Genomic DNA, 72089 nt, shown 5'->3' on the forward strand with positions numbered 1-72089 from the left:
ACCTCGTATACTGTTGACAAAATTTGATATCTGATGATTGCATCTTAGGTTTTAGACTGGGCAGAGCACTTTATAAAGAATGATTTTTTTTCGTAAAATTGATATTAAAAAAGTTTCCCATATGGTTCCAAGTTACGCAGACACCCTGTATATGTGTCTGAGGATTTTTCGTTCAAACGTACCTAATAAGTTCTCATCGCTTTTCGACAGTGTCCATGTCTCTGATTCATATATAAGGACCGGTTTTATCAGGGTTTTGTATGTTTTGCATTTGGTTTTTCTCGTGATGTTGTTAGATCCTAGATGTTTAATTAGTCCATTATGTGGTCTCTCACAGAGTAGTTATTTCGATATGCGGCCACCACTAAATAATGTTAATTCATTTAGTAAATTTTGCATCTACTCGTATATAGAGTAGGGTGCAAATGAAAGGAATAAATTTGTTATTTCGTAAACCGATGACATTAGGGAAAATCCCGAAAGAGGCCGATTTTTGTTTTTAAATTATATTTTGGCATACATATCATACTAGTGTCGTCATCCATCTGGGTGTGATGACGTAATCGATGATTTTTTTAAATGAGAATAGGGGGAATTTGGTGACATCGGCAGAACAAGTTTATGGCAAGTCCTACATAACATAGGATTCAAATTTAAAAAAGAGGATAACAGAAAAACGCTTTGTGAAAGAAGTTATGTTGTACACAAGAGAATTGAGTTTCTGAGAAAATATAACAAATTTAAAGAAAAAGAGTCAACTTTTGTATATTTAGACGAAACATGGATATTTTCTAGGGTGCTACCAAGAGAATATGGTAAGATGACAACATAAAATCGATCAAGCATACTAGTGGAGAAGGGAAGCGACATATAATTCTGCACGCGGGAGGGAAGACAGGATATATAAAAGGTGCTAATTTAATATTTTCGTCTACATAAAAAACAGTGACTATCATGACAATATGAACACGGAAATGTTTGTGAAATAGTTGCGTGAAAAACTTCTTCCCGGATTAAGTGAGCCCAGCGTAATTATTTTATACAATGCGCCTTACCATTCAGAAATACTAAACAAAAGTCCAGCAAATTCGTGGAATGTAGATAAAATTAAAGAATGGCTAAAAAATGAACGCATATCTATTCCACAGCTTATATTAAAGTCTGAGTTGTTACGTTTGGCAAAAGAACATGCGAAACCAAAAATTTTTCTGGTGGTTCAAGTTATTGAAAGTTACGGGCATCAAGTTTTACATCTTCCACCACACCACTGCCAGTTTAATCCCATCGAAAATATATGGGGAACAGCAAAACAATATTACGACAACCATATTATCGTCCTAGTGGTTATACTGACGAAGCGGTTTTTGAAACTTGGCGAGAAGCACTTTCAATTGCAACTCCAGAAGTATGGCGGAACTATATATCCAAGTGCGAAAAATTAATTAAGGATTGGTGGATTCGTGAAAATAAAATTAACGAAATAAACCCAATCATAATAACAATTAACGGTGACCCCAGCGATGAAGATGATAGTGTGAACAATAAAGACTAAATCATTTTAGTAAAAAAAAATTGGTACGTATATTGACTTAATAATATTTAGGAGTTTACTTGATTTGATGTTTATATGATGCCCTGCTGTAGGATTTCCGGATTCTTTTCAAGGCGTGATCATTTTAGTAAGTGTGATTTGTTTGAAATTGAAACTATTTGTAGATATTGTAGTTACATACATATTACAATATTGTTTTTAATAATTTTTATTTACGGGGAAAATACCCCATTATACATAAAAACTATTAAATATACATAACTAACAAAGAAAACTTATTGACTATAGGCTGCATTGCGGCTGCTTTAATATATCACTTAAATTGATTGTGACTTTATATAAAACCATTTTAGAGATTAAATTAAAACATCAACGATACAGCAACGTTTAGCCTTCTACCTTTTATAAGTTAAAATTTGTTTTATTTTTATTATATGGATATTCATGCAACAATTAAAATTAGGTATACTGATTTTTTGCTACGGGTAATGAACAGTGGTGTCATGGCAAAATTAGCAGTGCGGGAACGCACTGCTAATTTTTGTTTACAAAACCTAAATTCTCTATTATTTTTTTTTCTTTTCTTAACCAGTGAGGGAACGGCGTTCCCACGCGTTCCCACACGATGACACCTTTGGTAATGAACTGTTGTAAAGAATCATGAAATTATATCGTTTAGGCTTGTGAGGCTAAAATTTTAAATTATTTGATTTATATAAGAACATCCCCTCAAATAAAAAATGACTGCGCCAATGTGTAAATAGTCAAACTACAGCGGACCAGTCAATTCGTTCATTTCTTTCTTAATCCGTGACCGGTGTAAGCCTACCAAATAGACAACTTTTTTATTTGCGTACACGTTAGCGTGTACCTAGACACAGCGGATTTTTAGTTAAGTTAAAACCAGGTTTATTCATAATCCTCAAACCAGGAGAAATTAAATGTGTTAAGTTAAAAGTGAAAATTATTCTGGCCATGGTGTATATAGTGATGTTGAAAAAGTAACTATTCGTTACAAAGTACTCGTTACTTACGAATACCGAAAGTACCGATTACTATACAGAGAGGCAAATCGTTACTTTGATTACTCTGATTACTTCGTTACTTTGTACCAATCGTATCAGAGCGGGTAACGACTATTGTATCTACAATCAGTACACTTGATTACTTTCTATAAAAAAAATACCAATCGTATCCTAGCGAGTAACGGACGGGACCGGTATTTTACGAGTGTTATGGAATATCGTTATCGGTATGAAGCGTTTTAAGGGTGTGACAGAATACCTATACAAAATACCTTCCTACTGAGAAATACGATTCTCGATATGATTATCGGTACTCGAATACAAAAGTAACAAAAGTAATCATATAGTAATCAAAGTAACGAATACTGTAAATGATTACTTTATACAAAAGTAACGATTTATCCCTTAAACAGATCGGTGAAGGTCGTTGTTATATCGAAATACCTATACAAAATATCTACCTACTGAGAAATACGATTCTCGATATGATTACCGGTACTCAAATACAAAAGTAATCATAGTAATCCAAAGTAACGAATACTGTAACTGTAAATGATTACTTTATACAAAAGTAACGATTTGTAACGAATCCTCGAAAGTAACTATAATCAACATCACTACTACGAATAATAATTCCTTTGCATTGCCCCTACAGTGTAGGCAACCACAACCGTCGTTAATATCGTTTTTGTTTATAAAATTTTCAATTTTCATTATTTTCAATTGAAGTAAGTTTATTTATACTCCGCAAACGAGGAGCAATTAGGTGATATGATTATTTAGCAATTTTACGGCTTTTTATACCCAGAAAATGAAAATTTATTCGAAATCTCAACTTTTTATTTGGTTATATCTCGAAAACGGAAAATCCCCAAATGAAATTTCAAAGGAGGGATTACCTTTAAGTCAGGAGGAGTTATTTTGACTATGGTATACATACTACTTTTAGCCTTATTTACAGTTTAGGTTTACCAAAAGTGAAAATTATTCTGGCATTCCTTTGCCCCTACAGTATAGGCAACCAACATTAAAAACGTTTTTCCTTTATAACATTTTCAATTTTCTCAATTTTCAATTAAAACCAGTTTATTCATAATCCGCAAACGAGGTGCAATTTTTTGATATGGTTATTTAGTGACTTTGCGGCATTTTATACCCTGAAAATCGACATTTATTTTTAGCGCTGCGCCGAAATCTCCACTTTTGATTTGCTTATATCTCGAAAACGGAAACTCCGCAAATGAAATTTTGAATGGTGCAATTATCCGCAAACGAGGTGCAATTTTTTGAGCTATGGTAGAAGTCAAAATAACGACTTTGAAAAAACCGTTTCGCTAACTTTATGACGCTGGGGATATCACATCTCGACCGTCCTTCTCATGGTGGCAGAATTTGTAACTAAACGTCCCCCAAAATCGCACATGACATTGACATGACAAATGTCATCAAATGTCATATGTGAATTATTTATTATTTTTTTATTATAATTAATGTACTTGTAGCAAATACATTAGACTGTAATTAGAGTCTAATTAGCTTTAATTAGAGTCTTAATTAGTAGTTTGTAGGCTTATTTTCTTTTAAAATGCCTCATCACGGTTCTGTGCAGTAATTGATTGTTTGCTTACATGGAGAAATAGTGAAGTGAAATTCTTTCGTTTTCCTAAACTCTAAACCCCAAATGAGGATAGACAAAAGAAATAAATGGATTAAAGCTATTCGGAAACAAAAGTACGTTGTTAACCTTACTTTTATCTATGTATACTGCATGTATATCATTTAAATTATATCAAATTACAATTGTATTATATTAAATTATTATTAACCCTCGGATGTCGACACTGCTGTACACCGTGCCGCATTTTAATAAGTTTTACTAATATTCTTTCCTACACACCACTAACTATTTAGATATGTGTGAGTGACTATCTTTAAAATACTACCTGCAGCTATTGCATTTTTTGTTTTTTACATATGTGACATTAGGTACTGCAGTGTGTCCATTCATGTTACTTTAAACGGATGTGGCAACCAGAGGGTAAAATTACCTTTATTTTTATTATTTACCCTTATATTTATTAATACATTGGATTTATTTTAGTCTATATGGAGCGAACTGGATTCCAAGACATACTGATAGAATATGCAGTGCACATTTTGTTGGAAATATGACATCAAATGATCTCATCCCAGTTATGTACCAACAATATTTCCAAAGGATTACAAACCAAAGATAATTAATCCAGATGCTACTTTAAACAGGTAATGAAAATTAAATCTCTTCATTATTGTTTATTACATTATAATAATGATGTTTTTGTTAAAATTATTATATGTCACACTAAAATAACTATTGGCTGGTTTTACCAACTACAAATAGTAGTTTATTCAATGAATAAAGGTATTCAACCAATTAACTGACATATCCACGTTTCTCTAACTCCAAATAACATTTTATTTATTTATTTATCAAATATCTTGATTAATTTAATAAAAATATTTTCATTTACCTCATATGGTAATATTGAATATTGTATTATACACAATAATATTTTTTTATACTGAATTCTGTAGTGACGTATCCTATACATTTATTTTGAATGTCTTAAAGACTTAAAGGATCAATAAAGTATGACTATGACTATGCTTCTTCTGAAACTGCATATGCTTCTTGATATTGTTAGCATTTTCTTGGCAGAATTATGGCTTTGTTTTTGAATGTCTTCCATCTGCTATCCATTTTCTGCAAAGTTTGACGCATTTTATTTTTACAGTAATTGCAGAAACGATTGGATGTAATGGGTTTGTTTGGTTTGTCGTCAACCACTAGAGCTTCTGAATTGTTATAGTTACAATCATTTTTGGTAAAATTTATTTCAAATGTACATAGTTGAGAAATTAGTTCATCAAGAGTTTTGTCTTTATCTTTAGTTAATAGCATCCAACTAGACTTGAAGCTTTCATACTGACTAGGTAAAATATGTAGAATTTTGCATGTAATCATTACATCTGGTCTCTTACTTAGTTCCTTCATTTCAAGTCTGTTATTTAGCTCATTGAAAATTTGTTTTAACTTTGCAATGTGTGTTGACACATAACACATCATCTCCAACATTCCCCAATAAAGAAAAGAAATATCAGCAAAGTTTAAACAACTGATTTTTGGAAGAGGCTTCAAACTATTGCTTAAGAGAGAGCCAAGGATCAAAAGTCAATTCTTTGTCCATAATTCTGATACCGTCTAAATCTGATAAATGTCACTGATACCACTAGTTATCAGACTTTTTGCGTTACTATTTGCTTTTCTATAAAAATCAGTTTTGGCTTCATACACTTTTTTTCAGCTTCAGTTGCTGTTCCTGTAATAGGTTCAGGTTTCACTAACTTGCCATCTATCACATCTAAGCAGCCTTCATGGTAGTTCAATGTCTCGTGCATTTTACTTTTCCGCATTGGCCAGTCCATTTCTCCATTAAGTTGTTGAATATTGCGTACAAAATCCATTTTCTCGATTTTTCTTTTTCAGCCTTGGAGTTTGGAGGTATTTTTTTTATAAAAACTTTTTCCTATTTTTAATTACCTAATTTTGATTATTACAGTAAAACCTATTAATGGGGGGGGGGAGGAGGCAGTTTCGGATAACAAAAATTTCGGTTAAAAATAACATTGTTTTTTGTATTCTTCTTGTATCAAATTACATAGTATATTCTTGGTCAAAGTTGGTATTAAAAACACTATGAGGTGATTTTGTAATATGTTTAATATTAATTGCAATCTTTAGTTGTATGAAAGCAATGTTGACAAATTAACATCAAATTGTTTCCGATAAAAATTTACTTTTATTGATGAAATTATTAAAACTGTCAGCCGTTTCGGTTAAACGATGTTTCGGTTAACAGAGGTTTAACTGTAATACTAAATTTCAACACTCTTGAAAAAAGTTAAGGTTATTTGTTATTATTTTTAATATTTTAATTATTGTAGGTTTAATTGAACACAGTGCAAAAAAATTATTGAAATAAACTCTTTTAATTGCAGGTTTAATCGATTGAATGAACGCAGTGCTAAAAAAGTTATTGAAATGAACTCTTCAAAGATTTCTATAGGAATATGGTTAGATAAGTGTGGATTTATTGGAGGCAGCCCTGATGGATTATGTGAAGATGACTACCATCAACACCAAGTGCCTTTACAAGTTGAGGGAGTCCAACAAATCTTTGGTTAATGATATGTATTATAGGAACTATATCGTATATGTTAATGAAAAAAAAAATACAAGTAGTACTGAACACAAAGTGCGGTTAATACAACCAAATTCAAGGCAAATTTAACAAAAAGGAAGGTGTGCCACTTAGTGATATTAATGCCTTCAGAATCGATCATGTATGATGTCAGTGTCGAAAGATTCTGGGAAAACAATATAATATTATTAAAAACATTTTATTTGAATAAATAAGTATACAGCAGAACCTCGATTATCCGTCAGGGCACCGGACCAAGGGTATGACGGATGATTGAAAAGACGGTTAACAGAACATTAAAAAAAAATTAAAAATTCATAGTACAACTTTCAAATTTCATTTGTATGTTTTGTTTGACAATATAAGAGGGATTTGTGTTGTACAATCGAATCAATTTAAAATATTCTGAAGTCTTTTGTTTGTTTTACTGTTGCTTCACATTTTGCGACGGCTGAATTTCTTAATCAGCGTAAGATCACATGCAATCTACTTTATTGGCTTCTTCTTGTTGAGAATACCACTCGATGAATTATTGCACGTGCAATGCAGCTTCTCTAGGTTATTGAGGCAAATCTTTGTCAGTTACAATAGGTTCATCAACATATCTACAATCAAATTACAAGTCTGTGTCAGCTTCTGAATCTGTTTGGTCCGCCTTTGTTGCCATTTCAATGATTCCTTTATCTGTCAGCAATAAATAGCCGTTTGTGTCCTCATCACAAATCAAATTAACTTTTTTTATTTTTTTCAATTAAAATTTTTGCTTATGTAATCAATACAACGTCTGTATGTACCCTGACGGTTAACAGAGGTGACGGTTAATGGAGAGACGGATAATCGAGGTTCCACTGTATTTATAGCATTTTCATGTGGAAATAAAACACTTTAAAATATTTTTTTGTTTATTTTGTGTATCTAAACATTATACGTATTGAAGATAGCAAAAAGAGAATATTAATATCTTTATTTAGCAGATATGTGTAGAAAGACTTTTAATTTTAAAGTTTTAATTTTATAATGTTACTTGAAACTAATTCATTCACTCATTGATTCAACAATATTTATTTCAATAATATGAATGGTAAAAACAGAAAAATCAAAGAAGCTGCTCTAATTATGTTACTGAAACCAATTGCGTTGCAAATTCCTCAGCAGAATGCATTAGGATGTGATTATCCAAATTAAAAGAGGGAATAAATAGAAAGAAAATGCCACGATTAGTAAGTAAACAACATATCAAGGATAGATCATCATTTATATTTTAAAATATTATACATGTATTATAAAATCAGATTTTGGTGTTAATTCTGAGAGTAAACTAAATGTAGGATCAAATGCTTACCATACTGGGATAGCAACGTTGAGTTTTTTCTCGTGATTTACTATGGTCACTAAACATGTGAATTTTCTTCTCATCATTGCTGGTGGTAGTTGTTTTAAAGTCAAATCACATGCTATGATTTTTCTTACATGTATTCTTGTTTTAGCAAGTGTTGTGGTGTAAATTGAGCAGTTGTTAAAAAAGGTGGTACAGTTGAACCCGCTTATTAGAATTTCTCGGTTTAAGGAATAGAAATTTGAGGTCTCGAAACGTTTCTACTAGCCACCAGTGATCGGTTATTAGAATATCTCATATGAATACTTTTGCCTTGCATAAGGCTATTCCAATAAGCGGGTTCGACTGTATATTAAACTCAACTGGGCGTGATGACGTAATTGATGATTTTTTAAATGAGACTATAGGTCACATGTTAGCTCATTTGAAAGGTTATTCAATTCTCTATTCAGTAATATAAACAACAATATAATTATTGTTTATTGAGGAAGCAAATGGGAAACTAAAAATCATTTATTAGTAATTATTAAGTCACCTGATACCATCTGCTCTAATATACCACAATTTTTTACTTCAATTCAGTATTTTCTTGTCAAACACTGAATCTTACTTGCATAAGTAACTACTCCATTGGGAGTCACTCCAATTAGACATTTTAAAATATTTCTATAAGTTTTTCCTATTTTTTGGTTGGTTACAATAGATTTCTGTGCAGTCTAAAAATATTTTACAACTTATAAAATTTTTGAAACATGTTGGCATAAATAGTTTATTTTTATTCCTGCTGGGATTTTCCTTCATAATATTTTTAAATAATATTTCATGTAGGGTGTATAACAGGTGTAGAAAATTCATTCACAAGATTTAGTTTATATTGACCACAGCCCAATATTGATAATAATTTAATTGGCATAAATCCATTAACTCCTATAAACACATAGGTACTTGTAAATACATCTTTGCATGGCAAACCAGTATAAAGCACAAAAATGAAAAACAAGAAGACAACTTCTTTGCACTATCTACTGCTTCCTGAGGTTCTTTGACATTCTACGTCCCTCAAAAAGTAATTTTCACCTTCCATAGTTGCAACCACAGGAATCTGAGTAGCTTCATTGGTCGTGACTTTCTTCTTCACTTCTCACTGGGGAAGTAGGTGGACTTGCAACGAGAGGTACTGGGTTTTGGTAAGGACTCCTGGAAAGTACTGACTAATGTTTCATTTTCCACATTTTGAATTTGATTTCTGCAAAATTTCAATAGTTGTGATCATATTGATGATGAAATATTCAATTCATTTCCAAGTGCCAACATTGAGCCAAGAAACAACTTTAACATAACATTGCCAACATCAACACAGTGAGCATGAAACTTTTAGGGTCCTTGTATTCTGTTCTGCATCAGTGAAAAGGAATGAACTTCAGTATAAATGCTTTATTTTCTCATTTTATTATGGTCACAATTCAAGATCTACATTTTAGAATTTATGATGTTACTTTATATAAAAATAGTCTATGTTTACAGGCCAGCTATATATTTTATTAAGGATCTTAGCTGATGGTCTGAAGGCTTCTTAAGGTGCTGTCTTGAGTTCTTTACAATCTTCAGTAGGGGTCAGATGGTAGGTCCAAATAAGACAATATGGTTACCTGATGAATCTAAGATTTTCAGTGGATGGTTACCTAGGGAACTGTTAATTTTCTGTAATGCTCATTGTTGAGGGTTAGAGCCATGCCCTTCTCCTGGCTGCCTAGAAGAGAAATAGAGATGTAGACAACCTGCAGCACAAATTTATGAAGGGTCGCTACCACCCAAGTCTACAAAACTATAATATTCCTTGTCAACAGTACAGAAAAATTTACAAGTTACTTTTGAACTAAAGTTATAACTAAAATGATTTAACTTAAATACCCCTTAATCAGAAAAAACAATTCTCTTTTAAATTAATTGAATCCCAAATATTTCTTTAAAATTAACAAATTTTCCAACTAATAAATCAAACTTGAAAATAATTATTATTGTTTAACACAACTGCTGATATATCAATGAATTAGCATTCACGGAAAATAAATACCCTAAAAATATTTTCTTTACCTAATTCGAAAATTAATCAATAAAATCAGAAAACCTACTTACTAACTAGGTCTCTTTAGGTTTCACCTACTTTGAGTCTACAAATGAACCTGAATGGGACCAGCATGGTATTTATATGAGCAAAAGAATTTACCTAAGATCAATATACAACAGACAATGACTAGGTAGGTATTTTTATTAACCCTCTAACTGGCAAGATTCTAAAAATTATTCTATTTAGCTGGGTATATTTTTCAAGTTTAATAATGTATTTAGAAACCTAGAAATGCTATTAAAATTTAATTATCAATTTTTGTTTGGCTCCCAGGTAAAATCAAGTAAAGGGGTCCTCAGGTGCCCCTTGCCGGTTTAAGTGAAAAATATAAAGGTTGAACGGAACATTGATTTGAGCGGTTTTTACTAAAATAAACAAACAGAACAGAATAGGTGTAAACTATTTTTATGGGACAATTATAAAAACAGTCTCTGGCATTAGAACATAAATGAATATCACATTTGCTACACATACATTGAATTTTCAACACATTGCAAAATTTACATTTTTTTACCATCCTCTTTGCTGAGCTAAAGTGGAAAGTGCTCAATACTGTCACTGCGAATGTCATCAATGGGATGTTTTGCTTTTTTCCAATCAGTTTCAACAGAATCCATAAGTTCTTGGATTTCATCTTCGGTCATTACCAACAAATCAAACTGTTTCTTTCTCAAGTTGATATTGAATGCCATTTCAAGAAGCAAAATATACCTACAAATAAGTGATCAAATGTTGGAAAATAATAGCACAACCACACACAATAAATTGAGACGAAACTTCAAATAAACGTGCAAGGTGTCCCTGAGGAACCCTTTCTATTTTCGTTATTTATCCACACTCAGAATATTTGTTTTGTAATAATTCCAATATATAGTGAAACTCGAAGCTGTAAACCATTCATAATAAAATGTTTGCACTAAATTCAGAGTACTTGCAGTATCAAAATTTTACTTCGAAAAAAAAAATTAACGAGAGATATTTGTTCTGCATTCACCTCAACCTGTCGCACAAAACTGAGGCAGAAATGTAATTATATGACGTAATGAATTTAGAATGTGTTTGAAACGTCTCTAGAAGAACTAGAGAAGAAGATTCAAAACAGTTTGTGGCTATATTAATTTTACCTGTAGTTTAAATAAATATTAAGTGAAGGGACCCTCAGTGACCTCTTGCCAGTTAGAGGGTTAAGACTAATAAACTTAGGCTACAATAATTTAAAAAGAATGACTGTTTTACTGTAAATATAACAATTTAAAATGAAAATGGCAAACTAACAGTATTTTCTCAATAAATACTATTTGAGATAATGGAAATAACTTTTGAAATTTGAATCTAGCATCACTATCTACATTATCATAAAATTGAAAATTTATATACCGGGCGGACAAAGAACATATTATAAATTGACTGAATAATAAATATCATATTAATAAGAAAATGAACACAGCAAATAAAAGGGTCTCTGAAAATAAATTCTAGAGAACAGCTGATTGGCATGCTAAAACATTGAAATAGATATTTCAACACAAGTAAAATTACTTACTTTACTCTTTTAATTTAGATGTCAAGGTTAATTGTCCATCAAAAAAACCTTTGGCTTGATATGCTCTAAAAATGTTGGGTCATTTTGTTGGTCAGAATTCACAAAGTGACACCAGCAAACTAAAGAATGGTTCCCTATCTTTCCGTCTGTGAGTCAATAGTAATAAAGGGATAAATTCAGTTCTTTACTATCACTATATTTTCTTACTTAGTAATGAAATCTACCTCTTTTTTTCAACTAGATCCTTTGTAAACATAAAGAATCTACATAACCATCTTTCATTATAGTGTTTACAGTCCGGGGCAAAGCAAATTATCATTTTTATTATAAAAAATAGAATGGTTTACAAAAGTTCACCCTTTTGCTTGGAGAATATCACTAAAAAACTATATTTCATCGAAATTTAAGACCGAATTACGGTGATATCTTAAAAAATACTCTAATTAAATAGAGAAAGCAAAATTTCAACATTATAGGAATTAAAAACACTTAAGATTAGGAGCATAGAGGTATATATTAACATAGAGGGAGCCTACCTTCCGCGCTTCCTGACGACAAGATCTCATGGACTGGTTTACTGCATCTCTTTCTAACACATTGTATCGAAAATCTATGATGACATTCAGTGTGAATATAGGCACGGAAGAGGAGGACAACTGTAGCAGCTTTACTGTGGCTTTACTATGCGTAAGAGTGAAACAGCACTAATCCAAATAAAAAAGATGGTGTCGTCACTTCGCTCTGAAAGACACTCTCTCTATGCTAATATATAACTCTATGATTAGGAGGACAAACATTGTCTTTTCAACTTTTGTTTACAAAATGATCAGTCGCAACCTCACATTTCGGCTGTTAACCTCAAAATCTCTTCCTAAATTTGAATATCGAAATTATATTTATGTAGTATATCAGACATTTTCTACCATATAGAGTATTTATAGTAAATTTCTATTAATGTATTGATACATTAGCACAAAATCAGTAGTTAAATTTTAAAAAATCTCTTGTTTTTGTAAATCACCCATAAGGAATACACATAAGGTCGTCCCCCAAAATTTCAGAATGTACCACGTGACCTATTGTCAAGTTAACGCTCCCAGCGGATAGTCAAAGTTGGCCTAAGATGGTTGATTGAGGTTTTGGTAGGGTTTCACCATGTTCCCATAGGCAATATCCTGTAACATCGGCGTTTAGCCTGTTGAATATTATTTTTAAATAATGTAAATCGAATTTTAAATTCAACCATTGTTTGGTTCTGGGGCTATTTAGCAAGTATGCACGTAAGTAATCTAACCACATTTTTAGCTTTTTAAAAAAAATTTCAACCATCTTTCAATTCTAATGGTGGGATTACTTATTTTATTGTAGATTCACTGATGATGGACCGATAGGTCTGAAAACGTTCTGAATTGGACATATTTTATTCAATCCATTGGGATTTTTAAGTTTTAATAAATATACCAATTTACATAGAAGTGGTTTTACTTCTTGTTAGAGTTTTTTAACTATATGGTATACAGCCAACCTAGGGAACTTCCCTTTTAGGATAATAATATATGTTATCAGTATTTTAAAGATATGAAAATTGGTGCGGAAAAAGAGTGCCGAAAAAAATATGATGGTTCGAAAATTATGATCCTATTGTTTATATTTTTGCCGTAAGTACTTTTCAACTTTGACCGGTTATATCTCAGGAACCACTGATCACAATTAAACGTTTTTTCTTTTAAGAGAAGTGTCCTGCTGCTTTTTTACCAATACCGTTTTCATGATTTAATTTAATTTAATATTTACCACGGTATTTTATTTGGTTATAATAAGCCAAAAAATTGTTTATAATTTTAAAATATTCCTGAGGCCGCTTAAATAGTCCAATTTCAATTCTGTAAAGTACATGAGATAGGTACAGTGTCGTTTTATACAAAAATCATAGTTATTCTTATGTATCATAATTATTGTGGTTATTATAGCGACCGTACATTTTTAATTAACAATTCAATTGTTGCTAAACTGTTTTATTTGAAATTGCTGAAAGAAATTTTATATTAACAAGTTATTTAATTATTGATAAACAATTACTTATCTAAAATTTTAATTGAAAATTAAAGATTTTGTTGGAAAAACCCGCATTTTCCGGAGAACGTTTTCATCGAAGTAAATCGGGAAAAACACGTCTCTATGCAGAATTTAATTACAGTGAATTTATATTTGGGTGTTTTTGGTGTAAAGTAAAAATTTTTGGAGTTATAGAGCAAAAATTTACAAAAAACACGATTTTCCGGCGCCATTTTGTTTATAAAAAAAGTAGCATACTATCTGCGGACTTTGCATACCTATATTATTAATATATACACTCAATAAGATTCGATTCCAGCAATAAAATTGCTGGTAAATAACTTTTCCTTGTATTTTGCTAATTAGCCCAGAGTATTGGATGACTCGCTCTACTATCACTGACTGCTGGGAGTAAGCTAATTAGCCTGTAATTTTGCGGGAATCTCGTCGAGGAAGATCGACGCAGCAACGACTGACGATGAACAAAGGCGACTGGCTAAACTAAAGAGACTGAGGAAGGTCGAGGTAAAACTATTTAGGGCCGTAGTACAACTGATGATGTTTAGTATCATACTAAAGAAGTTTATCAACTCATAATCAGTACCAAACTGAACCAAATTCTTTAAGTAGACCCTAGAATGGTCTAGAATAGCGGATCTCAACCTGTGTCATGTACCACCTACAGTTCTTTTTATTATTTTTGGTACCACCTATATTTTTAGATTGTATTATCAAGACTTAGTAAGTAATAATATTTTAATTTTTTTGTGTTTCGTGTATCACCGCAAATAATGATATTATGTACCACCAGTGGTATATGTACCACAGATTGAAAAAAGCTGGTCTAGAACCACTTCTAGCACGAGAATGCTCCTCCACCTTCGTATATGATCCAGTTAAAATTACTTAAGTAAAACACATTTTTAGAAATCAAGTTTTTTTTAAAATAAAACGTACGTGAGCGTAACACCAATATTTTGTTTACAATTAGACTTTTGGACGTGACGCAAGCATTTGGTCTTCGAATTTTACTTCATTTTTTCCGCGAAGTATTTTAAAGAATCCCTTGTCTCCCCAATCTTCATTCCATGAATTAGCAGCCAACCAATATGGGACTCCATTCTCTACACCCCAGCCTAAAACTCTGACGCAATGGTCTCCAGCATAATCTCCACCGACATTATGATAAACACCTAAAATAAATTTATTTCATATTAGTAATAGAAATAGATATTGCAATATTCTCTTCTTTGATTTTAAATAGGCGTACGACTCTATTGATCGGGAAAAGTTGTATAAAGCTATACAAAATTTAGAAATTTCAAAATAATTCGTCGCCTTAATACTATAACTTGATAACTCGAAATTAGTAGTTCTGAGATAAACGGGTTTAAATATTTTAAAGATATTTGTGCTGGTACCATGATGTTGGTAAATAAGGAATTCACTCTGCAGCTCTTAAATACTGTTCGTTAACTTTTTGGTTACTGATCTATTTAGTAATACAGTGGAAATTTATTTTCCAATATGGAAAATAACATGAAAAATTAAAGTTATCAACTTTTAGTACTACCGTAATGTTAACATTTGGTAATGTGGCACGTCGTGCCAAGTTGCATATAAGTTAACTTTTTAACAAAACTAATATTTTAAGCATTATTTTAGTGAAAATTAGCCCTCTGCCATAGGGATTGCCAGATCTGCTAAGAATTCTCAAATTTTTGCATTAACATGAACCGAATAAACAGATAGCAATTACGTGGTAAGCTCAATGGTTTCAGAAAAACACGTGCTACAACTAGATAACTAGAGTTAGCTAGTTGTAGCATTTAGTGTATGTCGTATTCACGATTATTTCGATTAAAAAATATCGTGATAGCTTATGTTGACAAGTTTTAGCACTGAATATTAAGGGTATTTGAGTTTTATCAACTTTCGTCAATCATAAATAAATACTTAACCCGTTTGGAGAGAGTTATCAAGTTTTTACACAATATGGAGGCAAATAAAATGCATCTTGTGAACTAGTTATCTCAAAAACATCAATTTTGGAGTTATCAAGTTATAGTACTAAGGCGACGAATTGATAAAATTATTGAAAATATCGCTAACAAGTCAAACAATAGAATGGTCATAGAAGGAAGTATATCAAATCTGTTTTCGGTTACAAGTAGAAAAACAAGGGGATCCACTTTCTACCGATCGGTTTAACTGTCTTGGAGGCAATAATGAGAGAAAGTAAGATCCAAACTACGGGTATAATTTTCCACTGTAAACAGCAATATATGGCGTACGCAGATGATGTAGTCTTCGTAACATGAACAAAAAAGGAAATTAAACAAATGTTTAGGAACTTAGAAGCTGAAGCAAGAAAATTTGGGTTGTATATAAATGAAACGAAAACAAAGTATATGGAAATGCGTGGTGAGATAACAGAACACAATAAATTCGTCACAGTTAAAAAGGGAAGAAAGGATTACAAAATTGAAAGTGTCAGCCAGTTCAAGTATTTCGGAGTAACAATAACGAATAAAGATAAGAAGAAAAAGAAAAAAAATACAAAAGAAACTATTAAATGGAAGTAGAGCAATTACGCCAGGGAAATAAGGCAAAAATACCATGTTCGGGACACTTGAGCAGCCAGGTTGCAAATGGTTTTTTTGGCTACTGTATACCTAATACATTATAATATAAATACAAAAATGCCCGTCACAGTTTGGACGATAAATTTAGTTATTAACATATAAGAGTCAAAAATGGGAGTTTTTTCGTTTAAATCGCTAGAGGTAAAAATAGGGTAATTAAATATCTTATTTATAATATTTTTCTTCTATTTGATGAGCCAAGGTTTAAAATAGAGCTTTTTAAATTTTGGTCCGATCATTTGTTGCTTCGGACATTGCAAAATAAAACTAAAATTTCGAAAATAAAAAAATTGCTATAACTTTTGTGAAAATGAATTTAAGACTTTCATATTGCAACAAAAGTTGAGTTAAACAGTCCACACAATGCACAAAAAATTTTAAGACGATTCGTCAATTAGTTTAAATTTTATTCAATTTGTTTATCCCAAAGAGCTTTTTTTCGCAATGTTAGTGTTCAGAAAATAATATCAATATAGCAATTCTGTGGAAATAACATGAAAGAACAATAGTCATATTTTCAACTCATTTAAAAAAATCATTAAATAATCATTTTTATCATCCCGAAAACATTTTACTAAAATAGAGTCATTTCTGGCTTATAAACAATTTGAATAACTTTGTTAATATTGACTGTAAGCTAAAACTACAATGAGATTTGAAAAACTGGTATTTTTATACGAATTTTCAAAAAAAAACAAACTTTTTGCCTAGGTTAATTACGGTCAAAGTTAGCCACTTTTTTTATTTATTTGACGGTTACTTTGTTTATAACAATTAAGCAACCTAACTACAGCCATTTTGAAGTTGAAGGTATATAGTTTATGTGTAAAAGTTTGAGTAAACTTTGAACTTCAATAGTGGTTAATAAAGTTTTAAAAATGGCGTCCTAACGGAACGGATTCGTGGTCGATGGAGGGAAATTATTAAAATCCGTGCACTCAAAAAATGAAACTGATTTTTCAAACATATGCTACGATTAATATCGCCGGAGCTTATTGATAGATTTTAATCATAATTTTTTTAATTTGTGTGTACTCATAGTTTTATAGAGTACGTTATGTACGCACATCCCCACCTAACATTAAAAAATGTTAGGGGGAACTGCGTTTATCACTCAGGGATATGAAAAATAGATTGGTATCGATTCTAAGACCTACCGAATATACATATATAATTTCATAAAAATCTGTCAAGCGGTCTCGGAGGAGTATGGAAACTAACACTGTGACAGGAGAATTTTATAGATGTAAATATATAGATGGCTATTGACAAATAGGGGTTGGTGATAGAAGAGTGAAAATTAAGGGATGTATGTATTTTTTAATTCTACATCATATAAAATTAAGGTAGATAATTTTGTCCAAAAAAATAAAAAAAATATCAGGGGTAACCCCCCGTATAACTTATGGGTATAAAAAATAGATTAAAACCTATTCTCCGTCCTACATGATATACATGTAAAATTTCATAAAAATTGGCCAAGCCGTTTCGGAGAAGTATGGTAAAGAACACTGTTACAGGAGAATTTGATGTATATAGAAGTAACTGTGAATTAAATAATAAAAGTGGCTAACTTTGACCCTAATTAACCTAGGCAAAAAGTTTTTTTCTGAAAATTCGTGTAAAAATAGCAGCTTTTGAAATCCTAAAGTAGATTTACTCTATAGTCAATATTAACAAAGCTATTCAAATTGTTTATAAGCCAAAAATGACTCTATGTTACTAAACTGTTTTCGGGAGTGATAAAAACGACTTTGTAATGATTTTTTTCAATACTTTGAAAATATAACTATTCTTCTTGCATGTGATTTCCACAGAAATGCTATATCGTTATTATTCTCTGAACAAAAATATTTCGAAAAAAAAGCTCTTTGCGATAAACAAATTGAATAAAATTTAAACTAATTGACGAATGGTCTTAAAATTTCTTGTGCATTATAAAGATTATTTGACTCAACTTTTCATGCAATATGAAAGTCTTAAGGCCATTTTCACAAAAGTTATAGCACATTTTTTATTTTTAAAATTTTAGTTTTATTTTGCAATTTCCGAAGCAACAAATGATCGTACCAAAATTCAAAAAGTGCTATTTTAAACCTAGGCTCATCTACTAAAAGAGAAATATTATAAATAATATATTTAATTACCCTATTTTTACCTGTAGCAATTTAAACGAAAAAAAAACGGCAATTTTTGACCCTTATTTGTTAATAACTAAGTTTCTCGTCCGAACTGTGACGGGCATTTTTATATTTATATTGTATTAGGTATATATGTATAGTACTCAAAAAGTCCATTTGCAACCTGGCTGCTCAAGTGTCCCGACAAAAAACTTATTTCTCTGGACTAAATAGGCTCATTAAACAAAATTCTGAAAGCTAAAAATATATTATGTGGAGCAGAAAAAATTCGAATACATGAAAGTCATTCGACCAGTGGCAATGTATGCCTATGAGACGTGGACTATGAATAAGAAAGATGAAATGAAAATTGAGATCTGGGAAAGGAAGGTGTTGCGGAAGATTTTTGGTGGTATAAGAACGGGGAGAAAAACTGGCGAAGAATAACAAATAAAGAGGTCATGGAGATATATGAAAACTCCCTAAGTAATTGTACAAAAAACACAGAGAGTCAGGTGGCTAGGTCACATCACTCGAATGCCAGAGAAACGTTGTTTAAAAAAGCTGCTTTTTGGAGGAGACGGGGTAAAATGAAAAGAGGAAGACCACGGAAAAGTGGTTAGACGCAGTTAAAGGAGATTTAAATGGTATAGGAGTACAGAATTGCAGAGAGAGCTAACGACTAGAAGAGGTGGAAAAAATTAACGAAGAAAATAGAAGCCAAGGTCCTTCATGGCCTGTAGCGCATGTGTGTTTCCACAAATATGACAAGAACAACACCACTGCGGTCACAAAGCATGAGAATGGGAGGAAGTATAAATTTAACTTCGAAAACATAAAAATTTAAATAACCGAGAAAAACAAAAAGAGTGAGACATACAAATCGATAGAAATAAAAAGAAACACAAATGTAATCAATGATAAAACAGATATCAAAAACCTAAATAAATTTTTTTTTCTATGGATGCTATACAATGTGTAACTTCTCTCACTACTTACATATATTCAAAACGAACAATTTCTCATGCAGTGAGAAAAGTCGGCCATTCTAGTGAGAAATATTTTTTTCACACGTGTTCTCCTACGGTTTTATATATATGATCGCCGTTCCCATGGTAACATGCACAATACAAACACAATTAATGTTGTTAAATAAAATGTTTTGGAGCAAAACTTACCAGGAATTACCTTTCAAAACTGTTCGAAAATAACTGTTCGTATTTTATTTCAATTTATGTAGATAATATACGTAAAAGCACCTAAATTATTTAATTTTGAAGTTTTAACTCTAGACAAAACCGCATCCATAGAAAAAGTACAGTATACAACACATGAGAAAATGACATATTTCTCCCTCACTTGATTTGCGGCCCTCGCCTCGTGCCTCGGCTCGTGCCAACAAACTTCTGCGCTTGTGAGAAATGTCTTTTTTCTCACTTGTTGTACAATATAATATTAATCTGATTTAACTAATAATAATTACAACACCGTCAAAAAATTTCAAAGTTGTAACATATCTCCATCATATAATAATATGTTAGGACAGTAAGGAATGAGATATCAGATCCAATGTTTAATTTGTGCCTGTTCATTAGCGTTAGTGTGTCGTTTTCGTGTATTGGTAAGTTTTAATATTGTTCTACCATAATGTATAAATTTGTCTTTCATTTGTATAATTTTAGAATTTTGAAAAAGGCAAGGATTGCCTGCCGAAACGTTGATTTGAAAATGGAAAATAAAATCTAGTTGAATATTGCGACTGCATGTAGTTATAAAAACATATATAAGTAAATAAATTTGAGAATTACACATAAATTAAACGTTTTTAAAGTTTTATTACAATCATAAATCAGGATTCGGGTTGGATAAAACAGATATCTCTTCTTCTTTAAGTGCCATCTCTGCGACGGCGGTCGGTAATCATCATAGCTATTCGTATTTTAGAGCCGGCTGCTCTGAAAAGTTCATTTGATGTACATCCGTACCACTCTCTCAGGTTGAGCAGCCACGATATTCTGCGTCTCCCTATGCTTCTCTTTCCTTGAATCTTTCCCTGCATAATCAATTGGAGCAAGCTGTCCGAGATATTCCAATTTTCTTGTTATGATGGTATTTAGGATTTCCATTTCTTTATTCATCTTTTTCAGAACCTCTTTTTTTGTGACGTGTTCTGTCCACGATATTTTCAGAATTCTTCTGTACACCCACAGCTCAAAGGATTCTAGTTTTTTCATTGATGCAGCATTCAAGGTCCAAGCTTCCATTCCATAAAACAAAGTCGAGAAAACGTAGCAACTCACCAACCTAACTCTTAGCTCCAACTTCAAATCTCTTGTGCAGAGCACTTTTCTCATTTTGTTAAAATTTGCTCTAGCCTTATCTATTCTGATTTTGATTTCCTGTAAGTAATCTCCTGTGGAGTTGATCATTGTTCCAAGGTATGCATATTGGTCGACTCGTTCGATATTGGATCCGTTTATGAAGAGATTTTTGTTATTTGTTTGAGTTTTCGATATTCTCATAAACTTTGTCTTCTTGACATTCACTGTTAGCCCGTATTCTTGTCCAAACTCTGCTATTCTGGTCACCAGCCTCTGAAGATCCCCAATATTTTCAGCTAAGATGACAGTGTCATCCGCATATCTAATGTTGTTAATGGGAACTCCATTGACCTTTATTCCAGCTGTTTCAACCTCAAGAGCTTTTTTCAAGATCTCGTCCGAGTAGGCATTAAAGAGAATTGGCGACAACACGCATCCCTGTCTCACTCCACGTCTGATTTCAATTTCCTCTGACAGCTGATGGTTAACACGTACTTTTGCTCGTTGCTTATATTATAAATGCGATATAATCCTGAGGTCATTGTAATCCAGCTTCTTTGATTCCAGGACATGCATTAATTGTTCGTGTCGTACTTTGTCGAATGCTTTATTATAGTCAATAAAACACGCATATATATCTTGATTGACGTCCAGGGGCACCTTTGTATAAGTATGTTAAGTGAAAAAAGAGCTTCACGAGTTCCCAGGCTTTTGCGAAACACAAATTGCGTATCATTAATGTCTATGTCCAATATTCGGTTATGGATGATTTTCATTAGCAACTTTAGCACATGGTACATCAAACTAACGGTGCGGTAGTCGCCGCATTCTCTTGCGTTTTTCTTTTTAGGGAGGCAAATAAAGATCAACGTCAACCATTCTTTGGGTAATGTGCCTGAGCTATAAATTTTGTTTAATAATAGTACCACTAAAACATCAATATGCTGCTCATCTCTAATTTTTAAAAGGTCGATAGGAAGCATGTCAGGTCCTGGGCTTTTTCTGCTCTTTATTGTTTTTAACGCATGTATTATTTTTCCTTTGTAATATCTGGAAATATTTCTCCTGAAGTAAGTTCTATGTGTTCCAGGTACCCTCTTCCATCATCGAACCGTTCATCGCTGTATTCTGCCCAACGTTGTATTTTCTCATCGGTCTCTGTTATTTGTTTGCATTTCCCTTCAAAGTGTTTTTCTTTTGCCTTTTATCATCTTCCTTATCTCGTGGTTAATCTCCCCGTATTTATTGTCATATTTGTTCTTATATTGTCTCCGTTGTTCCATCATATTCAGTATCTCGTCGTTCGTCCATTCCTCTTTTCTCCTTGTGGAAGTCTTTATTATATCTTTATAAGGTTCTAGTATGCAATGTTTTAGTTGCTCCCAGTGCTCGTCAATATCATTGTTGTCTTTCAGCTCTCTACAGTTCGTTGCTACATGGGTACATAATATACCAAGTGTTGTTCTACGTGGACTGATGGCCTGTTTTGACAATTTTATGTAAAATTTTATGTAAATATTACGTCGGTCTAGACGGTATAGTTAACTGAGGCGCAGTCGATCGAAAAGTTTAGTGGATTTGCGATTTGCGATCGCTGGTGCGAGCCTCAGCTAGGTCATGAAATTAATAAAAGGTCAACGCCGTAATATAAAACTCAATTGAGTCTACGGCTTGGTCTAGAATTAACTAGCGTCTGATCGGCCTATGGAAGAGCGGTACGGCAAGGGATAAGGGCTTGCGGCTTGGTGATACACCTCCATAGATCCCTACCGAAGGGCGTTGACGCCTATGAACGGTGTATATATGTGTAAATATATGTATATATATTTATGTATATATTAAATTTTTACACTTTTCACATGACTTTGACTACTTACCACTTTTATAATTCCAGAAATCAGTGTACAAGCGGAAAGTTGTTTCTACTGGACCATTTGTCATTATTTCCCTTTGCATATCGGCAACTCTAGTGTACCAATCTGGTGGACCTGCAGCATAAGTTAACTCGGACTTATAATTAAGTGCGGGATCGTTACATTGAGTTCTGCAAGTAGGTGTATCCAATTTCAAAGTACTGCAATCCACTTTAGTACCATTTGTATGATGTTCACAAGATTGAAGCGAATATGGTTGACAACCCTAAAACAAGATTTTTTACCGTATAAAAGGTTTTTATAAACATCAGTTGTTCCAAAATAAATCTGTGGTTATGGGTCTCGCCACAGAACTATTAGTATATAGATTATCCGACCCTATCAATAGACCTTTGGCCATAACAAAGCAAAAACAGCACTAACACTTAATTTATATCCATATGGCCTCATCATAAACAAGGAAAAACAACTTTAGATTAAACTCAATTCGGGGCCATCACCATCGGTTGACTATGGTTTCTGCTTTTCAGCGTCTTCAGAGCCGCCTGTAGTGTATCCCGAAGTGAACTGAATCCAGCTGTTGAACTATGCATATTATTAAAATATTAAATGCGTACGTACGCGTTAGCGACATCTATCTAGAGACAGGGAAAATTCTCTATAAGTCGGAGTGCAGAATCCTTGGTAACTATCTGTTGCCTGAGCTTTTTACAAATTTCTAAAGACACAGGACCGTAAATAGCGGATATGAGAGGATCTACATACACATCCAGCATCTGTCCGTTTATCTAGATACAATTTCAACAGAATTTTCAACAAGAATAAAAAACCGCTAAACGCCGTAAAAATTAAACTACAGGATCACTATCATATACAGGACTCATGGGATTTTCACAGTTTTATTTCAAAACAATCCATACCAGTTAATCACAAACATATCTTTCGACGTAAAATCACTTTATACTAACATTCCAATTGAAATAGCTTTAGAGTGTGTCAAAACCAGATGGAGTAACATCCAAACACATACTTCTCTTCCTTTTCAAGATTTCCTAGAAAGTGTAAAATTCTGCCTCAGCTCTACATTTTTTCAACATGAAAACGAATACTATTCTCAGATTTCTGGGGTGGCCATGGGTTCGCCTATTTCAGCACCAATAGCAAACTTGGTCATGGAAATATTAGAGGCAACAGTCATTTCTAAATTAAAATATCAGATACATTTCTACAAACGATATGTCGATGACATCCTACTATGCCTTCCGGAGCATGAAATCGATTATACTCTCCACATGTTTAACAGCTTTCAAAATAAAATTCAGTTTACATTCGAATTAGAGGAAAACAACAAAATTAACTTTCTTGATATAAGTTTAGAGTATAACAACAGTAACCGACTGATAACTACAAACTGGTTTACAAAAGATGTCTGGTCCGGAATATATTTAAATTTTAACACCAACGCACCTGTAAGTCACAAACGAAGTGTTATTTTCAGTCTTACAGACAGAGCAATTAAACTATCTAGCCCACAATATCATTCCGAAAATCTGAGAAAAGTTACTGACATTTTAGAAAAAAATAATTATCCACCAGATTTTTACAACCGTCTAATTCAAAAAAGAATTTACATTATCAAAAATCAATCTAACTCCAATGCCAATCTAAGACAAACTCAAACCATACCTAACAATAATAATAGTAATGTCACCAATCCAAACAAACACTACATATCCCTACCATACATTAATGGATTCTCCGAACAAATCTCGAAAATGTTGGCAAGATATGATATCAATGTTGGACATAAATCATCTAAAACATCCGGAAAATATTTCTCAAAATTTAAACCCAAAGTTACTAAAGATCAGCAGTCGGATGTTGTGTATAAAGTAAATTATAAAGACTGCAATTCAACATACATTGGGCAAACACATCAATATCTACATAGAAGGATTGTTGCACACAAACATAGTGTACAAACAAACAAAATAAACACCACAGCCTTAGCCAAACATTCTGTAGAAAATAACCATAGTTTTGATTTTGAAAATGTACAGATTCTGGAAAAAGAGCAAAATTATAACAAAAGATGTATATTGGAGATGATCCACATAAAGAAAGACCAAAATTGTATCAATAATAAAACTGATATTAAAGATCTCTCCAATATATATCACAATTTGATAAATTAAGTGTGGTTGTAAGCACACCATTGGTAAACACTTTAAATACGGCATTTTTATTTTTTTTTGTTACGTGCTACCTCTTATAGCAACTTCACAGAGTTGCAGTTTGTATCATTACATCAATTTTGTTTAGCCAGGATATATGTCAGCGTCCTAAGCTTCTTCTGTCCAGTATCTTTTCCTATATAACGATCTACATAAACACATATCTCATTTTTCATAACATGTTTCCAAATAATGTAAATTTCTGATTTTAATTGTATTTAATATCTCATTTTTCTTTATTTCATTCGGTTACAAAACGTGGTTGTCATTAATCTTTTGAACCAAGGTTATTTTTAAAAATCTTCTATATGCCCACATCTCAAATACTCTGTTCTATTATAATGTTCTGTCATTAATGAATATCCTTGTTTTAGCGTTCAAGCCTCTGTTCCATATAAAATACAAAAAAAATACGCACCTCAGTATTCATATTTCGAGTTACATACTCAGATCATAACTACAAAAAATCTTGCTCCCATTATTGAAAGTTAAACATTAGTCAGATTTATTTCTTTCGTATATTATGTAACTTGATCTCCTGTATATTATCGTTTTGGTTTTACGACCACCATCCAAAACCGTTGTGAAGTGCTTTTACCATATTATGCCCAATGCCCATGCCTGGCATTCTCTCATAACATCTTAGAGAAACACGATGTGCATTTTTTTAAATTTTCAAAATATTACGTGTATTGTATATAAAATATGTTTGTTAACAGTGTAATGTTTAATAATTAAAAGTGCTTATTGAAAATGGCAAACAGCCGAAACGTCTAAGCAAAATCAAGTGTTTTATGTATAACAGACCGCAAACCCAGGAATTAAAAACCAACTATGTAAAAATTAAATGTATGAAGTTGAATGTAATGTTCAGTGGCGGCTTGTGGCCTTAGAGACAGGGTCGGCAAGGTCTTTTGCCTCCTCATATAGGTATACCATCTAATTAAAAGGCTTAAATCATCATAGATTTTTTTGTTTGGTTTACTTGACATTTTCTCTTGTTTCATGGTACAGTGGAACCTCGATAACTCGGATTAATCGGGACCACGACCGATCCGGGTTATCGAAAATCCGAGATAGCCGGAGAATATGGTAAAAATTAATAAAATACGGTATACTTACAGATAAACTCCGTTAGAATTGAAATAACATGAAATATTTTTATAAATATGCACAGTACATATTACCTACTCATTACAATTCTAAAAAAAACACCAAACCCAAACAATACAAGACACACAATACTAAAGACCATTGTTTATAAAAGAATTTTTTAAATAGTCTTTCCTAAACAATGCTGACAGTTTGAAATAAAAAGGAATAGATACTACAGACAGCTGGCTGTTGTTTCTGCGGCGTGTACTATGAGTCATTTTTAATCTCGTGTTCAAATTACACACATAAGTACACGACACAGAGAGTCTAGACACATTATCTCTCAAATATTATATTACATACACTTTTATTGTTGAAAGGATTGTCTGATAATTAACTATTTTGATTGGAAATAAGCCACAATTAAATTGAAAAATACAAAATATTGAAAATCAAAATGTTTATCTGATGAAAATCGGTCCGGGTTAGCCGGACTTCCGGGTTATCGGGGGCCGACTTATCGGGGTTCCACTGTATTTCGACAATATGTTTTGATTCTTTTGAGACAAGAAAAATCCCGTTCATTTAAAGCAGAAGTTGGTGGTAATAAGATGCTCAGTTTGTTGTAATGAATTGCAGTACTTACTATATAAAATAACACATATTTTGTAACTTATCCAACTTTCTGAAAATATTTGGATCAGCGTAATTTTTAAGTAATTTGTAATAATAAATATCTTAACTATTCTTTGGCGAATTTAACTTTTAAATTTTGAATCGTCAAAGAGGCAAAAAATTTGCATATCTTCAAAATTCGAAAAACGAGTATCTATTTGGATAATATATAGTAGGTATCCAAGATTTCAAAATATATTCGTTTTTCGAGATATGTATCATGCCTGTGTCTTTTTTGGGTGGTTCGGAAATATCAAGCGAACCCAAAACGTCATGCGTATATATTGGAAACTACTATCATTACGAAAATCTCTGAGATTTTGCACCAGTTTTCTTATTCTATCTTTGGAATAAATAATGTCAGTTGACTGATTTCGAACAATAATGAATATCAAATCGGTTTGGGCAAACACTTTCTTAAAAATATTTAAAAGAATATTAAAAGAGTAATAATTTAAGAAAGTTCTCAAACCGATTGCTTCACGGATCGAGATATTACATCACAACTATCAAAATCGTCGCCTTCGATAATAAATTAAAAAAACTTCCAAAAGCTGCTCACGAAAATCTACTACAGTGAAAACTAACTGAGGTTTAAAATTTGATCGCGTCTGACAAACTGTTTGCATTTTTTTTTCTAAGCAAATTGTCCTAAAACAGTAGTCCGTTTGGGCGAGCTAAACTGGCAAGAAAAGACGATATTCTTTAATTTTTTTACACGCATCCTGCAAAACTAAAGTCATTCTATTCCCATGACAGTGAGTAAATAAAGCTTGTGGTGCAAAAGTTTTAACTTTTACCTGGAGACCTTTCAATTCACCAGACATCACGACAGCGCCGTCATAAGTTTGCCCTACCAATTTATTTTTGATATCAAAAAATTTTAATCTGTTCTTTAAAACACCAAAAACATATTCCGCCTTATTGCTTTTACTCACGTCTGTAAAACCTAAAAACCTCTCATTATCACGTAAAGCGTATCGGACAACAATTGATAATTATTGCGAATGACATTATAATCAGAAGTTTCATCTACTTCTAGCGAAAAGCAAATTGTTTTCTGAATCTCAGATCCAATAACGTTATTCAAAATGTAACTAATTGATTATATTTATTAGTTCATTCTGTACTGTTTTAGACGTGCCGTAAATATCTTAGAATCAGAAAGTAGTAAGTTAGAAAATTCCAAATCGTATTTCTTAAACAATTTTATTAGTTATCTATAATTATATGATATAACGATTATACGATATTATATATCTATAAATAAATTATAATTCCTGACAACTTAAAAAAATTGCAATATCAATTAAACGACGTAAAACGGCGTGATTATTTTTTACAATGCGATGCCGATGCGATGCCTCGAAATGAAACCTCGGCAGATCTTTGTGCCGTACCTGCCGTTGCCTGCCGTATCTGCCTACGGACAGAAATGTTGTTTTGGTTGCTTATCGACTTGTATTTCGTTGAGTTTTACGTGTAAATCGTCACGCTAGGGATGAACTGGGTCGGCTAGCCGACACAGTCAGATGGATGGCTCGGATCATTCATTTTTTAAAAACGCGCAGGGATCACTTAACGCTCGGATTGGTCGAATCCTTTTAAAAACCACGAATAAAATTTAGTCTGTATTATCTGACAGATTTTTTTTATCTCACAGATACAAAAAATGACATAAACTCTGATTAAATTGAATATTAAAAAATCTATAATATCAATAAATGTGTGGGTCGGCACTGCCGACCCTGACCGGCCGCCACTGGTAATGTTTCTCGATTAGGCACGGGACAAAAAAGTTTATTTGAAGAAAGTGTATTTTTTTGTCTTTCTTAATGGCGATACAGGCTCCTTTTTTCAATATTTTTTTTTAGTGATAGAGTAATTTCCACATACTAACATATTTCTGAAATTGGGCTCTGTACCGCCATTCTTTATTATATTACGAATATGTGTGCCAAATATCTCGACAAAATATTTAAAATTAGAGCTGCAATCTTGGAACGCGTTTGTTGCTACCTGTTGATCGCTACTGTTTGCTCTTAATTTTATTGTTACTGCTGAGAAAAATGTTATACAATATGTCCCTGTAAGTTGTATCCATATGGAAAACTTTTTTATTATTAATTTGACGAAAAAAAGTTATTCTTCATAAAAAGTCCTGCATGGTCAAAAACCCAAGATTCAACCATCAGCTATCAAATTTTATGAATGATTACGAGGTATGTCAAAAATTTGAATTTCACTCAGGAGTAAAGTATCTTTATTTTTCACAATAGGTATTGAAAATTGCTATTATGAAAAGTTGTTTGGAATTAAAAACTATATTCTAATATGCAATTACATCCTTCTAATTGAAAAATATGGATAACTAACATTATTTTCAGTTATTTCAATTCTGATAACTCTTTTATTATAATTTTATGAAAAAAAGTGATTCTTAATAAAAAGTTCTGGACCTAAATACAACCATCTTATATCAAATTTTATCAATTTTATACGAGTTATGTCAAAAAAGATAAATTTAGATTAAAAGTAAAGTACCTTTATAGTTCAGAATATTTTAATTAGAAGGATGTAATTACATACATACTGAAACATAGTTTTTAATTCTAAATAACTTTTCATAATAACAATTTTCGATATTGTGAAAAATAAACTTATTTTACTCTTGAGCGAAATTCATATTTTTTGACATACCTCGTATAAAATTGATAAAATTTGACATAAGATGGTTGTATTTTAGGTTTTAGACCATGCAGAACTTTTTAATAAGAATCACTTTTTTCGTAAAATTAATAATAAAAGAGTTATCTGAATTGAAATAACTGAAAATAATGTTAGTTATCCATAATTTTTCAAAAAAAAAAATTTTTTCAATTAGAAGGATGTAATTGCATACTAGAATATAGTTTTTAATTCCAAACAACTTTTCATAATAGCAATTTTCAATATTGTGAAAAATAAAGCTACTTTATTCTTGAGTGAAGTTCAAACTTTTTAACATACCTTGTATTATATTAAAAAATTTGGTATTTGATGGTTAAATCTGAGGTTTTGGACCATGCAGAGCTTTTTACGAAGAATAACTTTTTTTCGTAAAATTAATAATAAAAAAGTTTTCCACATGGATACAACTTACAGGGACATACTGTATAATAACTAACAATTATTTATTATCACAAGACTGACTTATGTTTTACAGGTTGTTTAATTTATGTTTCTATTATATGCAAGAGGAAACAGTAGCGATCAACAGGTAGCAAAAACGCGTTCCAAGATTGCGGCTTTAATTTTGAATATTTTTTCGAGATATTTGGCACACGTATTCGTAATATAATAAAGAATGGCGGTACAGAGCCCAATTTGAAAAATATATTAATATGTGGAAAATACTCTGTAATTAAATACAATATTAAAAAAACGAGCCTGTACCGCCATTAAGAAGAACAAAAAAATACACTTTCTTCAAATAAACTTTTTTATCAGATGCCTAGATTTTGTGTCATTTTGGAACTACTAAAATTTTTTATTTCATTAGTAGTTCCAAAATGACACAAAATCTAGGCATCGGATAAAAAAGTTTATTTGAAGAAAGTGTATTTTTTTGTTCTTCTTAATTGCGGTACAGGCTCGTTTTTTTAATATTGTATTTAATTACAAAGTAATTTCCACATATTAATATATTTTTCAAATTGGGCTCTGTACCGCCATTCTCTATTATATTACGAATACGTGTGCCAAATATCTCGAAAAAATATTCAAAATTACAGCCGCAATCTTGGAACGCGTTTTCGCTACCTGTTGATCGCTACTGTTTCACCTTAATTTATATGTTTAAAATGAGGAACTTACGTGTTAACGTGTTATTGATAAATTGTAGTATTAAGTAGTTAGTTTCTTTTTTTGGAAAAGAGGTGCATTTGTTCGATTGGTATTTATTTATTATTTTGTTTGTCATGATTCCGTAATTCTTTTCATTCATTTACACTAAACATCAAAATTAACGCATCACCTTAAAAATGGGACATTTTTGATGTCTCATAATTCCGAAACCTGTTGTCCGATTTGAGTGATTTTTTTAGTATATTATAGCTTTATTCTTCAAGAAGATCGATGTAGTAATACTATTGCTAAAGAGGTAAGTGTCATTGTATACCGGGTGTAACAATAATAGTGTGTTTTTCCTCAAAGTTTCGAACACCCTGTTTAATATTCTAGCGTATATAAAATATTGAAATTAAAACTAAACTGTAGCCTTAGGCTTTCTTAACATTTTGCTTTTTGATTCATTCGCTTATGTGGGATATTAAAAAGTTAGGTACTTTAACAACTAGCCATGTTATTCATCAATACAGGGTGTTTCTAAATAAGTGCGACAAAATTTAAGGGGTAATTCTGCATGAAAAAATAATGACCGTTTGCTTTATAAACATATGTCCGCAAATGTTTCGTTTCCGAGATACGGTATGTTGAATTTTTTCTTACAAACTAACGATTTGTTTATTGCTCTAAAACCGATTGAGATATGCAAATGAAATTTGGTAGGTTTTAAGATGTAGTTATTGCGCATTTTTTGACATATAATTAAGAATTGTATATTGACGTGAATACGGGTATAAACATTTTAGATACACGCCAATGGGGAATATAAAATTCTTAATTGTATGTCAAAAAATGTGCAATAACTACCTCTTAAAACCTACCAAATTTCTTTGCATATCTCAATCGGTTTTAGAGCAATAAATAAATCGTCATTTTGTATAAAAAAATTCAACATCCCGTATCTCGGAAACGAAGCATTTGTGGACATATGTTTATAAAGTAAACGGCCATTATATTTATTATTTTGCAGAATTACCCCTTAAAGTTTGTCGCACTTATTTAGAAACACCCTGTATTGATGAATAACATGGCTAGTTGTTAAAGTACCTAACTTTTTTAATATCCCACATAAGCAAATGAACCAAAAAGCAAAATGTTAAGAAAGCCTTAGGCTACAGTTTAGTTTTAAATTTAATATTTTATATACGCTAGAATATTCCACAGGGTGTTCCAAACTTTGAGGAAAAAACACACTATCATTGTTAGACCCGGTATACAATGACACTTATCTATTCAGCAATAATATTATCACATCGATATTCTCGAAGAATAAAGCTATAATATACTAAAAAAATCACTAAAATCGGACAACATGTTTAGGAAATACGAGACATCAAAAATGTCCCAATTTTAAGATGGTGCGTTAATTTTGATGCTTAGTGTATTTGTTTTACGTATTAGAAGACTCAGTACATGTTTGATTTACTTTTAGGCTCGTTTTATTTATTGTCTGTTCCTAAAATAAAACATTCATAGCCGAGGGGTAGTTCGTTGGAACTGGTTGGAACGGACTGACCGACTGGCGCCCATTATTACATCAGATTTAGGTATTTAGGTCTATAAAGAACTCCGACCCACTCCGGTGCCTGACAGGGTTCAGCTAGCTGGACATACCCCTATGTCACCCTCCCCCCTTCTACTTGCTAGCAGCTTGAAGGTTGGGGGTGACAAGACTATCAGTCTGATGAGCCATGTTCTGAAAATTTTCTTAAGAATACTGCACTCGAAAATTTACAACAAAATAGAAATACAACAACTAAATCACAGTTTGGTTTTATGTGTTTATATGGCTTTTACCCCAGGCTGTGGGTGAAAAAACGTGATATAATTCAGGAATTTTTGAAACCTATCAGGTGTTGTAAAGGACGATGCCAGGAATACTTCTACTAAAATGTGACCAAAAATATTGTGAGCTTTTTTTTTAATTGCGATTTTCATTTGTTAAATTTGCCATTTTTTAAGATTTTTAATTTTGCAGCTTAGGATATTGATTTTAGAGAAAAACTTTGTAATAGAAAGTTATAGTAAATCAAAAAACCTACAATTTAAGCTAGAGTAAGTTTAATTTCGTTTATTGGTTATTGCAAAACAGCCTGCGAAAGGTCCAAAATAGCCGTTTTTTACAATTGCGTTATTTATTGTACAAATAATATTTTTTATTTTTTAAAGCTTTAAAATAAAGATCTTTCAATTCCAAACATAAAAAAAAATTGTAAGGCCGGATTAACGAATTTGTTGCTTAGATATTATAAATTGTTTATCCCAAGAGGTCAAATGTCGAAGGCTATAACTTTTTGAAAAAAAATCGTAGAGAGTTGATGGAACATCCAATCTCCTTATAAAGAGTTATATTTTCATATTCTGATGTAAATAAATGCGTCAAATATTTTTAAACCTCTAATTTTTGGGTTTGAAAATAAGGGGGCACATTTCGTTATAAACATTTAGAGCTGAAGCGGCCCTGTACATCCTAGAGTTTTTAACTTACAGATTATTGTTGCTGAAGACGAAACGAAGATTTATAAAAAAATAAAAAAAAATTACAACCAACTCAAGCCGACATAATTGTTTCATTTTTCTTAAATCGTAGTGTCTTTATTTATAACAATTAAAGAAATTATTTTACAGTCATTGACTAAAGAAAGACTTATATTATCTAAAAATAAAAATTATTATAAATCATAGTTACATTCATTTATTAAAAATTATTTTTAAAGCCGGTGCTTTTGCGAGCGGCCGAATTTTGCCAATCGCCCGGCTCGCTTCAAATCCGCGCGCTCGGAAAATTTTTACGTAACTTGTATTAAATTTTGACCGAAAACAATTTAATAATATTACCAATATAACATACAGTCTATTTACCACTGTATTTGTTTTTCTTGGTAAACTTTTATATGTGAAATCTCATTTCTGAAGAAATAATATTACAAAAATGATACATATACAGGGTGTTTCATTAATAATTGTCCATATAGTAACTAGAGAAACCTTAGCACAAAATACGAAGATTTAACCTAAAACACTTAAATAAAATGTGGTTCCTTACTGAGTTAAAGGGTGTTTTATCTAAAAATTTAAAAACTATTTTTGCTTAGCATTTTAAAACTATTCTACTTATCCTTTTCATACTTGGTAGGAAGTATAGGTACTGTACAAACTACTAAATTATGTTAAAAAAACGTTTATGGCTATTACCAGAGGCGTACGACGGGGGAAAGTGAATGGTTGACCCTTTCCAAATTCTACGCCACTGGCGAAATTCCTATTTTAGTTCAATTTTTGGATTCTCCAATACTTTCTATGAAAATAATATACTCTTCGTTCGTAACGATAAAGTCATTAGTTTTCGAGATCTTTGAGGTTAAAAATGAAACGACACGGTTATTTTGATTAATGTATTGTGTCGCTTCATTTTTAATTTCAAATATCTCGAAAAATAATCATTTTATCGTTACGAATGAAGGGTATATTATTTACATAAAAAGTATTGCAGAATCAAAAAATTACACTAAAATAGCAATTTTGTCAGTGGCGTAGAATTTGAGAAGGGTCAACCAGCCACTATCCCCTGTCGTACGCCTCTGGTAGTAGCTAGAAACGTTTATTTATCTTAATTTAGTAGGGTGTACAGTACCTACACTTTCTGCCAAGTATGATAAGGATACGCCAGATAGATTTAAAGTACTGAGTACAAATAATTTTTAAATTTTAATCATTATGAATCATATCATAAATTAATCAAAATAACTGTGCCGTTTCATATTTAACTTCAAATATCTCGAAAACTAATAACTTTATCGTTACCAATGAAGAGTATATTATTTACGTAGAAAGTATTGGAGAATCTAAAAATGGCACTAAAATAGTAATTCTTTCAGTGGCGTAGAATTTGAGAAGGGTCAACCATTCACCATCCCCTGTCGCACGCCTCTGGTAGTAGCTAGAAACGTTTGTTTATCATTATTTAGTAGGGTGTCTAGTAGTCGCACTTTCTGCCAAGTATGAAAAGGATACGTCGAATAGTTTTAAAATGCTGAGCAAAAATAGTTTTTAAATTTTTAGATAAAACACCATGTAACGCAGTAAGGAACCACATTTTATTTAAGTGTTTTAGGTTAAATCTTCGTATTTTGTGGTAAGGTTTCTCCAGTTACTATATGGACAATTATTAATGAAACACCCTGTATATGAAATATATAACTATATTTTTAATTTTTTCATTGTTATATAAATATAATAATAATAATGTTACTTCTTATTATACAATATAAAATTTTTCTTCTTGTAGTGAGTATCCGTTTTGGATGTTGGCGACCATCATGGCAATTTGTCAAACCCCATTTGGAAACTGAGAACCAGGAAGGCGAAGGATTACCTTGCTAGAAAATTTACGTACGTCGATCAACACAACAAAACAACTACAAATTTTTTTAGAGCAGCAGTACCGATTTAGTGTGCAAGTACAGATTGCCATGATGGTCGCCAACATTCAAAACGGATAGTCACTACAAGAAGAAAAAGTTTTATATTGTATAATAAGAAGTAACATTATTATTATTATATTAATATAACAATGAAAAAATTAAAAATATAGTTATATATTCCATATAATATATGTATCATTTTTGTAATATTATTTCTTCAGAAATGAGATTTCACATATAAAAGTTTATAAAGAAAAACAAATACAGTGGTAAATAGACTGTATATTATAATGGTAATATTATTAAATTTTTTTCGGTCAAAATTTAATACAAGTTAAATAAAAATTTCCGAGAGCGCGGATTTGAAGCGAGCCGGGCGATTTGCAAAATTAGGCCGCTCGCAAAGGCACCGATTTTAAAAATAATTTTTAATAATCAAATGTAACTATATTTTTATAATAATTTTTATTTTAAGATAACATAAGTCTCTCTTTAGTTAATGACCGTAAAATAATTTCTTAATTGTTATAAATAAAGGCACTATGATTTACGAAAAAAGAAACAATTATCTCGGCTTCAGTTGGTTGTAGAAAATTTTTATTTTTTTATAAATCTTCGTTTCGTCTTCAGCAACAATAATCTGTAAGTTAGAAACTCATAGGATGTACAGGGCCGCTTCAGCTCTAAATGTTTATACGAAATTTGCCCCCTTATTTTCAAACCCAACATTTAGCTCGGCTTCAGTTGGACATAGAAATTTTTTATTTTTTTATAAATCTTCGTTCCGTCTTCAGCAACAATAATCTGTAAGTTAAAAACTCATAGGATGTACAGGGCCGCTTCAGCACTAAATGTTTATAACGAAATTTGCCCCCTTATTTTCAAACCCAAAAATTAGAGGTTTAAAAATGTTTTACGCATTTATTTACATCAGAATATGAAAATATAACTCTTTAGAAAGAGATTGGATGTTTCACAAACCCTCTACGATTTTTTTTCAAAAAGTTATAGCCTTCGACATCTGACCTCTTGGTATAAACAATTTATAATATCTCAGCAACAAATTTGTTAATCCGGCCTTACAGTTTTTTTTTATTTTTGGAATTGAAAGATCTTCATTTTAAAGCTTTAAAAAGTAAAAAAATATTATTTGTACAATAAATAACGCAATTGTAAAAAACGGCCATTTTGGACCTTTCGCAGGCTGTTTTGCAATAACCAATAAACGAAATTAAACTTATCATAGCTCAAATTGTAGGTTTTTAAATTTACTACAACTTTATATTAAAAAGTTTTTCTCTAAAATCAATACCCGATGCTGCAAAATTAAAAATCTTTAAAAATTGCAAATTTAACAAATGAAAATCGCAATTAAAAAAAAAAGCTCACAATATTTTTGGTCACATTTTAGTAGAAGTTATTCCTGGCATCGTCCTTTACAACACCTGATAGGTTTCAAAAATTCCTGAGTTATATCCTGAAATCGACCTATTTTTCACCCACAGCCTGGAGTATTTGTGTCTATGTTTTTATGTGTCTACATTGAAATTATTAATAGAAAAGTTTACCTGTTTGCTGCCATAAAGACCTCCTGTAGGAATTCCATTTTTTAGCCAATACCACCATCCATCTTCCATATATCCTATTTTGCATCCAAGACTATTACGGCTACAAGCCACTACATTTTCAGCAGAAACAGGCACTTTAAGCTTTCCTTGGGAGGCTATGCATCGTCTATCACTCATTGCAGAAGCTGCAGCTAGGGCCTAAAAACAAATCTCTTTACATACCGAAAATTATAACTAGAATGTGATTCTTTATTATCATTGTTCATAAACTTTGGTTTTTCTACTAGCAAACATATAAATGTAACAAATCAAATTTGCATCTATAAAATAATGAAGTGATGATACTATGAATAAATGATTTTGGTCTAATATCTTTCACATGATTGAAATATGAATGCATTCTTTCTTTAGTTCTCCCCATCCTTATACCCTTTCAGGTGCCGGATTTGGGTTTAGTTTAGGTTCATATTCATTCATATCTTTCATTATTTTCTGTCTTGTGCTATTATTTTTATTTATTCAAGCGTTTTCTGTTTAATCTTTCCCGAATCTACTATTTGATAGATCCATTTTTTTCTCACTCTGCATTTTTTCTTTTTTGTCATATTTCTTGTTTTGTGAATTTTTCTCGTTGTTCTACTGGGTTTCATTCTCATCAGATGTTCATGCCAGTTTAACTGTGTTTTTATTATCTTGTTCATTATTGAGTGATATAGACTATATGCTCAGAAAACTGGAAGAGGAGTACACTAAGTGGGGCCTTACAATTAATATACAAAAAACCGAATACTTAGTTTAGTGGAGTCACTGAAGGTGGATATGAGGTGTTACCTCCGATTTCGTTCAACCTCCATCGATTTGCATGAAAATTGGTGAGTGGTTAGAGGATATCTCAAGTAACAAAGGTGACATGGTGCCCACTTGCGCTTTTACCCTGGGGGTGAACGCCACCCCTTCTCGGGGTGAAAATTATTTTATTAGAAATAACCCCATAATTAGATAGGAGGACAAATTCTAAGCAAAATGTGTTATATAAAGTTATTAAAATGAATCAAAACTTCTTGAGTTATTAAAGATCAAAATTTGCATTTTCGTAAGAAAAATGCATGTTTTTAACCGATTTTTCATAGATAACTCAAAAACTATAAGTTTTACAAACAAGTTATCATTACCAAAATTGAAGCTAATAAAAAATTAAATAAACTCCTTACTAGAAAACATTTTAATATTAACTAAAAGTGAGTTATAGGTTATAGAGGTAATTGAATGCATATTTTTTTCAGCGGGTACCCAAATCTAAGTACTCAAGCTTAAATTACGGGAAGATGATCCATTTTATAATATAAACTTATTAAACATTTGTGAAAGTACTTAGAAATATCTATCAAATGAGATAACGAACAAGTTAATAGCATTAAAATTTATGCTCCAAAAATTTTTCAAACTTTATCTTTAAAAATTTTTCCAAAAAATGCTATCGTTATTTTTACAACTCCGTTAATTTTTAAGATATCAGGCTCACATAAAAACGGTTTTAAAGGTAATTCCAAAGGCTATTAAAACGCGTTGAATTTAATCTTTTAAACCCCTTACTTTTTTAAAAATCAAAGATTAAATGGTCACGGTTAAATGGTTCTCGCAGTAAAATTTAAGCTTTAATAGTATATTATGCAACGAGCATTTAATAATGGTCATTATGAAGCGAGTATGAGGGATAAGAAACGAGCCGTATGCGACGAGTTTCTTATAGAGTACGAGCTTCATAATGATAATTAAATGCAAGTTGTATACACTATTTTTTCTATGATCATACACAACAAAAAATATATTCAAATTATTAATTTTGTAACGCAAACAAATTAAGTAGTTTGTCAGTTTGACAGTTTGTTTACATATTTACAACTGTCAAAGCGTATGTATTTGACTCGCCAATGGTCACTGCGCGTGCACCACCTTTATCGCGAATGCCATATCGCGATTATATTGGTTAAAAATCTGTATGCTTTTTCTCATGAGGATCTTTCAGTGCGTCACAGTTTTTCGATTTCTTTCTAACGCATTAAATTGCACGTGACAGAAAAAAACGCACGTCGGTGATTACATTTCGTCGGTGACATTTATAACATTTATTCTAGTTGTCAATAGATGGCGCTATAATCGAAAAAAAATATTTACGAATTATATAATATATCTACGAATATAATCTGTTCAATTTATAAGACTATACAAATCAAAGAAAATACCATTTTATAAATGCAATAAACACAATTGATTTGATTTTATGCCAAATTGCAAATAAAATGTGACAACTGTCAGATTTAACTAAAATGTCATGTCACTAAAATGTATATTATCACGGACTTACTTTTTTTTCTATCATTTGTGACGCTGAAAAATTCTCATGAAAAGAAGCATATCTTAATGAAAATCTGTATCATAATGAAGTTCATTATGATACAGGTAGTGACATCATAATTGATACAATAGGTTTGTTCTAGCAAACAGTCAAACTAGTCAGAAACCATCAGCAAACAGTTGGTCAGTGAGAGAACATAATAGGTTTGTTCTAGCATCAGTTTCAAACGGTTTGAAACCATCAGCGAATAGTGGACCAGCGCGAGTAGAGAGGATAGCACTGGTGACTGTATTTGTTCTCTCACTGACCAACTGTTTGCTGACGGTTTCTGACTAGTTTGGCTGTTTGCTGGAACACACCTAATAAAATCACCAGTGCTATCCCCTCTACTCGCGCTGGTCGACTATTCGCTTACCGTTTCAAACCGTTTGAAACTGATGCTAGAACAAACCTATTATAGTACCTATGAGAATAGAAAAACGTTTCTATCTCGGTTAATTTTCACCCTACAGAAATGGTAAAAAAAGGTATAATATTTGATACCTATAGAAAAAACTAAAATTTGGTTATTTACCGGCTTTTACGTATATTGAATGTTTTTTATAGATAGTTATTATTAAAAGAAAATGAAAATGACGATAATTTTAAAAATTCTGATTTTTTAAAATTATATCTTTTTTTTTAAATATGCATTCTAAACCGGTGAAAATTGTTAATATCATTACTTATCCTCCTAATACAAAGAAATTTTTGTAAGGATTACTATAGATTTTAATTTTTGTGGAAATGGCGTATGTTTTATTTTTCACTTATTCCTAAAAAATTCGAAAGGTTTCTCTTAGTTTCATCATAACTTGCTTAATTTTGATGCTATTAACTTTTTCTGGAGCTCGTTTGTTAGGTATTCTGAAGTACTTTGATAAATGTTGAGCAGGACTATTTTATAAAATGCATCGTTTTCCCGTTATTTAAGCTTGAATACTTAAATTTGAGTACTCATCGAAAAAAATATACATTCAATTACCCATAACTCACTTTGAATTAACATTAGTTTAGTACTTTGAGTAAATAGTGTATTCAATTTTTTATTGTCTTCAATTTTGGTAAGAATAACTTTTTTGTAAAAGCCAATAGTTTTTGAGTTATACGTGAAAAACAGCTTTAACCCTTAAACGCCCAACCTTTTTTAGGTTTCATGTACGCCCAAGGGCGGGTAAAAAATGTTTACCTCGAAAATAGATAATACATTTATTAAGAGTTGCTGGAAATAGATTCAACTTAAGAATCTTATGCTTACTAAACACAGCATCTTCTAAAATATTAATATAAACAATTTACAAACCTTACAACAAAATTACCCGTGTTGAGCTGCCCCCCCCCACTTGCAAAAATTAAAAAACAAATAGCTCTGATTTATGAGCTATTTATGAGCTCTCATATTCCGCAAATTAAAAATTTTGAGCTCGTTCCACTGAGCAGGAATTTAATACTTTAGGGGGGGGGGGGCTGAGTAAGCCTCCCACTACTTAAAAATAGTAATATTGAACCGGTTTTTGCGGCAGAATTACGAGCTATTTATGAGCTCTTGAAATTATATAGTTTCGATTTTTGATCTCATCCCCTTCACCCCCCAAACAACCCTTTAATTGACTTAACTTAAGAGAAAAATGCTGAGAAAACTTAAAATATACCGTATTGCGGATATAATTCCTATAGCTTACATATTCTGAGAATAAACTATTAAATCACGTGCATTGCGATTATTGAGCTACAACCCCTTCGCAAGAAAACTACCCTATTTCCCGGCTTAAGAGAGAGTTGTACTTAAAATACATTAAATTAATTATTTGGCGACTACATATCATTTAATAATTTATGAGCTCCCAAATTACGCGCATTTAGATCAGTAAATTGCAATTTATTTTGTATAGTGCAGTCACTGAAGGTAAAAATCAACGATTACCTTCAATTTCGGTGAACCTTCATCGATTTTCACGAAAATTGGTCAGTGGTTAGAGGATATCTCAAGAAACAAAGGTGACATGGTGCCACCTTGCGCCTTTACCCTGAGGGTGGATACCGCCCTTCTCGGAGGTGAAAATTATTTTATAAAAAATAACTGCACAAATCAATAAAAGGACAAATTATAAGCAACATTTGTTATATAAAGTTATTAAAATAAGTCAATACTTTTTAAGTTATTAAAGATCAAAGATTTTAATTATTCGTGAAAAAAATGCATGTTTTGAAGCGGTTTTTAGTAAATCACTGAAAAACTGTAAGTTTTTACAAAAAAGTTAATAGTAGGTTAATTCGTATACATTATATTCTAAGAATAAACTCTTAAATCACGCCCATTTCGACTATTGAGCTACAACCCCTTCGCAAGAAAACCATCCCATATTCCCGGCTTAAGAGAGAGTTGTACTTAAAAAAATTTAAACTAATTATTTGGCGACTACATATCGTTTAATAATTTATGAGCTAGCAAAATATACGCATCTCAATTATTGAATTGCAATTTTCTTTCTAAAATGCAGTCACTGAAGGTAAAAATCAACTATGACCTTCGATTTCGGTAAATCTCCATTCATTTTCACGAAAATTGGTGAACGGATAGAGGATACCTCAAGAAACAAAATTAACAATAACAAGTTAGGTACGGTTTTAGCCTTGGGTATATGTCGGCCCTTCTCGGGGGTTAAAATTACTTTATTAAAAATAACACCACAAATCGAGAGAGGGACAAATTCTAAGCAAAATTTGTTATATAATGTTATTAAAATAAATCAATACTTTTTTTGAGTTATTAAAGATCAAATATTTTAATTTTTGTGAAAGGAATGCATGCTTTAAAGCAATTTTCTTATAAATAACTCAAAAACTGTAAGTTTTTACGAAAAAGTTTTTATCACTAAAATTGAAGCTATTAAAAAATATAATAAATTGCTTACTTAAAAATAATGTTAATTTAAAGTAAGTTATAGGTAATTAAATGTATATTTTTTCTGCGACTATTCAAATCTATGGATTCAAGCTTAAATAACGGGAAAGAGATGCATTTTATGTAACACTTACTAAATACTTGTCAAATTACTTAGAAATACCTATTAAATGAGCTTTAGAAAAAAGTTGATAGCATCAAAATTTATACTCCAAAAATTTTTCCAAAAAAAATGAATTTTCTTTTGAATAACTCTCTTCATTTTTATGATGTCAGGCACATCCAACTATTTGAAAGGTAATTTCAAGAGCTATGAAACTGTATTACATTTAATCTTTCAAATACTTTATTTTTTTAAGATAATAGTAAAGGGCTCCTGTTACATTGTTCTCGTAGTAAAATTTAGGCTTAAACGTTTCCATCTTCGTTATATTGATTCATACAGAAATCAAAAGACAAGTAAAATCTTTGCAAATAAAAAAAACTCAAATTTCGTTATCAATCATTTTTTACGTGTATCGAGTATTGTTGGACTTATTATCAAAAGCAAATAATTTACGAAAATTTGAAAAATTTTGATTTTTTTAAATCATATTTAAAATAATAACTCCAACAATACTTTACTTTACCTTAAGTACAACTCTCTCTTAAGCCGGGGCCGTGAATATGGGATGGTTTTCTTGCTCAATAGTCGAAATGCGCGTGATTTAAGAGTTTATTCTTAGAATATAAGCTATACGAATTAAACTACTATTAACTTTTTTGTAAAAACTTACAGTTTTTCAGTGATTTACGAAAAACCGCTTCAAAACATGCATTTTTTCACGAATAATTAAAATCTTTGACCTTTATTAACTCAAAAAGTATTGACTTATTTTAATAACTTTATATAACAAATGTTGCTTATAATTTGACCTTTTATTGATTTGTGCAGTTATTTTTATAAAATAATTTTCACCTCCGAGAAGGGGCGGTATCCACCATTAGGGTAAAGGCGCAAGGTGGCACCATGTCACCTTTGTTTCTTGAGGTATCCTCTAACCACTGACCAATTTTCGTGAAAATCGATGAAGGTTCACCGAAATTGAAGGTAATCGTTGATTTTTACCATCAGTGACTGCACTATACAAAATAAATTGCAATTTACTGATCTAAATGCGCGTAATTTGGGAGCTCATAAATTATTAAATGATATGTAGTCGCCAAATAATTACTGTAATGCATTTGAAGTACAACTCTCTCTTAAGCCGGGAAGATGGGGTAGTTTTCTTGCGAAGGGGTTGTAGCTGAATAATCGAAATGCACGTGATTTAATAGTTTATTTTTAAAATATATAAGCTATAGGAATTATATCAGCAATACGATATATTTTAAGTTTTCTCAGCATTTTTCTCTTAAGTTAAATCAATTAAAGGGTTGTTTGGGGGTGAAGGGGATGAGCTCAAAAATCGAAACTATATAATTTCAAGAGCTCATAAATAGCTCGTAATTCTGCCGCAAAACCGATTCAATATTCCTATTTTTATAGGACTGTAGGCTGACTCAGCCCCCCCCCCCAACCACTAAAATATTAAATTCCTACTCAGTGGAACGAGCTCAAAATTTTTAATTTGCGGAATATGAGATGCTCATGAGGGCTATTTGTTTTTTAATTTTTGGAAGTGAGGGGGGGCAACTCAACACGGGTAACAAAATTACAATGTACATCAAAATTAACATACCAATAAAAGCCAGTAATTCAGATTTGTCGATTTTCTCCACATTCTTCCTTTCAGCCTCCTCATTGGCGAATAATTATGTCGATTATGTAATTATACGTCAATAATTATATGGATTATGTTCCTACCAACGAGAAATTATATAGAAATCTTTAGTAACAAGTTTTACCAAGGGTGTACTTTTTATGCTCACCCATATTTAACTCAAGATATTACTTTTATTTTCAAAAATATCGGTAGAACCAAATTAAGATTCGATAAAGGGCTGTCTTTTTAACAATAAATAATTTTGGAAAAAATTTTAAACACGTAATAAATATGTTACAGGGGAATACGCATTAGGTGGACATTTTTTACCCACCCTTGGGCGTTTAAGGGTTAAGACATGCATTTTTTTACGAAAAAATAAAATCTTTGATCTTTAATAACTCAAAAAGTGTTGATTTATATTAATAACTTAATATAACAAATTTTGCTTAGAATTTGCCCTCTATCGATTTATGGTCTTATTTTTAATAAAATATCCACCCCCAGGGTAAAAGCGCAAGTTGGCATCAGGTCACCTTTGTTCCTTGAGGTATCCTCTAACTGCTCACCAATTTTCGTGACAATCGATGGAGGTTCAACGAAATCGGAGGTGAAAACCTTCAGTGACTGCACTAGAATATAATGGACAGTATTTAATGGAGTATAATGGATAGTAATGGAATACTTATTTAAATATTTCACTTACCCAACCAGCCGCACAAGCAGATTGATCGACAATAGTGTTGATAACATCTGAACACTCTTTCCAGTTTTCCCTTGCATCGAAAGAATCTGGAATTTGAATATTTTCACTATGGATAAATCCTTTTACGTCCCCTAAATTCCTTTTCTTTGTGCCTAATAACTTTTTGAGCTCTTGGGTTGAAAGGTTTTCATCAAAGTTTCTTCCAGCCACCCATGAGCTTTGTTTGCTATTGATATAGTTTATAAACTCATTTGAAAGAGGATTTAAGTTAGCTGTGTAACTTAATACAACAGGTAGTAATAGTGTAATAATAAAAGCCGCTTTCATTTTGGTGAATCTGTAAAAGATAAAGAGGAGTTAATAATATTTTTTATATTATACCTACTAGTGGATAAATCTTTACTGATGCCATTGAAAACTGCTAAAAGTAATAATTACTTAATCCTTAATTATTATTAGGATAAAATTATCTGACAGACCATTTTAACGCAATATTATTGGATGCATAGCCGATGTTTGGCTTCTCTAAACTTGATTAAAGAACTTAGTGACAAATTAAAAAAAAGATCAATTATTATAAGAAAAATGTTTTAAAATATAGTCAGTTTACGGACATTTTTAATAGAACTGATATCGAAAACGATAAAGGGGATATTGATATTATTACTGATGTCAAGGAGAGACTGTGTCACTGGACCAATTATATTCTTTCTTTCTCCCCTTCCTTGAACCCTATCAGGGTGTCGGATCCAATTATATTCAAGAACGATTTAATGATGAGAGAGAAAAACTGTCATTAGAAACCAAAGACACCGACCAACAATATTATGAGAAAAAGTCATCTATGCCATCAAAAACCCAAAAGAGGGCAAAGTTACTGGACCAGCAGATGTGCCCATGGAATCATTAAAACTCATTGATGAAGGCGTTATTGATGTAATGGTTGAACTCTTTAATTTATTATATCAGACTTCCACAATCGGCAGACAGTTGCTGCAATCGACCTTTGTAGCAATTCTCAAAAAGTCAAGTGCAACAACCTGCTTAGATCGCACATAATATATGTAATATCTCTACAGAGTAACACACTTAAAACATTTTTGAAAATAATACACAGTAGAATTTATTAAAACTCTTGGAAATGAAATTAGTGACACACAATTTGGCTTAAGAAATGGTCTAGGCACAAGAATGCTTTGTTAGGCTTGAATGTGCTGGTCCAGAGATACGTGGATATGAATCAGGACATGTATTTATGTTTTGTAGACTTTGAAAAGGTATTTGATACGGTTCATCACAAAAAGCTTGTAGATTTATTAAAAAGCAGAAATATTGACAGTCGTGATATGAAAATTATATCTAATCTACATTGGAAAAAAACTGCCAAGGTAAAAATTAAAAATCGACAACCAGAACACTTGAGATATCAAAATACAGAGGGGAGTCCGCCAAGGTTGCGTGATGTCTTTATATCTGTGTTTATATTTCCTTGATGAAATAAAGATTGTTTAAAAGCGTAGGCGCAAAATTTCCGGCGAATGCTTTTTAGATGCATTCATTTTTTTCGAATCCTGAAAAAACTAATAAATATTTTGAAAATTTTAAACGCAGAATGAAAGATTACATTTTTACTGAGGACTGAAAGTCCCTTACAATAAACAAAAATTACTTTTGAATGAGATATTTGAAATTAAAAATCACACTCAATTTTCACTTCTTGTTCGCCCCTGTAACTTATTAAAATATACATTACAGAAGTTTTCAGGGACTTTCGCCCACGGTAATAATGTAATCTTCCATTCTGCGTTTAAATTTTTCAAAATACTTATTAGTTTTCTCAGGATTCGGAAAAAATGAATGCATGTAAAAAGAATTTGTCCGAAATTTTGCGCCTTCGCTCTTAATATTAACGTGGGTTTTTTAATTATTTTTGCTTATAATTTTTTTTTTGTAAATGATTGAACTCGAATAGAGACACCTAAATAACGAATTACGCTAAAGATGCTTTAATTCAGTTATAAATAAATTTATTTATTTATAACAAACAAAAACTACATATTTTTTCCCATGTTGTAGACTTTTATTAGAAAAATTTACCAACTTTACCTTTTAATGCACTAAACACCAATACATATTGTCATTTCAAAGCTGTTTAATGAATTATTTAAACAATCTTTGTTTAAACAAATTGGGGGGAAATGATAGTCATTGAAACGGCGAAAACTGTTATTTATAATAAAATAATTATTTATGTTACAAGACTGGAAAGTGGTGTTTTTCAGGTCGAGCCAGGGCGAGCCGCAGGCGAGACCTGGAAAAGCCTGGAGAAGTCCTGTGGAAGCTTGGGGAGACCTTAAAAACACTAATTTTCGGTCGTGTGACGTAATAGTATATTATTCAACGAGCATGTAATGATGGCTATTACTCACGATGATGAAGTTTGCGACACGAGCCGTAGGCGAGTGTCGTAATTCATCAGAGTGAGCAATAGCCATTACATGCGAGTAGAATACTATACTTTTTCTACGACCTTTTTTTTTATTTAATTAGTAAAAAATGTAATTATCAACTTCTCGAGATTTAAATTATAATAATTTACAAAAATACCTAAATGCTATTTACCCCTATTACGTGGCTGAATAATTGGTTGCCTACTGTTACCAAATTCTTATTTATAGGGCTTTTCATCGATTGTCATTTGTTTCGAGCTTCTGTCATATGTTGTATAATCTGTGTATAATATTAATATACACGGACTATACGACATGTGACAGAAGCTCGAAACAAATGACTGTGAATGAAAAGCCCTATTGTAACAATACAACTAGAAATAGTCAATACAAGTTCTATTCGTTTCCGAAAAATTATAAGCTTAAATTTGTACCTACTGTCAGTGAATCTAATAAATAGGAAATGGCTGATGTCGGTGGACATATTTCATATAAAATATAGTTATATTGTATATTTACATTTAACTATAATATATAATATAATAATATAACTATACTAATATGTTATAACATATTTAACACAATATAACTTGAAAAATAAACACCAATAAACACAATATTAGTTATAAATTCCAATTAACATAAACAAAATGCGCTAATGTCACTGTCACTAAAATAAATGATAAACGTCAAAATTTGTAGTAAACAAGATATAAACGTAAAAAATATACTGACATTGTTACAGTTAAAATTATTTTAAAAATTTTTCGAAGTTAATTATTGATATAAATTACAATAATTATTGTATTAAATAAATAAGTTTAAGTAATTTTATATGCAGTTTATATACGATTAATATTAAAAGTGGCATGCGCCCTTGAATCTAACTTCAGCCCGTGAGTAATGACCCGTGAGTAACTTCAGCCCGTGAGTAATGAATTATTACTCACGGGTACAGTAATGGGTGCTATTATCTATGAAAAAATAGCGAATAATGAGCATGTTATTAAACGGTCGTAGAAAAAATATTTTTAAAGGCCGGCACTTTGATGTAAATTTAATTCCTTATTTTATTTTACTTTATACTATAATGAAATAATTAACAAATACTAAAACTAGATACTAGAATATAACTGCATAAACTGAATAAATAGGTAGGTATACCCTATTCCACGAACATACGCCTGTTTTGGATTAATTCGACAACGAATATTTTACTGTGTAAAATAAGAAGAACGAAAGTAAATTGCAAATTACATTGTTGTTTATTGGAATAATTATTAGCGCCATTTACTTGCGTACTTCTTATGTTGCACAGTAAAATATTCGTTGTCGAAGTAATCCAAAACAGGCGTATGTTCGTGGAATGGCCCATATATTACTTTTGAATATTTATGTTATATGTTCAATTGTGACTGTTAAATATCTAAAGGGAAGATGTGTCTGAAATGCCGTGAATTGTTATATTAATATAGGGACCGGAAAAAGCTTTTGACTTCACTTTCCGGTCTTGACCTGCAAACGGTATCTTCTGGACAAAAAATTATCCAGAAAGTGTACATTTTCTGGTCGGCCTTAAAAAATATATTTTTTACTTTGAATCAGTATTTCCTGTGTATTAACGTAATTAAAGCCAAGTTTAGCTGTTTTAATACCTACTAAAGTTAATTTGTTTAGCTAAGATACACACACCGGCAAAATTAGCCGAACACGTTAAAAATGGGACATGTTTGATGTCTCGTATTTCATAAACCAGTGGTCCGATTTGAGTGATTCTTTTAGTATGTTATAGCCTTATTATTTAAGAATATCGGTGTAATAATATTGTTGCTAGACAGGTAAATATCATTTTATACCGGGTGTAACAAGCATACTGTGTTATTTTCTTAAAGTTCGGAACACCCTATGGAATATTCCAGCATATATAAAATATTAAAATTAAAACTCGATTGTAGAATTATGCTTTCTTAACATTTTCTTTTTTGATTCATTTGCTTATGTTGGAAAATAAAAAAGTTATGTGCTTTAACAACTAGCCATGTGTTTTATCAATAAATCCTCATAGTAGGGGAGAAAAGTATGCTAAATTTGCAATTACTCGAGCGTTCTTGGGACCTGGAGTGGATTGTAAAGAATGGGTGGTGCAACCAAAAAAATTTAAGTTAAGCTTTCTATAAAGTGTGGTACTCTCCATTTTTCAATTTAATTTTCCATTTCCACCAATCGTTTTTTCCGATTATAGCGCCATTTATCCATAATAGGAAAAAATGTTGCGAATAAAAGTTGCTTATTTTTACGTCAAGGATCCAAATCTGCAATAAAAATTGGGGGCTCCTATTTAATATTTTAATGTAACCCCCCACCCCACCTCCGTGGGGGTCGTGTTTGGTTCCATTCGGTAGATTTTTGAAACATATTGAATAGGTGTATTTTGCAGTTTTACGATCTGATGTTCATTTCGCAAAATATCGGAGGGTTCGTATTTATAATTTTTAATTTACCCCCACCCCTCTCCGTGGGGTGTCACGAGCCCCCACGGAGGTGGGGTGGGGGATTTAATTTAAAATCTTAAATAGGAGCCCCCAATTTTTATTGCAGATTTGGATGCTTTACGTAAAAATAAGCAACTTTTATTCGACATATTTTTTCGAATTATGGATACCTAGATAGCGCTATAATCGGAGAAAAATGATTATTTCAAATGGAAAATTAAATTAAAAAATGAAAAGTCCCCCACTTTATGGAAAACTTAACCTAACCTTTTTCTGATTTTAGCACATACTCTTCACAGTCCAATAGGTCCCCATAACGCTCGAGTAACTGCAAATTTAGTATACTTTCCTCCCCTACTATGAGGATTTATTGATGAAAAACATGGATAGTTGTTAACGCACATAACTTTTTTATTATCTCACATAAGTAAATGAATCGAAAAGGAAAATGTTAAGCAAGCCTAAGTCTACAATCGTGTATTAATTCTAATATTTTACATATGCTAGAATATTCCACAGGGTGTTCCAAACTTTAAGAAAAAAACACAGTATGATTGGTACACCCGGTATAAAATGGTATTTACCTGTCTAGCAACAATATTATTACAATGATATTCTTAAATAATAAGGCTATAACATACTAAAAGAATAACTCAAATCGGACCACTGGTTTATGAAATACGAGACATCAAACATGTCCCATTTTTAACGTGTTCGGCTAATTTTGCCGGTGTGTGTATATGAGTGTTAAAGTTACTTAAATATATTTGCCCAAGATTGTCTAAAAAAGCTATAGCTCCTCTAAAAATATTCTGCTTATTTTGTAGATTACTTACTATATTATCGATTATATAATATATTATATTTTGTAGATTTTCGAATATTTGGCAAAAATAAAACAACTTAAAGAAATAAAATTACTTGGAGCTACTACATTTGTAATTCCATAATAAAAATAATCGCGGAAGAAATAAATAACTTAAAAAATAAAAAAAATAACATATAAGTAATTTGAGTTTGGGTTTACGTTTATATAGCAACAAAGTTTTATATTTTTTAAACAATGTTAAATAAATTGGAAAATAAATAAATTTTGGAAAAGTGGCTTTTGTTTTTCTCAAATTTTAATAAATTAAAAGAGTACTTTCGTGTAAAATAATGAAAATAAAGTGTATTAAGGCTTACCTATATTCATAAATTCTGAGCTGAAAGAACAAGAAATACCATTTATATAATATCAGTTTCAAAGTCACGTGCACCAAATGTTTTTAGTACATTCGATATTACGTAGGATTGCGCATATATAATCACTTTTAGCCCGATCAGAGAACACTATGACCAAAAAAAAAACAAAATCAAAGATGAAAATTTGGGAATAGGTAGATAAAAGTGTCTATTATTAAATAAAAAAAAAGTTTACACTCCTAAGGCACCCCTTATGTTTTTAAAAAATTTTGCAAAAAGGACTAAGTTTTTATACATTCACGAATTTGGTAAGATAATGAAAAAAAAAAGAATTTTTTTAGAGAACTATTATCGGCATGACTATATTTTAAAAACATGATAAAACAATTTTTTATAACTTTAGTAGTTTCTAAGATATAACCCTTTTTAGCTGCTTATTTTAGTTACGCATTGGATGTGCGCGATTTGAATTATTTAATTGTTGAATAAATAGTTTTAGTCGGAGAGATAGAAGCGGATTTTGTGCGTGATAAGTAATATGGAAAAACTATACGGGGATATGTTGAATTAGTTGTGTACATGACTTTCACCAACGACCGGAAACCAGAGTTGGGGCCGAGGGTAGTTATAAGGGGTCAAAGTCGCGGATTTTATTATTTTTTTTATGACGCTCATGATCGAGATAGGGCACCAAAATTTGGGAATAAGTAGGTCATGACGTAACTAAGTAAAATCTCTAGAGGCGGAACGCTGCGTGGCCGACAAAGGGGTGGGGGTAGGGGTGAATATAAAAAATATAAAGGGTTTTTTTGCGACGTTCGTAATTGAGATAGTGGACCAAAGTTTGGAAATAAGTAGATCATGACACTAGTAAGTAAAATCCCCACAGCCGGAAACCAGAGTTGGGGATGAGGGTAGTTATAAGGGGTCAAAATCGACGTTTTTATTATTTTTTTTGTGACGCTCATGATCGAGAGAGTGCACCAAAATTTGGGAATAAGTAGGTAATGACGTAACTAAGTAAAATCTCCAGGGGTGGCACGCTGCGTGGCGGACAAAGGGGTCGGGCAGGGGTGTATATAAAAAATATAAGGGGTTTTTTGCGACGTTCGTGATTGAGATAGTGCACCAAAATTTGGAAATAAGTAGACCATGAGATAACTAAGTAAAATCCTCAGAGCCGGAAACCAGAGTTGGGCACGAGGGTAGTTATAAGGGGTCAAAATCGCCGTTTTTATTATTTTTATTGTGACGCTCATGATCGAGATAGTGCATCAAAATTTGGGAATAAGTAGGTCATGAGGTAACTAAGTACAATCTCCAGGGGTGGAACGCTGCGTGGCCGATAAAGGGTTGGGGGTAGGTGTGAATATAAAAAATATAAGGGGTTTTCTGCGACGTGCTAGATTGAGATAGTGCACCAAAATTTGGGAATAAGTAGACCATGACTTAGCTAAGTAAAATCCCCAGAGCCGGAAACCAGAGTTGGGGATGAGGGTAGTTTTAAGGGGTCAAAATCGCAGTGTGTATTATTTTTTTGTGACCCGGCACAACATTTGTCCCCTACGCAGCGTTCCGCCCCTGGAGATTTTACTTAGTAATGTATTGATCTACTTATTCCCAAATTTTGGTGCACTATCTCGATCAGGGACGGCAAAAAAACCCATATATTTTTATACTCACCCCTGCCTACCACCCCTTTGTACCCCAAGCAGCGTTACGCCCCTGAAGATTTTACTTAGTTACGTCATAACCTACTTACTTCCAAATTTTGGTTCACTATCTCCATCATGAGCGCCACAAAAAAAAATAATAAAAACCGCTACTTTTACCCCTTATAACTACCCTCGTCCACCACTCTGGTTTCCGCCTCTGGGGAAATTACTTAGTTATGACATGGTCTACTTATTCCTAAATTTTGGTGTACGATCTCAATCACGAACGTCGCAAAAAACCCCTTACATTTTTTTATATTCACCCCTGCCCCACTCCTTTGTCGGCCACGCAGCGTTCCACTCCTGGAGATTTTACTTAATTACGTCATGACCTATTTATTCCCAAATTTTGGCGCGCTATCTCGATCATGAGCGTCACAAAAAAAATAATAAAAAACGGAATTTTGACCCCTTATAACAACCTTCCTTCCCCACTCTGGTTTCCGGCTTTGGGGATTTTAATTATTTATGTCATGGTCTACTTATACCCAAATTTTGGTGCACTATCTCAATCACGAACGTCGCAAAAACCCCTTATATTTTTTATATTCACCCCTACCCCCACCCCTTTGTCGGCCACGCAGCGTTGAGTCCCTAGAGATTTTACTTAGGTACGTCATGACCTACTTATTCCCAAATTTTGGTGAACTATCTTGATCATGACCGTCATAAAAAAAATAATAAAAACCGCGACTTTGACCCCTTAAAACTACCCTCGGCCCCAACTCTGGTTTCCGGCCGTTGGTGAAAGTCATGTACACAACTAATTCAACATATCCCCGTATAGATTTTCCACATTACTTATCACGCACAAAATCCGCTCCCAGCTCTTAGACTATTTGGGACAATTACCAAACATAAACACTTACGAAAAGGACTTAAAAAATATAAAAAAACCTAAATTTTAATACTAGTGCGGCAGATTCGTGCAAGTATTTATAAGAATTGCACATTTAATGATACAAGCATATAAATTGGGCCACATATACTGCACATATAAAGGTTCAAATTTAGATATGAGGCCATCTCAGATTTTGCCTTTTACAAAAATGGCGGACATTCAAAATGGGCGACTATACATATGTGACTAATAGCACGATATCTTTTGAATGAAAAGTCCGATTTCAACCAAATTTGGTACATAGGTTCTTTTTGTGATTTACAAGGTCTATGTCGTGAACTGGAAGAATCGGTTTACCAGAAGTTGTGTTTTTCCTGGTTTTTCATGTAAAACTATTTTATATTATGTAAATAATTTATTTTCAATTTTTTTACCGTGTATATATTAATTTTTCATAATGGTAATACCACCATTGAAAAGAGCGTAAGAATATGTTTTAGAAAATATTTTGAACTTTTTAGTTATGTTAATTACCATTTAATAAATGCATAACGTATCTTCACATGTACCTTTGTGTGGCAGATTCGTGCAAATATTATAAGAATTATTGTGAATTTAACGGTAGAAGCATATACTTTGGACCACATATACTACACATACAAAAGTTCAAATTCAGATATGAGGCCATCTCAGATTTTGCCTCTTACAAAAATGGCGAGTATTCAAAATGGCGGCTATACATATGTGAGTAATAGCACGATAGCTTTTGAACGAAAAGTCCGATTTCAGCCAAATTTGTCATCAAGGTTGTTTTTTTGGATGAATAAGATCGAGGTTTTGAACCGGAAGAATCGGTTCACCAGAAGTTGTGTTTTTACTGTTTTTTTTTATGTAAAAATCTGTTGTTTTTTTCAATTCTTTCATCCTGTATATACTAATTTTTCAAAAAGTTGATACCGCCATTGAAAAGAGTGTAAACATAATTTTTACGAGAGACTTTGAACTTTTTAGTTATGTTAATTACAATTTAATAAATGCATAACGTATCTTCAGATGTACCTGTGTGCGTCAGATTAATTTTGAATGCCCGCCATTTTTGTAAAAGATAAAATCTGAGATGGCCTCATATCTAAATTTGAATCTTTGTATGTGTAGTGTGTGTGGTCCAAATTATATGATATAACCATTAAATGCACAATAATTCTTATATTATTTGCACGAATCTGCCGCACATAGGTTTATAGGTACATGTGAAGATACATTATGCATTTATTAATTGGTAATTAACGTAACTAAAGAGTTCAAAATATTGCCTAAAAATATTTTTACCCTCTTTTCAACGCCGGTATTAACTTTTTGAAAAATTAATATATACAGGGTGAAAGAATTATTAGAAAAACATGTTTTTACATAAAAATCAGGAAAAACACAACTTCTGGTAAATCGATTCTTCCGGTTCAAGACTTTGGTCTTGCACATCAAAAGAAGAACCTATATACCAAATTTGGTTGAAATCGGACTTTTCGTTCAAAAGTTATCGTCCTATTAGTCACATATGTTTAGTCGCCATTTTGAGTGCCCGCCTTTTTTGGTAAAAAGTTAAATCTGAGATGGCCTTTTATCCAAGTTTGAACCTTGATGTGTGTAGTATATGTGGTCCAAATTATATGCTTCTACGATTAAATTCACAATAATTCTTATAATATTTGTACGAATCTGTCACACATAGGTACATTTGAAGATACATTATGCATTTATTAAATGGTAATTAACATAACTAAAATATTCAAAATATTTTCTACAAAATAATTTTATGCTCTAATCAATTGCGGTATTACCTTTTTGAAAAATTAATATATACAGAGGGAAAAAATTGAAAAAAAAACATATTTTTTACATAAACAACCAGTAAAAACACAAATTCTGGTAAACCGATTCTTCTGGTTCACCACATCCATCTTGTAAATCAAAAAAAGAACCCATATACCAAATTTAGTTGAAATCTGAAGTCTCGTTCAAAAGTTATCGTGCTATTAGTCACATATGTATAGCCGCCATTTTGAATCCCCGCCATTTTTGTAAAAATTTGAACCTTTATATGTGTAGTATATGTGGTCCAAATTATATGCTTGTATCATTAAATGTGCAATTGTATCACATATCGGCCGCACTATACGAATGAATTTAATAGTAAATAATAAATAATAAAATAATAGTAAATTAGAAACTATTTAATTTAGAAAACACATACACTAGGTATGGTGCAAATGAAAGGAATACATAAATTCATCTTTTGTAAGCCAGCGACTTTAAGGAAAAACCGGAAACCGTGTGACGTCATCCGTCTGAGCGTGATGACGTAATCGATATTTTTTTTAAATGAGAATAGGAGTCGTGTGATAGCTTATTTGAAATATTATTCAATCCTCTGTTTAGTAATATAAACGTTAACATAAATATTTATACAGGATGTCCTAAATGTTCTTTTTAATTAAATTAATTGACACAAAAAGAAGAATGTATGTAATTTATTTAAATCAAAATACATTTTACTGCTGCCAGAAAACAGAAAAAAAAATGTTTATTTTTCAAATAAACATTGTTTTTCCCTTAAATTAAATGTTCAAACTGCCAAGAGGGAGGAAAGTGGCAGCTTCAACATTGAATTTAAGCGAAAAACAATTTCTATTTGTGAATTAAATATTCTTTTCTGCTCTCTGTTAACAGTAAAATATATTTTGAATTAAATAAATTACATACATTCTTCTTTTTGTGTCAATTATTTTAATTTAAAAAATTATTTTTTTTGGACACCCTGTATAAATAATTATAATATTTACATTACTAAATAGAGAATGGAATAACCTTTCAAATGAGCTATCACACGACCCCTATTCTGATTTAAAAAAAATCATCATTTAAGTCATTACAGCCAGATGGATAACGTTACAAGTATGATATATCGTTCATTTGGAAGAAGAGGGTTACATCTCAAAATGTTAAAGTTTTTTTTTATTGCATCAATTGCTTCAAAATAATGACTTCTACACTGGAAAAAATAGTTACATGGGTAAGTACACTAGTCTCCGAGAGATGGCAGATGTAACTCTTTGGTTTTCCCCTAACTTTTTCTACAGAACGTTATTCGCTTTAGAGAATTCAATTATATCTTGGAATATAATAGACAAAAATAAGTTAATTTAATTAAAAGGGTGATTTATTTTTGGGATATAGAGTTATAAGTAAAGATAAACCCATTTTTCTTAAAAGTTATAACACTAAAAGTGAACAGTATGTTCTGATAGAAGGATACTTTCTTAGTTGTAACTTTTTTTTGGATAATACATCATAAAAAAGAAGCAATATAATGTGCGTAAAAAGTAGTTTTGTGAAATGTAACCTTATTCTTCAAAGTTATTTTGTTATATTTGAATTATCATTTTTTTGCATTGGGTAAAATATGCATAAATAAAACTGTAGTAGTTAAAACTAATTTAATTAGACCATAATGCTTAATAACAGCCTACCAATCGAATTTTCGCAAATATTCAAAATATTCAAGGCAATTATACTCAAGATAATTTTGACAATAATTATTCTTTTAAATATGCACAAAACACAATGTAATATAAAGTACCTATAGTCCTGTCGCCAGTGGGGGTACAACGGCCTCCTTAATTCAGATGGACTTACATAAGTGTTTTTATGTATTTTGACCCGTAGAACACGAATTTTTTGGGTAACAGTCGATCCGGATGTCGATAAGATTGTTATAAACAAAGAACTTGAGGAATCACATAACAAAACATTGTTTTGTATTTTTTGGGTCATTCTAAGCAAAAAAAGTATTTACAAGTTTTTTCGTAGGATGCATAGTTTTCGATATAAACGCAGCTGAACTTCCAAAAAATCGAAAAATTGCAATTTTTGAACCCGAATAACTTTTGATTGAAAAATAAAATAACAATTCTGCTTACCGCATTTGAAAGTTCAAGTCAAATTCTATCGGTTTTGATTACTTTCATTGCTCAAAATTAATTTTTTTATTGTTAAACAAAGCTTTAAACACATAGTGATTTAATGCCGTTTTCAATGCATTTCCCATTTGAAATCGAACGAGTAGGCGCGCATACACACAATTTCTACATAGACTACGTACATTAAAACGCATGCATTGGGCACGGGAAACACTATGTGTTTATGGCTTTGTTTAACAAATAAAAACCTAATTTTTAGCAATGCAAATAATCAAAACCGATAGAATTTGACTTGAACTTTCAAATGCAGTAAGCAGAATTGCTATTTTATTTTTAATCAAAAGTTATTCGGGTTCAACAATTGCACTTTTTCGATTTTTTGAAAGTTTAACCGCGTTTATCTCTAAAACTATGCATCCTATGAAAAAACTTGTAAGATCATTTTTTGCTGAGAATCACCCAAAAAATACAAAAAAATGTTTTGTTTTGCGAAAAATCGCTGCTATGTAATTCCTCAAGTTCTTTGCTTATAACAAACTTATCGACATCTGGATCAACTGTTACCCAAAAAATTCGTGATCTACGGGTCAAAATACATAAAAAAAACTTGGGTAAGTCCATCTGAATTAAGGAGGCCGTTGTACCCCCCCTGGCGACAGGACTACTACATGAAATAGGTTTTAATGACGTGTTTGACCTTGAAGCTTTGTGTGCAGACTTATGTATATCTTAGTATTCCGAAAAATGTGATGTGACGATCATGAAGTTAGTTTTCCTAAATACTATTTTAAGTTTTCACAAAAAATTGTAAAGGAAAACAATTTTTATTATTGCTTTATGTTTCATTTTGTGTTGTATAATGGATACGAACTACGTAATTAGTTTTTTTGAATGTTTTGTTAATAAGTTTTATTACACAATCATCGTCATTCTCTTTGCCTTATCCCTATGCGGGGTCGGTTTCCCTAATTGCATTTCTCCATACAATTCTATCTTGAGTCATATCAATATTAATCCCCTTTACCAACATGTCGTGCCTAATCGTCTCCCCCCACGTCTTCTTTGGTCTTCCTCTCCTACTCCTTCCAAGAATCTGCACTTCAGCAATTCTTCGTATTGGGTGATTAGCGTCTCGACGTTGAACATGACCAAACCATCTCAACCTATGCTCTCTCATTTTGGCATCAATTGGTGCCACACCTAGACTTCCCCTAATATACTCATTTTTAATTTTATCCTTTTTTGTCACTCCACTCATCCATCTAAGCATTCTCATTTCCACCACATGCATTCGTTGTTCCTCTTTCTTTTTCTCTGCCCAACATTCAGTTCCGTACATCATAGCCGGTCTTATGGCTGTTTTATAGAATTTTCCCTTCAACTTCATTGGCATTTTCCTGTCAAACAGCACACCACTCGCTTCCTTCCACTTCATTCATCCAGCTCTAATTCTACTGCATGCATCTCCATCTATTTCTCCATTACTCTGTAATACCGATCCCAGGTACTTAAAACTATTGCTTTTTACAATCAGTTCACCATCCAAAGATACCATGTTATTTGTAGTAACTCCATCTTTAAATGAACATTGGAAATACTCTGTCTTTGTCCTACTTAGTTTTAAACCTTTTTCCCCCAGAGCTTGTCTCCACTGTTCCAGTTTTTGTTCTAAGTCTCTTTCACTATTTCCTACTAACACGACATCATCAGCATACATTAAGCACCATGGAATGTTACCCTGTAGTTTCGCTGTTATCTGGAAAGTTTTATTACACAATAATTGATATAATGGCATTTTTAATAATCATTTATTTATACAATTTCTAAAATGTAACTTTATGAGCAAACATAGTGTATTAAAAAGATAATATTCCTTTATTCAAGAAGATTATTTTAAGTTTTTTTTTCTAAACCTGATATTATCTTAAAAAAGAAAATTCTTGCCAGAGCCATAAAAAGATCAGAAATCTATCATACTCAATCATTAAATCCTATAATATCAATAAATACTGCACAAAATAAATGAAATAAACTAATATGAATCTTAAAACCTTTCTACTGAAAAAGTGAAAATTCTATAACCCTCTTCTTCCAAATGAACGATATATACCAGTGGCGGCTCGTACCACTTTAAGAAAGTAGTGCCAGAACTCGGGCAGCCGCCAAAATTTTTAGTGACGGATTCACGATATTGTCAAAAAAAGGTATATTGACAACAAAAACTAAAAAAAAAAATATGCGCGGATACTTTTATCTTATGTATCTTAAGTTTATTGATCTGAGGTGCAAAGCAATTGTCCAACATTGATCAAAACCGTTCCGTAAATTGATTAATAATAAAAACCTCTTAACCTACTACCAGCATTTACTGCTGATAGTGAGAGTGCTAGAAAATTGTTATTACGATTTAGTCTCTATTTACCAATTTATAAAAATAATACTATTTCATTATTCACACACATGCACAAATTTTTGTAATGTCACTTTTAAAGTTTACGATATATGAAATTCATTCATCTAATTTTTGGTTGAAAAGTTTTCAATGACTTTATAATTAAAATTATCAATACAATTTACAAAATGCTTTTCTGCAGATAGCATACCTAAAGCACTATGTTTTAACATCGAAAAACAGCGTTCTGCTTCAGATGTGGATATAGGAATGGTAACTAAAATACTTAAAAGTTTAATAGTTTCTTCAAATGTGCTTTTTAAACTTTCCATCTATAATAAAACCGATAGCGAAACAGCCCCAGAGGTAGTACTTAATTCGTCTCGCTAATACAGTACCTACTTCTAATTCAGTTTTAAACCGAGTTTTGCTTAAAAATTAAAATTGTCTCCATGTTTCATTAAGAAATGATTCGAAAAACTGATGTTTATACGCAGAAAACTTCTCCGACATAAATAAATTAGAAGCAACTAAATGTCCGGAGAAGGTAGAACTTTGAAAGATCTGGTACTTTGAATAATATGAACCTTTAAGTCGTTGTCTAATTCGGCGCTAAAATTGACCAGTTCCTTAAATAAATATGCCTCTATTTTCTGAATTTTCTTTTTCGTCGTGACCTCTTAAAGCTAACTCGAAAGCTCCACAACACCTTATAACATTTGTAGTTTTTTTTTCTAGCGAAAAACCACCAAAATAATATTTTAAGATACTAATCTTCATTGCCAATTAATAAATTAAACTTGAGAAATAATAAAAATATTATCAAAATACCCACGATCATGATGCATTAAAAGTTTAATTATAAATACAAAAACTTTTAACAGAAAATATACATAATAAAAGCGACAAGCCAGCACGTAAAGAAACTCAAAATAAATAGACCTGGCATCATACCCTCGTGCCTGGCATAGAGATTCTAATTTTAAGGTATACTAATAGTCCAATATAGCTCTTTCTCTGCCACTTACATAGAATGCTCGTAAAATCTTTCTCTCTTTAGTTGTGCCAGTACTGACTTCGGCACGAAGGAGATTCTCCTGTCGAATACTCTCCGCTGTCGGCAGGGATTGTATTACGCCCATAGTTGCCATATTTTATATAATTTATGAAGATCAAAAGAAATACACACAAAAAAATTAACAGGAATTAAAAAGTTTGAAGATAAAAAATATGTTTCTGCATAGTTAGCAAGGTAGTGCCATGGCTCTATGGCACTACCTCACGGGCCGCCACTGATATATACCAAAAAATCATAATTAGAAAAATAAAATGCGACATGTTTCAGGATTTTTTTCGTCATAAAAATTTATATAGTCATAAAAAATTTTATAATATTACTTGTAAGGATGAAAATTTGTGTTGTGTTAAAAAATGGCAATATTTTTATTTCATTTTTAAGTGCACTTTTCGAAATTCAATCAACAATATCTTTGTTGAACATAAATAAAAAGCAATAGAAATATTATGGTAAGTACCTAATGTAGTATGTTCTTTTTCTAAATGATTGTTTAATTTTTTTGTAACTATAACCAGAATTAAAAACCGCTAAACGCCGTAAAAATGAGTGGTGCATTCAATATTGCAGCTACAAAAGATCTGATATGAATATTACGTGGCGCGAAAATGTATCTTCATTTTAATGCAAAACAAAATTCTAGTTTTATTTTAAAAGAATTTTTCATAATATTTGCCTAATTTGAAGTAAAACGCGCCACAAAAGAGTAAATTTGATACAGTTTGAATTTTGAAACTCTTTTGTGGCGGTTTTACTTTAAATTTAGCAAATATTATGAAAAAATCTTGTAAAATAAAACTAGAATTTTGTTTTGCATCAAAATGAAAATACATTTTCGCGCCACGTAATATTCATATTAGACCTTTTGTAGCTAGAATATTGTATGCGCCACTCATTTTTACGGAGTTTAGCGGTTTTTAATTCTTGTATCAGGAGTTTTTCAAAGTTATTTATAAATTAAATGTATAAAGTTGAATACAATGTTTCTCGATTACACGTTAAGCTTTATAAATGGCCGCCTTTGTCGCATTATCTCCCAAATGATCTAGTGTCCATCGAATGTACACTAGATTTTTTTCTATTCGAAATAGATTGAAAAAATATTGGGATGGCTAGTAAATGAACTCGGATTGCCCGTTGCCAAATCAAATTAGCGTCGTAACCACTACAACTACATAAACCATTTAGGGAATAATCGTTAATTGGATTATACTTTTGTAGCTTAATAATTTCTAGATGGCTTAACCGATTTTTGTCACTAAACATGAGTTTGAAACGTATTGAGAAGTAGTATCTTATGCATCTAAGGTCAAGTATGACAACTGAAGCTATTACAGGAATTATTGAGCTTGAAAAACCGTTTTTCCCATAAGAAATAGATTTGATCATACTTATGAAGCCTATAACTTAAAAATTCGAATTTTCCCGGATATAAGGTATACACCGTTAAATTCGTCTAGAGCCCTTCTACAAACGCTCAGTTATTGCGTAATTCGTAGGTTGAAATTTTAAGTAATTGTCAAAAACCAAAATTTTCAAAGTTTAGTTTTTTAGTTTTTCGGCTATACTGAGCCTTGTGTATGTCTGATCCTGACGGCTTAGACACCATTTGAAAGCTTAACTCAACGCTATTGATTTGGTGTATTTACTGTTCTCCTGTTTCTTCTTGAACCGAAGATATATACCGCCAAAAAATATGCCGTTTTGTACCTACCAAGTCCTATGTCTGGTTTATGGGTAGTCAAAACTCACAAACTACACCGGTTCTGAATCGGTCCTTACCCCCTCTTCAAACACAGAAAAAAAAATTCAGATCGGTTTAACTTTTCCACACACATACATACATAGTACATACATACAAACATACATTCCACAAACATTTTCCCTTTTTTTAAATAAAAATTGACTCATATTTCTGAGCTCGGTAACTTTTGAACGGTATAACCGATTTTCAAAATTAGACATGCGTTGGAAAGGTAATGATCGCTTCTATTAGAAGCCGCAAAGGTCGGAGTTAAATTTTCGAAGTTTTTGTGAGTTTTGGGGACGAGAACGAAAAACAGACCCTAAATAGGAAGGGCCGTAAAATCCACACCCTTGGACCAAAATGGATAGTTGACATATGAATGGGTGAGTCTTTTCCTAAACTTTAAGATGGGGGTTGGCCTAATTTTCAATTCAGTCAGATTTAGAAAATCGAAAATTTCGTGTATATATAGTGTCGCGTGGAGGGGGTGTAGGTGTGCGCCACTGGCTAGAACTGCCGTTCTCTGGTAATATTTTTTAATTAAAGTTCAATTATTACAAATAAGTTCAAAAACTGGTCATGTTCTAATAAAATCAAGGGCATTTTTTTACAAACTAATTTTTTTCAATGAAAATTTTAGTGCATATTAAAGAAAACTTGAGAGCATATTTTAACGTGTACGCTCGATTTAACTCGATTGCGCTAAACTGATAGTCTAAGAGCTGAGAGCGGATTTTGTGCGTGATAAGTAATATGGAAAAACTATACGGGAATATGTTGAATTAGTTGTGTACATGACTTTCACCAACGGCCGGAAACCAGAATAGGGGCCGAAGGTAGTTTTAAGGGGTCAAAGTCGCGGTTTTTATTATTTTTTTTATGACGCTCATGATCGAGATAGTGCACCAAAATTTGGGAATAAGTAGGTCATGACGTACCTAAGTAAAATCTCTAGGGGCGCAACGCTGCGTGGCCGACAAAGGGGTGGGGGTAGGGGTGAATATAAAAAATATAAGGGGTTTTTTGCGACGTTCGAGATTGAGATAGTGCACCAAAATTTGGGTATAAGTAGACCATGACATAAATAAGTAAAATCCCCAGAGCCGGAAACCAGAGTGGGGGAGGAAGGTAGTTATAAGGGGTCAAAATCCCGTTTTTTATTATTTTTTTTGTGACGCTCATAATCGAGATAGTGCAACAAAATTTGGGGAATAAGTAGGTCATGACGTAGCTAAGTAAAATCTCCAGAAGTGGAACGTTGGGTGGCCGACAAAGGGGTGGGGCAGGGTTGAATATAAAAAATGTGAGGGGTTTTTTGCGACGTTCGTGATTGAGATAGTGCACCAAAATTTGGGAATAAGTAGACCATGAGATAACTAAGTAATATCCCCAGAGGCTGAAACCAGAGTGGCGGACGAGGGTAGTTATAAGGAGTAAAAGTCGCGGTTTTTATTATTTTTTTTGTGGCGCTCATGATGAAGTTAGTGCACCAAAATTTGGGATAAGTAGGTCATGAGGTAACTAAGTAAAATCTCCAGGGGCGCAACGCTGCTTGGGGTACAAAGGGGTGGTAGGCAGGGATGAGTATAAAAATATATGGGGGTTTTTTGCCGTTCGTGATCGAGATAGTGCACCAAAATTTGGGAATAAGTAGGTCATGGGATTACTAAGTAAAATCTCCAGGGGCGGAACGCTGCGTGTGGGACAAATGTTGTGCCGGGTCACAAAAAAAAAAATAATACATACTGCGACTTTGACCCCTTAGAACTACCCTTATCCCCAACTCTGGTTTCCGGCTCTGGGGATTTTACTTAGCTAAGTCATGGTCTACTTATTTCCAAATTTTGGTGCACTATCTCAATCTAGCACGTCGCAAAAACCCCTTATATTTGATATATTTACACCTACCCCCACCCCTATATCGGCCACGCAGCGTTCCACCTCTGGAGATTGTACTTAGTTACCTCATGACCTACTTATTTTCAAATTTTGGTGCACTATCTCGATCATGAGCGTCACAAAAAAAATAATAAAAACGGCGATTTTGACCCCTTATAACTACCCTCGTCCCCCACCTCGGGTTTCGGGCTCTGAGGATATTACTTAGTTCTGTCATGGTCTACTTATTCCCAAATTTTGGTGCTCTCTCTCAATCACGAACGTCGCGAAAAACCCCTTATATTTTTTGTATTCACCCCTGCCCCACACCTTTGTCGGCCACGCAGCGTGCCAGCCCTGGAGTTTTTACTTAGTTACGTCATGACCTACTTATTCCCAAATTTTGGTGCACTATCTCGATCATGAGCGTCACAAAAAAAAAATAATAAAAACGGCGACTTTGACCCTTATAACTACCCTCGTCCCCCACTCTGGTTTCCGGCTCTGGGGATTTTACTTAGTAATGTGGTGGTCTACTTATTCCCAAATTTTGGTCAACTATCTCAGTCACGAACATCGCAAAGAACCCTTTATATTTTTTTATTCAACCCTACCCCCACCCCTTTGTCGGACATGCAGTGTTCCGCCCCTAGAGATTTTACTTAGTTACGTCATGACATGACCTACTTATTCCCAAATTTTTGTGCACTATCTCGATCATGAGAGTCACAAAAAAAAATAAAAACCGCGACTTTGACCCCTTATAACTACCCTCGGCCCCCACTCTGGTTTCCGGCCGTTGGTGAAAGTCATGTACACAACTAATTCAACATATCCCCGTATAGTTTTTCCATATTACTTATCACGCACAAAATCCGCTTCTATCTCTCCGACTATGACCAAACTGTGCACATTCGGGATAATTAGAGAGACATTGTATTTTATGTTACTGTAATTTTTCCCACTCGATCCAACAAAAAAAATTATCGTTCATCACATCACATCATCCTTCCAATTGTCCCAACAACGATTGTGATCGTCCAGTGACAGTTTCGTGACGATCATTTCAGTAATCGGATAAATGCAAGTAGGTACTCGTTGATCTGACCTGCGAAATAGGATTACTTTTTACATTAAAAAAATTATTTTTTGGGCGGCTTTTTAAAAAAACTGTGCATTAAGGGGTTAAACACTTTGTAAAACGTGGGATTGACACCTTCAAAATATAAGTTTAGAAAGAAACGATGTGACATTTAAACTTTGCTTAACAGTTATGATGGAATAAGGGTACATGAAGATGAAGACGATACAAGTAAGTAGGTACATCAAATGATACCTGCAAAGAAAAAATTCAAAATATCTATTTTGTAAATGACTATTGAAACTGTGGTGGATTAAGAAGCTAATTTTACATGAAATAAAGAAAAATAATATGACTAATTGACTAAATAATAGGGATGTTCACTAATTTTTAAATATAGTTAAATTCAATAGATTACAAGGTATATAAAGACGTAACAATCATAAAACTGTTTAAAAATGTATATTTTTTAAGATAAATGAGTTCATAATGTTGATTTTCGTGGAGGCTAGAAAAACGGTACCCTGCAGCGAGGCTACGGTCTGTGACGTCAGCAGTCGTAACGTCTTTGATCGACGACTAATTTTGTATACTTATTTACTCAGTGTATTTGAATGTGCGCAGTTTTTTACGTATTTAATTATTAAAAATAAAGCCAAATAAGTGGTGTTTTGTTCCTGGGTGTGTAAATACATCAAAAAACAGTTCTGACAAGATTTTTATTACCGTTCCAGCCAATTTAAAACAGAAAAAGAAATGGTTTGTTGCAGCTAGAACTTAAAATAACTAACTTAAAGAACTAACTTAATAAAATAAGCATTATAGAAGTTTTCCAGAGACTTTCGGCCCTTGGTAATAATGTAATTGTTCTTTCTGCATTTACATTTTTCAAAAATACTTATTAGTTTTCTCAGGATTCGAAAAAAATGAATGAATTTAAATAGCATTGGACCAAGATTTTGCACCTACCCCCTTAAAGAGTAAATGAAAAAGTTTCGGGACCACAAATTTGTATTCCTTAAACTGGGATATTCCTAAAAACGGGATTCTAATAATACATACAGTAAAAGTAAACCTTGAAACAACTACATGTGGATGTAGGTAATATGACTTTATATTATTTATATTAAAATCATTAATAATTTAGTGAAAAGATTGGTTGAAATGAAAATGTATAATACCCAAGTTCAAAAATATTTTTTACCTTGGAACAGTTGTCAACTCGAAATACGAAACAACCGAAATAAGATCTAGAGTTGAAAAGGACATAGCAACATTTAACAACATGCATGAGAAATATTTTCACCCATTGCGACATAATATCTCTCCCACTAAAAATGCGGCTGCTAAAATGTTATTATTTCCGGTCTTGTTATATGGCGCAGAGGCTTGGACAATAATGGAAACATTAATGAAAAAGCTAGAGGCATTCGAGATGTGGGTGTACCCACCGGCGCACATGGATTCGCTCCCAACCCCTATAAAACCACTTTTATTGTACACGAGTTGGCTCCGAAACTCATACCCGAAAGTTAAGTTATGACCGAAAGGTTAGGTCTTCCTACCTGAACCCGGGAGCGAATCCATGTGCAGCCGTACCCACGAATCCTCAAAATATCCTGGGCGACCCACACCAACGTACAGGTATTGCGACGAATGGGAAAACAAAAAGAAATCTCTTTTACAATTAAGAAACGAAATCTTAAATATTTCGGTCATATCATGAGGCATGATAAATATCGTATACTCCAACTGATAACGCAAGGTAAAATAGAGAGCAAACGCGGACCCGGAAGAAAAGACACTCATGACTTAAAAACTTACGCCAATGATTTGGACAAAAATCGATCGAGTTATTCAGAAACGCCTCAAATGAAATTAAAATTGCCATGATGATAGCCAACGTCCACAACGGACAAGGCACATGAAGAAGAATAAAAATATTTTTAATACACCTAACCAAGGTAAAGTAATAACCAGCCAATGTATGTATACAATATGCATGCGTACAATGCATGCATACAACTTTCTCTATTTTTTTTTGTGGAGTATTAAGCATTTCTTTTTTTAGCTTAAAGAAGACATGGAAAATTATATGGAATATACACTCAGTAAAGCTGTGGTAGATTTATTTTTTTACAAGATGCCAATAAATCATACACCATTGTTACATCTACACTACAGTCGGTAGTTTATACGAATCGGCTTTCTGAAAACCTTCTTCCATTTTATTTGTTTATTTTTGTAAAACCCAAAATATGTCCTTACAAACAGTCTATCTATCCACTTTACACTAAACAAATTCACTATAAAACTCCACTTTAACCCTGATAAAACAAGAAGAGAACAAAATAAAATGACCTGAAACGTCAAACAGGTAAACAGTAACACTATGAGAATGGCGCGCGCTTGGGGTATGCAACTAGTGACGTCAGGCCAATAGAGAAGCGTTCTTGAAATTTAAAATAATGCTAGATTTCCAATAAACATTTTTTATAGAAAGACTTTTTCAATTTTGTTGAAATTTTGGACAATTATTCCTAGGGTGTTTCTTAATCGTTTTACATGTTTGAAATGACTTTTTAATTTTTTGTGAACATCCCTATTGTGTAAAAAATGATTTTCTTTTTGATAAATAAATAATAATTCATCGCACCGTTCTCGATTGATTAAATAAATAAAATTATATATTATTTGAAAGAGATAAGTTTTAAAAATAATTGAATGCATAACTTAAATTATTATTAAAATGAAAACATACAGGGTGTTTGATAACGAATGGGCCATAGCTTAACCTTCGATATCTGAGGTTAAAATATGTCGATTTAAGCTAACTTACCTTAGTACGAAAGTTAATATTTAATAACCGAAATACAGGGTGTCAAATTTACATTTTTATTTTATTTATTTTTGAATATTTCCTGACAGGCATGGGATAACAGCACGGCATTTGGTAAGTAGGTATTTTTTGGGACGAGAAACGTAAATTCCTCACCAAAAATTATTTTACTTATTTTACTATTATTTTTACTTAAACAAGGTATATTACATTTATCTCACTAAACTCAACCGTTTTCGAAATAAACGCATTTTAAATCTACGATGCAAAATTAAATTTTTTGCATTTCATTTTTCATTGTAGTTACTAACAACTATTTGACATATCCTTGTCATACTTTGCAGTAAGTGTAGGTACTGTAGGTACACCCTACTAAAGTATGTTAAACAAATGTTTCTGTCTGCTACCAGTGGCGTACGACGAGAGAAAGTGAATAGTTGACCCTTTCCAAATTCTATGACACTGACAAAATTGCTATTTTAGTGCAATTTTTGGATTCTCTAATACTTTCTATGTTAATAATATGGTCTTCATTCGTAACGCTAAAGTCATTCGTTTTCGAGATATTTGGAGTTAGAAACGAAGGGGCATTATCAAAATAACTGCCGTTTTATTTTTAACTTCAGATATCTCGAAAACTAAGGACTTTATCGTTACTAATGAAGAGTACTATGCTAAGAATTGCACTTAAATAACAATTCCGTCAGTGGCGTAGAATTTCGAAAGGATCAAACATTCACTTTCCCTCGTCGTACGCCACTGATAGAAGCCAGAAACGTTTGTTTAACATAATTTAGTAGGGTGTACATTACCTACGCTTGCTGCCAAGTATGACAAGGATATATGTCAAATGGTTTTTAGTAACCATAATGAAATGCAAAAAATTGAATTTTACATCGTAGATTTAAAATGCGCTTATTTCAAGCACGGTCCAGTTTAGCAAGATGAATTTAGTATACCTTTTTTAAGTAAAAATAATATTAAAATAAAAGTTTTGATCTCAAAATTATGTAGAGTAGAAAAAAATGAACGTATTAAAATTTAATACGTTCATTTTTTGATTTCATTTTCAATTCTTTGATTTAATAAACGCTGAAAGATGTACGTGGCGTCCTCTGGGTAATATATAATTTTTGGTGAGTAATTTAGGTTTCTCATTTCAAAAAACCCCCACTTACCAAATTTCGTGTTATTATCCGATGCCTGTCAGGAAATATTAAAAAATAAATAAAATAAAAGTTTAACGTTAATTCCCTGTATTTCGGTTATTATCAACTTTCGTACTAAGGTAAGTTAGCTTAAATCGACTTATTTTAACCTCAGAAATCCAAGGTTAAGCTTATTCGTTACCAAACACCCTGTATAATTAATACTCAGTAGAATCTGCTTAAACAATGTTAAAAATGTTTATTCTAAAAGAGAATTATTGTTTATTTTCATTTTATTTATTTATATATTTGAATAATTTTTAAATTAGTTTTTAATTCGTTATAACAATAATTCACATAACATTTGAGTTTTTTTTTATTTTATTGACTTATTAATACAATCATTAAAGAATATTACTTACTTATCTCAGAAAGTATAAGACCATTTTTTTAATTTTAATTTTTTTTATTATATTATGAAACACACCCCAAAAATGAAAAAAATGAAGTACTAACTCAATTTTGCAAAAAATGTGTCAAATGGGGTACATGGATTTTAAACTATTTTTATAATTAACATTTTCAACTCTCTATTCCGAAATGTTCATTCTTGATTTATTTTCTTTTTTTTGGGGTTTGGCAAAATTTTGCGTTCATTGATCGGGCTATTTCATCTTTTCCAAATTTTGTTTTTAAACCCTCTAATTAAAACTTGTCATGTCTTTCAAATGATTTTATCAGAATAAATAAAAGAATAGGTACTTGACAGATACTAAATTTTATTGCTAAAATATTAAAACATTACAAGCAGAAATAAAATTTAAAAATATACACGACATCGAAAGAATCTTAGAAGGATCAATATATTTGGAGTTAGCGAGGTTATAGAAACCCGCATTGATAAATCAATTTTTTTACTAACAATTCTTCTTCTTTTGGTGCCTATTTGTTTCAAATATTGTCGATCATTCTGGACATAATTATTTTATTAACTGATGCTGCAAATATACACGGTGTCCCAAAAATATTGGTCATCAATTATACCACACATTCTGGGGTCAAAAATAGTTCGATTGAACCTAACTTACCTAAGTACAAACTTTTGTAACTTACCTAAGTTACAAAATTAGGTAAGTTGTAACTTAGGGAAGTTACAAAATGAAAATCGATTTTTTTCAATATATCGAAAACTATTAGAGATTTTTTATTGAAAATGGACGTGTATCATTCTTATGGCAGGAACATCTTAAAACAAAATTATAGTGAAGTTTGTCCACCCCATAAAAATTTTATGGGAGTTTTGTTCCCTTAAACCCCCCAAACTTTTGTGTACGTTCCAATTACATAATTCATTATTGTGGTACAATTAGTTAAACACAACGTTTTAAAAACTTTTTTGCCTCCTAGTATTTTTTCAATAAGCCAGTTTTTATCGAGATGCGGCTTCTTTTTTAATATATTTACATTAAAATTTTATGGGGGTTTTGTTCCTTTAAACCCCCCAAATGTTTGTGTACGTTCCAATTAAACTATTATTGTGATACCATTAATTAAACACAGTGTTTTTAAAATTTTTGCTTCTTAGTCTTTTTTTGACAAGTCACATTTTATCGAGATGTGGCTTCTTTTTCGAAATACATATACCTAAAAATGTAAATTATAAATAAATTTTCAGATTATTAACAGGTCTCTATAATCGTACTTAACCATATACAAATATGTGGTGGATTCGACAAATATTCAAAATATGTCGATAAACACTGGCTTATAGAAAAAGTACTAAGAGGCAAAAAAGTTTTAAAAACATTGTGTTTAACTAATGGGGCCACAATAATAATTTAATTGGAACGTACACAAAAGTTTGGGTGGGTTTAAACGAACAAAACCCCCATAAAATTTTGGACATCTTGGATTTAGTGCACCCTAATATGTCTGTGTAGATTTTGGCATTGGATCCGACCATCACTTGTAACACCGTTGCCGTATCCTCTATTTTTTCATACTATCGCGTTATAATTTTTGTGATAATATATTTGTGTATGAAATGTATCATTTATGTATTTTAGGTATATTCTAATATGTTATGTATAGATAAGTTTTTACTTAATTATTTTAAATGATTGTGAAGTTTAACTTGCTAGGAACCTTGTAATATTGTGTAATGTGTTAAAAGTAAGTAGTTTTGAAACACCACTTACGTAAACTTTAGTATGTTGTTGTTTTCACCAATTTTGAAAAAATGTGTCCATCCGTCCGCCTTGTCCGTCCGACCGCGAATATAAATCCTCCGTCACTATAGCAGGTAGAATGACAAATGAGGTGTCAAATAAAAGCTTATAATCCAAGGATAGTACTAAAGGTGAGAAATTTAACGTAGGCTGTCTGTCCATCTGTCTGTCCGACCGCGTATATAATTCCTTCGTCACTATACCAGGTAAAACAACAAATGAGGTGTCAAATAAAAGCTTATAAAATTCCTCACCTTTAGTACCATCCTTGGATTATAAGCTTTCGTTTGACACCTCATTTGTCATTCTACCTGGTATAGTGAGGAGTTATATTCGCGGTCGGACGGACAGGCGGACAGACAACCTATGTCAAATTTCTCACCTTTAGTACCATCCTTGGATTATAAGCTTTCATTTGACACCTCGTTTATCATTCTACTTGGTATAGTGACGGAGGAGTTATATTCGCGGTCAGACAGACAGATGAACAGACAACCTAGGTCTAATTTCTCACCTTTAGTACTATCCTTGTATTATAAGCTTTCATTTGACACCTCCTTTGTCATTCT

The 72089-nt window shown here is 32.0% G+C and overlaps 1 protein-coding gene and 1 long non-coding RNA gene across 2 annotated transcripts; one reads left to right on the forward strand and one right to left on the reverse strand.

Moving 5' to 3' along the window:
• The first annotated feature begins 4012 nt into the window (after positions 1-4012).
• LOC126880421 (uncharacterized) lies at positions 4013-7711 on the forward strand. The gene is made up of 3 exons (XR_007696586.1): positions 4013-4308; positions 4679-4839; positions 6616-7711. It is a non-coding gene; the product is annotated as an uncharacterized LOC126880421 (long non-coding RNA).
• Positions 7712-9573: 1862 nt separating this feature from the next.
• Positions 9574-44830, reverse strand: LOC126880416 (cathepsin B-like). The gene is made up of 5 exons (XM_050644262.1): positions 44473-44830; positions 36722-36919; positions 22844-23105; positions 14838-15073; positions 9574-9904 (listed from the first exon to the last, which is right to left on the reverse strand). Exons 1-4 carry the CDS (start codon positions 44797-44799, stop codon positions 14868-14870), a joined length of 993 nt encoding a protein of 330 aa, XP_050500219.1. The 5' UTR covers positions 44800-44830; the 3' UTR covers positions 9574-9904; positions 14838-14867.
• Positions 44831-72089: the final 27259 nt, after the last annotated feature.

The sequence above is a fragment of the Diabrotica virgifera genome, chromosome 2 (assembly GCF_917563875.1).
Source record: "Diabrotica virgifera virgifera chromosome 2, PGI_DIABVI_V3a".
Lineage (NCBI taxonomy): Eukaryota > Metazoa > Arthropoda > Insecta > Coleoptera > Chrysomelidae > Diabrotica > Diabrotica virgifera.

Bases quoted from the DNA above. Each gene is read 5' to 3' on its own strand.
- LOC126880416 (XM_050644262.1), bottom strand. From the start codon at position 44,799: ATGAAAGCGGCTTTTATTATTACACTATTACTACCTGTTGTATTAAGT. The intron at 23,106-36,721 runs GTAAACTTTTCT...ATCTTGTTTTAG, and splicing joins GTCTTTATGGCAGCAAACAG to GGTTGTCAACCATATTCGCT. The intron at 15,074-22,843 runs GTAAGTAGTCAA...AATTTATTTTAG, and splicing joins TTTCTGGAATTATAAAAGTG to GTGTTTATCATAATGTCGGT.